The 71,553-nt window shown below is 47.7% G+C and overlaps 3 protein-coding genes and 1 long non-coding RNA gene across 5 annotated transcripts; 3 read left to right on the top strand and 1 right to left on the bottom strand.

Annotated features, from left to right (window-relative positions):
- The first annotated feature begins 33,441 nt into the window (after positions 1–33,441).
- Positions 33,442–35,924, top strand: LOC120703230 (protein MOTHER of FT and TFL1 homolog 1). Its single transcript, XM_039987251.1, has 4 exons — positions 33,442–33,781; positions 33,896–33,957; positions 34,151–34,191; positions 35,465–35,924. Exons 1-4 carry the CDS (start codon positions 33,587–33,589, stop codon positions 35,704–35,706), a joined length of 540 nt encoding a protein of 179 aa, XP_039843185.1. The 5' UTR covers positions 33,442–33,586; the 3' UTR covers positions 35,707–35,924.
- A 4,804-nt stretch (positions 35,925–40,728) lies between these two features.
- LOC120703229 lies at positions 40,729–49,692 on the bottom strand. Its single transcript, XR_005686846.1, has 5 exons — positions 49,496–49,692; positions 49,283–49,381; positions 49,133–49,183; positions 45,367–45,411; positions 40,729–41,262 (listed from the first exon to the last, which is right to left on the bottom strand). It is a non-coding gene; the product is annotated as an uncharacterized LOC120703229 (long non-coding RNA).
- Positions 49,693–61,303: 11,611 nt separating this feature from the next.
- Positions 61,304–64,847, top strand: LOC120703227 (uncharacterized GPI-anchored protein At4g28100-like). 2 transcript variants are annotated; one of them, XM_039987249.1, is made up of 2 exons: positions 61,304–62,379; positions 64,278–64,847. In XM_039987249.1, the coding sequence occupies exons 1-2, from the start codon at positions 61,545–61,547 to the stop codon at positions 64,685–64,687; spliced, it is 1,245 nt and encodes a 414-aa protein (XP_039843183.1). In that variant the 5' UTR covers positions 61,304–61,544; the 3' UTR covers positions 64,688–64,847. The 2 variants fall into 2 exon arrangements, with proteins under 2 accessions (XP_039843183.1, XP_039843184.1); XM_039987250.1 differs by having other exon boundaries at positions 61,312–62,300.
- A 3,392-nt stretch (positions 64,848–68,239) lies between these two features.
- Positions 68,240–69,385, top strand: LOC120701922. The gene has a single exon (XM_039985719.1). It carries the CDS (start codon positions 68,240–68,242, stop codon positions 69,383–69,385), a length of 1,146 nt encoding a protein of 381 aa, XP_039841653.1.
- Positions 69,386–71,553: the final 2,168 nt, after the last annotated feature.

Here is a 71,553-nt window from a genome sequence, read left to right as displayed (position 1 = left end):
TGACGAATCCTACCCCGAGACGGCGAGCTCGATCGCCGACGACGTCAACTTCTTCATGAACAACTTCACGGCCGAGAAGGCCGAGGACTACTCCGGGGTTCGCGACCCCGATGCCCTTTGTTCGTTCCAGCTGGCGATGGCTCACTGCCTCACCTACTCCGAAGGCTCCAGCGAGGGGGATTTCGAACCTTCCCGGGAGTGCTTCATGGCGGACCTTGCGGACGAGCAAAACGACAACGCCCCGAGCAACGACGGAGACGGCGGGGCGGACGCACAGGCAAACCGACCGGTGGTTCCGCCTGCAGCCCCTTCCTCGTCAAGCTCGGCGGCGCGACAGGCTCAACTGGCACAGCTCCACGAGCTTCAAGCCAAGCTCGACGAGCAGCGTCAACAAACCCAGGAGCTACGTGCCGCAATTGAGCAGCAGCGTACGGCGCGTGGTGCACACGCCCAGGCGGCGGGACGTGTTGCCCGGGAGCACATCCTGGCCAACGACAACGTCGACAAATCTCCGGAACTGCAAACGGCTGGCGAAAAACTCGTCGCTGCGGCCTATCTACTTCAAGCTATGCCCGAGCCATCGACGCCTTCAGGCCGCAACCTGCGCCGCGAGGCGCAGGAGCTCATCGAGCAAGCTTCCGTGCAGCAGGCCGAGAGTTCTGCGTCTCATATGCGCTCGAAGGCCCCGGAGCAGCATGATGGGACTGCGCACCAAGACCGCAAGGTTTCTGTGCACACACCCCCAGCAGGGAAGGGCAGGGCAGCCGTAGCGCCCGGTGCGAAGGCGCCCTCGGTGCACGAGCGCATCGGGAGAGTTCCCTTAAGGGAGCAAATCCGCGACACTCGTGGGCACGCTGGCGACGGCGACGCCCGCAACGTCATCGACGGCAGGAGGTACACCCCTCGACGGGGTGGACGCTTCGACCCCGAGCACGACAGGGGTGAGTCCCCGGAGCCTCCGGGCACCTGGGTATTCAGCCGAGAGATTCGAACTGCACCTTTTCCCCCGCGCTTTCGACAACCCAACACCCTCGTCAAGTACTCGAGCGAGACTGATCCTGCAGTCTGGCTCAACGACTACTGCCTAGCGTGTCAGCTAGGCGGCGCGACAGAGGACGCGGTCATCATCCGCAACCTTCCTCTTCATCTTGCTGATGCCACACGAACGTGGCTCGAGCACCTGCCTGCGGATCAGATCCACAACTGGGCCGACTTGGTCCACATCTTCGTGGGCAATTTCCAAGGCACGTACGTGCGCCCTGGGAACTCCTGGGATCTCAAAGGGTGTCGCCAGAAGCCCCGCGAGTCCCTGCGTGACTACGTGCGACGCTTCTCCAAGCAGTGCACCGAGCTCCCTAGCGTCACCCACGTCGAGGTCATCAACGCTTTCCTCGAGGGTACGACGTGCAGGAACCTGGTGCATGAGCTCGCGAGAAGTCGACCCGTCAGCACCAATGAGTTGTTCGACGCTGCCGCCAACTACGTCGCCGGCGAGGAGGCTGTTGGTGCCATCTTCGACGACAAATCGAGCAAGCGCAAGGACGATGCGCCCGCGGAGGGCAGCCACGTCAAGTCCAATGCCCCCGCCAAGAAACTGAAGTGGGGGAGGAAGGGAAAGAAGCCGGTCCCACCGACCCAGCGTGGGTAGGGGCAGGCAGAGGACTCCGAGGAGGCCTTCGCTGCTGCCCCAGACTGCAAAGGGCCTCAAGGCCCCCCTCGAGGTGGTGGTGGCCAATTCGACGACATGCTTAAGAAGTCGTGCCCTTACCACAAGGGCCCGGTCAGCATACCCTCGAGCAGTGCGAAATGCTCAAAAAGTATTACAACCGCGTTGCGCATCGTGACAAAGACAAGAACAGGATGCCGACGACAAAGGTGGAGATGATGAGTTCCCCCTAGTGGAGAACGCCTTCTTCATGTTTGGAGAGCAACGACGAACTTGACTTCTCGGCAGCGCAAGCGCGAGCGCCGGGAAGTTTTCTCCGTCACCAAGGCCACGCCATCCTACCTCGATTGGTCGAAGGATACCATCTCCTTTGGCCGCGAGGACCACCCCGACTACGTCCCGCATCCGGGACGGTATCCGCTCGTTGTTGATCCCATCATCGGCAACACACGCTTCTCCAAGGTGCACATGGACGGAGGCAACAGCCTCAACCTCATGTACGCCCACACCTTGGAGCTCATGGGGATCGGACTAGACAAGCTCCACCCCAGCAAGTCGCCATTCCATGGCGTTGCGCTGGGGAAGCGAGTCCAACCCCTCGGCCAGATCGATCTGCCTGTCTGCTTCGGCACGGCAGCTAACTTCCGCAAGGAGGTACTCACTTTTGAGGTGGTGGGGTTTCGAGGATCCTATCATGCCATCCTTGGTCGTCCTTGCTACGCCAAGTTCATGGCCGTCTCCAACTACACCTACCTCAAGCTCAAAATGCCGGGTCCAAAGGGCGTCATCACCATCGACTCTTCGTTCGAGCACGCCTACGAGTGCGACGTTGAGTGCGTTGAGCGCGCGGAAGCTCAAGCGGAGGATGAGGCCCTCGCAGCCACCCTCGACAAAATGGCAAGCGAGGCCTTGGACTCCACGCACCGACACGCCGGGAGCTTCGAACCCGCCGAGGGTATCAAGAAGGTGCCCCTCGATCCGAGCCACTCCGACGACAAGGCGTTGCAGATCAGCGCCACCCTCGACGACAAATAGGAAGTGGTGCTCGTCGATTTCCTCCGCGCCAACGCAGACATCTTTGCGTGGAGCCCCTCGGACATGCCTCGCATACCGAGGGAGGTCGCCGAGCACTCCCTTGATGTCCGACCCAACTCCAAGCCGGTGAAGCAGTGCCTGCGACGCTTCGACGAGCTCAAGCGCCGGGCGATCGGCGAGGAGTTGCAGAAACTTCTGGCGGCCGGATTCATCAAAGAGGTATTCCATCCCGAGTGGCTAGCTAATTCGGTATTAGTAAAGAAAAAGAGTGGAAACTGGAGGATGTGTGTAGATTACACTAGTTTAAATAAGACATGTCCGAAGGTTCCCTTTCCTTTGCCACGAATTGATCAGATTGTAGATACTACTGCGGGATGTGAACTCCTATCCTTTCTTGATGCTTATTCCGGTTACCACCAAATCAAGATGAAAGAGTCCGACCAGCTCGCGACTTCTTTTATCACACCCTTCGGCATGTACTGCTACGTTACGACGCCCTTTGGCCTCAGAAACGCCGGGGCCACATACCAGCGGTGTATGCTCCACGTTTTCGGAGACCATCTCGGGCGCAGCGTAGAGGCATACGTCGATGACATCGTTGTAAAATCCAGGAAGGCGGACAACCTGGTTGCTGATCTCAGGATCGCATTCGATTGCCTACGAGCCAAAGGGGTAAAACTTAACCCCGAGAAGTGCATGTTCGGGGTGCCTCGAGGCATGCTCTTGGGATTCATTGTCTCCCAGCGGGGCATCGAACCCAACCCTGACAAAGTCTCGGCCATCACTCGGATGGGACTGATCCGAGACCTAAAAGGGGTACAGAGGGTCATGGGATGCCTAGCGTCCCTTAGCCGTTTCATCTCGCGTCTCGGCGAGAAAGGCTTACCCCTGTATCGACTCTTGAGGAAAACCGAGCGCTTCACGTGGACCCCCGAAGCTCAAGAAGCCCTCGAAAGGCTGAAGGCATCACTCACCCGTGCCCCCATTCTCACACCACCTACGGACGGCGAGCCCCTCTATCTGTACGTAGCTGCGACGACCCAAGTGGTCAGCGCGGTGATCGTGGTCGAAAGACAAGAGGAGGGTCATGCTCTGCCCGTCCAACGACCGGTGTACTACATCAGCGAGGTGTTGTCTGAAACTAAGACACGCTATCCGCAGATTCAAAAGCTGCTCTATGCAGTGGTTTTGGCTCGGCGCAAGCTGCGCCACTACTTCGAGGCTCATCCCGTCACCGTGGTCTCGTCTTTCCCCTTGGGAGAGATAGCCCGCAACCGGGAAGCCGAGGGTAGAATTGCCAAATCTTGGCTGACTTCGTGGCTGAGTGGACGGACACTCAGCTACCTCCGCCGCAAATCCAGGGCGAATGCTGGACAGTGTACTTCGACGGATCAGTGATGAAAACTGGCGCTGGAGCCGGCCTACTCTTCATCTCACCCCTCGGAGAATACATGCGGTACGTGATACGTTTGCATTTCCCCGCCTCTAACAACATGGCGGAGTACGAGGCCCTCCTCAGTGGCCTCCGCATCGCCATCGAGCTCGGCGTCAAACGCCTCGACGCGCGCGGCGACTCTCAACTCGTCGTCGACCAAGTGATGAAGGAGTCTAGCTGTCACGACCTGAAGATGGAGGCGTACTGTAGTGCAGTGCGCCGCCTCGAAGACAAGTTCGACGGCCTAGAGCTCAATCATGTCCCGCGCAAGTACAACGAGGATGCCGACGAATTAGCCAAGATCGCGTCGGGGCAAACCACCGTCCCCCCGAACATCTTCGCTCGAGACATCACCAAGCCCTCCGTCGAATTCAAGGACCCGACGGAGTCAGGCCCCTCGTCCGCTGGGCCCTCCGGCGGGAACCCCCCGGCGGACGAGGTCGAGCCCATGGACATTGACTTCGAGACCACCTCCGCGGGCGAGGCTGAAGCAATGGAAGTCGACGAGGCCCCCACCTCGCGAGATTGGCGTGTCCAGTACCTTGACTAGATGATTCGAGGGGCCCTACCCTCGAACCGTGCTCAGGCGCGGCGCCTCGCCAGGCGGGCCAAGTCCTTCGTCCTAATCGACAACGAGCTACACAAGCGCAGTCCCTCGGGTGTCATGCAGCGATGCATCCCCATCCCCGAGGGCAAGGAGCTGATCCGCGACATCCATGCCGGCATCTGCGGCCATCACGCCGCGCCGCGCACCCTCGTGGGTAACGCGTTTCGGCAAGGTTTTTACTGGCCCACCGCGGTCGCCGACGCCACCGATGTTGTGCGGACCTGCGAGGGTTGCCAGTTTTATGCGCGAAAACACATCTCCCGGCCCATGCTCTGCAGACCATCCCCATCACGTGGCCGTTCGCCGTGTGGGGACTAGACCTCGTCGGTCCGCTGAAGAAGGCGCCCGGGGGCTTCACCCACTTGCTGGTGGCGGTCGACAAGTTTTCCAAGTGGATCGAGGCTCGACCCATCGGCAAGATCAAATCCGAGCAAGCAGTTCTGTTCTTCACCAAACTCGATCATCACCGACAACAGCACCCAGTTCACAGGCAAGAAGTTCTTGGCGTTCTGCGACAGCTTCCACATACGTGTGGACTGGTCGGCTGTGGCACACCCACAGACGAACGGGCAAGTGGAGTATGCCAATGGCATGATCCTCCAAGGGCTAAAGCCGAGAATCTTCAACAAGCTGAACAAAGTTTGGCCGAAGATAGCTCACGGAGCTACCCTCGGTCATTTGGAGCCTGAGGACGACCCAAGCAGAGCCACGGGCTTTTCCCCGTTCTTCCTCATCTATGGCGCCGAGGCCATTCTCCCCACTGACTTGGAGTACGGGTCGCCAAGGCTCAAGGGATACAAAGAGCAACAAAACCAGCGGGCTCGCGAAGACTCGCTGGATCAAGTGGAAGAGGCTCGAGACGTGGCACTCCTACACTCTGCACGCTACCAGCAATCCTTGCGAAGGTATCAAGCGCAGAGGGTCCGGCGCCGAGACCTCAACGAAGGGGACTTAGTGATGAGGCTTCGACAGGACAACAGGGGCCGCCACAAGCTCTCACCACCATGGGAAGGACCATACATAATTGCCAAGGTGCTCAAACCCGGCACGTACAAGCTGGCAAACGAAAAAGGCGAAGTAATCACCAATGCTTGGAACATACAACAGCTACGTCGCTTCTATCCCTAGCATTTCAAGCTATTTGTACATCGTTTGTACTCGCAGTTTAGTTTCCCCGAAATAATAAAGAAGTACACATTACTTGTTTATTTTTGGGAACCTTTCGGACCCTCGAGGGATCGGATGCGCACTAACACTGAGGTACGCTCGGCTTTACCCTCGGCAAAGCCAAGCCTCCCTCGGGGGCTACTACGGGGGGAACCCCCGAACGTCCCCAAAAGGTCGCCAATGTTTTTCGAAATATTTCCGTCTCGACCCTAAGCTTCTCGTATCCTTGGAAAAAACGGACGCAAGGCGTAAGCAACTACGGTATGGGGCCGGCCTAGTCGTGGGGCCGCCTACGCCTCCGGGATACGGCACCCCCATCACCACCCTACGCCTACGTTGCTTACGAACGCAGACTTCCTCGCAGATGTTTATCTAAGTCGCATACGAAGAACACGGAAATAAAGTAAAGAAACATAGGCTCGAACGCACAAGGCCTCGACGGGCCATGCAGTCAATTCAAATTACGAAATAAAATCTCCTATATTCATAGGATGCGATTACAAAGCGCGACTATGATATAAACACTAATCTATTTACATGGGCTTCGAGGCCCAGTTTTCCTAAAGGCTACCATCCCCCCTTGCGGGCCCTCAGGGGTGTCGAATTCGGCGATGGGAGGGATGTCTGCTTCGAGCTTCTCGGCGAGGACGGTGGCGAACTCCTCCACGGCTACGTCGGCTTCATCCATGATGGCCGACGCGGCGTCCGCATCAGCATCATCAGGAACGACGTACCCCGACGACACCCTCTGGAGATCCATCAGGTAATACGTCGAGGCCACGGTGAGAGCCCGCAGGACACCGAGACGGAAGGTGCTCTTGGCGTGTTCGGCAATCCGGCCGCTAGCGCGCGCAGGCGGCTGATCACCGAACTGCCCGAGACGGCACCCTCCCCCTCGAGCTCTTGACACACGCTCACGGCGGTCTGCTCCAGCTCAGCAAACTCCATCTGTGCCGCCGTGAGCATGGTGTGGACCGCTTCCTTCGCTGCGGTCTCGTCCGCCACCTTCTGCCTCAGCTCTGAGCAAAGGAAATCAACGTCAGCTACGAAAAGAAACAAATCGACGAAAAATTGAAGGTACTCACCCGTGATGTTCCTTTGCGCCTCCTCCCTCTGGGCTCGGGCGGCCTCTTCGAGTGAGGACAAGGAGGCTTCCTTCTCCTTAAGGGTAGCCCCCATGTTCTGGAGGGCCACCTCCTTCCCCTCGAGGGCCTCGCCCTGTTCCCGGAGGGTCCCGGTGAGCGCAACCACGGCCACCTCCTTGTGGAAGAGTTCGGCCTTTTGCTGCTCGAGCGTCGTGCTGAGGCGCTGCAGCTAGGCGCTCTGCGCCTCAGCCTCCCGAGCTCTCTCCTCGAGCACCGTCCGAAGGCGTTGCAGCTCGGCAGCTTGCGCCTCGGCCTCCTGGGCCTTCTGCTCCGCTGCCGCCTTCTGGGCGTCCCGCTCATCGGCAACCCGCGCCAATTCCTCCTCCAGCGCCTGCTGACGCGCCCCCAGATCCGCCATTTTTGTATTGGCGTCAATGCTCTTGAGTACCAGCTCGGCGTTGTGCTGCCCGAGCTGGCTCATCTGGGAGTACAGCCGGGTCATCTCGGCGCTCTTTTCGCGCGAGATTTCCCTCAGCTGCTGCAGAGGGGAGGACGTGGGTGAAGACGCGTAAAAGTTAAGCCGAATCCGAGCAATTTTCGGGGGGAAGTGTTTACCTGGCTGACCTGGTAATCCGTATTCTGGTGGAGCTGGAAGGCGCGGTCGAGGGCTTGTAAGATCTCGCGACCCACGCCCATCTGCTTGTTCCAGGCTTCCTCCTCCTCTTGCTCCATGCGGAGGAACTCCGAGGGGACCCCGGACGGAACGATCGACCCGAGATGGCCCCCCTCGGACGTCCCCGCCTCGAGCATGCCCGCGCTGGCCGACGCGAACTCGGCAATGTGCGCGGCGGCGCTTGCCGCAATAGCGGGGTCGATGTCCATCGAGTCCCCGTAGTCCTCGCTGCTGTCCGGCAGCTCCACCACCGCCATCGCGCCCCCCTGCGCCGTTGGCACGGGCACTACCGCGACGGTACCCTCGTCCCGGGCCTCGATGGGCTCCGAGATGGGGGCTCCTTCCACCCCTGGCGCCTCTTGCGCTGTGTCCTCCTCTGCGACGCCCTTGCCCTCGGCCCTCGAGAACTCGAAGACGAGGGTCATCTCCTCAGCATGGTCGGCAGGGCGCTCCTGCGCGCCCCCGCCAGTCTCTCCTCCTGTGGCCGGATGGGCGGCGCTAGCCGCATTGCCCTGACCGGCCTCAACTTCAGTAACTGCCATGGCGGCGCCGTCCACGCCGCCCTGGCTAGTCTCCTCGGCGTCGGCGGCCGGAGCGGCTGCTTCGGCACCGCTCTGGCCGGCGTCACCCTCCTCCTCCTGTGCCCGAGCTTGCTGCGCCGCCTGGGCACCCCGAGCCATGGCCTCCCATAGCCTTGCGGCCGCCGCCTCGAGGTCCACAGCAGGCAGGGGCTGCGGTGCCGTGTGCGGTGTGATTCGTGTCCCGGTCTTGAGAGCCTTAGCCGGGGCAAGCTGCACCGCATCCTTGGGGACGGCCCCGGGGCTGGAAATCGAAGAACACGAGTTGAGGACAACAGGATCGAGAAACCCACCAAACACGCAACAAAAATGAAAGCGAGGTTTGCTTACCCGGATCGAGCACTCATGCTCTGCTTCCTCGTGGCGCTTCTTCGGGCCCAAGTCGCCGTGCCGCCCCTCGAAGACTGCCCCGAGGGCGCCCCCTCGTGTCGGCCTGGTGACTCGAGGCTGCCAGCACGGACGACTCCTCGCCCGCCACAGCCTCATCGCCATGGACCAGCACCTGGGGTGCTGGCATCTCCTCACCGGCCGCCAGAGGCGACGACCCCCGCTCAACCCCCTCGAAGGATGGGTGCGCCGAGGACTCTGCTATGGCCCTCGTCACCTCCGGCGCCGCCGGCTCCCCCTCGTCGTCATCCCACAGGTTGAACGGCGGGGGGCTCGCGCCCACGGCTTCCCCGTCGCTCCTCAGAGCGTGGTCCTCGGCATCCGAGGCCTCCTCCTCCTCCTCCTCCTCCTCCTCCTCTGAGGACTCAGGCGTGGCGGGCCGTGTCTTCCCCTCCACACGAGCAAGCTTGCACTCCTTGTCGTGCTTCGCCTTTCTCTTCCTCTTCCTCTCATCCTTTTCCTCCATCGCATCCTTCCGCCTTTTCATCTTCTCCGTGTGGAGACGATTGATCAGGCGTTGTTCCGGGACCGGGGGCTTCGAGGTGCCACACCTCAACCCCTGCAAAGGACGCCCGAGACAGGGTCAAGAAAAGGGGACCACACAACACACAGCGAATTCGAAATCAAAACTTACCAGAGAAATGTACCCCGGCTCGGGGCGCATCTTGATCCTCCAGAGGTCCTCGAGATTTTGAGGGAACTCCGCCACCGCGTACTTCGCCCTCCAGGCGGCGGTGGTGTGGGAAAGCAGTTTTTTCGACGTCCTCGAGCCCTCCACCTGGCTGCCAGGGGTGAGCTCGAAAATCAGCAGGGCCCTTTCCACGAGAGGGATAACCCTCTGCCGGTGGAAATTCGCGATGACGGTCGCTGCCGTCAGCCCCTTCTTCGCCAGACGCACCAGCGCGTCGGTGAGGCCTCGAGCCTGGCTTGTTGCGATGGGGGCGACACCCCCCAGTCCACTTCGGCGGTCGCTCCCGAAGAACTCTGTTAGTGAACGCCGGGAGCGCGCCCCTGTAGTTCCGAAGGTAGAACCACCCTCGACTCCACCCGGCGTTGTTCGTCGTCATCTTGCTCGAGATGTAAAAATTCCTCCGGGCCCCGCGCATTCTCGACGAAGAGTTCGCCGCAGAACAGATGGATCCAGAGGTCCCAGTGGGCTTCGATGCCGAGGTACCCCTCACAGACGGCGACGAAGACCGCCGCCTGCGAGATGGAGTTGGGGCTGAAGTTGTGCAGCTCCACTCCGTAGTACTCGCATAAAGCCCTCATGAACCTGCTGACGGGGACGCCGAAGCCTCGCTCGTGAAGGCGCACGAAGCTCACGATTTAGCCTTGCGGGGGCTTCGGCTCAGTCTCATCCGGATGTGGGGAAATCCACGCCGGCGCCCCCGAGTCGGTGATCCGCGGCAGCAGCCGGTCGGCGACCAACTGCTGCTGGACCGCCACGGTGGCGGAGGACTTCCCCCATGGCAAAGGCTCCTGGATGTCCGACATGTCTTCGATTCGAGGGGGGATGCGGGAATGAAGGCTCCGAAACGGCTAAGGTCCTCTCTCTCTCTCTCTCTCTCTTTCTCTCTCTCTCTCTCTTTCTCCTTCTTCCACCTCCTTCTCGCTCTTGGCTACGGGTTCAGGAAGCAACAGAGGCGGAGAAGGCGAAGCAGGATGGAGGCAAATGGCCAGGTGAACCCAAAATATCCCCTTTCTCTTCATCTTTATTCACCATGACGGGCGCATCCGCAGCCACGGCCCAAATCTACCGCATCGAATGCGGTAGATTTTGCTATCGCTGACGGATGGGCCCGACGACCGCGGGGTCTCCCACGCGCGCACGCAGCAATAAATGCGGCACGGTAACCGGCGGGCGTGGCGCGACTGTTGCGCTATCCCATCCGTCAGCCGCTGCCCACGCCGCTTCGTCTGCCCGAGGCTGTCGCCTGAAAAGGTGCGCCCACACCGCACCGCACAAATCGGGCCATGTCGCCCCCACCAGCGAAAGACCCGCGCGCGTGGCTCGCGACTCTGCGACGTTTCCAGATCATAACGGAATATTCCTTCAAGGGGTCTCTTTACCCTCGAAGGAACCACATTTCGAGGCCTTACTAATCAGGGGTTCGAAGCCTGGCCCTTCGGGGGGTTCGACAGGCGCCCCAGATCACCAGAGTCAGGGACTGCAGGGACATGCCGTACAAGCTACCCTCGAACGCGGAGTTCGAGACATCCTACGCAGTGTTCAAGGCCAGTCGAGGGTGCCTAGAGGGGGGATCCCATCGAGGGAGAGCATCGAGCCCTCGGACCCTATCGAATGGGTCCGAGCCCCGCCTAGCGAACCTTCGCAAGCGCTTTATGTGACGTGTCTATGGACCATGAGCTGACCCTCATCGAACGGGGCACGGACGTCCGCTTCAACAACCCGCTAATAGCTCAATGAAGCAGCCATGGCTCGTGGCCCGGGCATGGGTAGCATGGTGCGCTTCACCCCTCCTCCCTGCGGAAGGGCGACGGGGGTCGTAATCAAAGTCGAGGGTTCCCCTGAATGCCTTCACACGGGCCTAGGCTCGGGGGCTCCTCGCACACCACGGTTCAAACCGCACCCTCGAATAAGCCAATGACCTTCAATCGTGAAGCTCCACGTGTTTAAACAAACCCTCCGCTATTGACGTGCGCTCTCCTGATGGTTAGGCTGAACGCCGGGCCGCTGTACCAGCACTGAGAGTGCCGAGGCCGGCTGAAAGATGACCGATGCCGGCTGAAAAAGATGCCGGGCAGCTGCCCCAGTAAAGCTACCCAGTGGGACAACATTTATAGCCCTTGAACGAGCACAAACTCTCCTTCAAGGCCTCGGGGGCTACACCCGTGGGTGCGTTGACGCGCCCCCGCGAAGGAGACTTCACACATATTTGAGGGTCGTAACTCAATGTACACCCCTACACCCTCGGTAATCCTCCCCGTAGAGGAAGGGGACTTTATTGCCCAAATACGAATAAAGATTACAAAGGGTTACCGGCGCGAAGCCGTCGAAAAATACAAACACGTTGCCACCTACGTGGCAATTTTCCTTGTCTTGGGGAGGAACAAGCGACAAAGAAAGGCACCGAGCCCCTGGCTGACGCAACGGCCAGGCTGCTAGGGATGCGAGAAGCAGCCCCCAGACCTCACGGGTCCAGCGGGATGCTCTCCTCGCAAGCCTTCTTCTAGCGTCTCCTCCACCGAAGACCACGCGGGGGGTCGAGCAGGCGGACAGCGCCCTCCGCATCGTCTCCCCGAGAGCAACCTTGTCGCCGGGGGGGACGACGCGAAAAACAGCCGCCGGACCTGGCGCCAGCGCCACGGGCAGGCGTCTCCATCCCCCTTCAGGCTTGGGGACATCACAGGAGCAGGACCCCATGGGCCCAATGCTCTTCTGCTGATCCCACTTAACTTGAGGGATGGAGCGCACGCCCACACCGGTCTTCCCCTACCGCTCGCAATTATTCTTCTAGCACCAAAAGCCTAAAAAAGCCAGGCCACCCCATCTGGGGGCCGGTCGCAAAAAGGCAAAGGAAACATTACAAGATTTAGGCGATGCTGGAAGAAAGAGTTGGGAGGTTGGAGAGGAAAGGGAACCCCACGACCCCTATTTATAGCTGCGCCGGGCACAAAGCTTCAACCTTGACGAAGAGCGGAGGCTTGTGTCACCCGTGACGACGCGGCACTCCACGAGCAAAGGAGGTCCTCGGTCACCGTGCCGAGATACGACCGAACGAAATAAAGCGGAGCTGAGCCCCTAGACACTAAGCGGTGCAGCGTCGGCTCTGGCCGCTGCCCTCGAACGGCGCGCCGCAAAGCAACCAGGAATGCCGGGGCCAAGGCCCTACGTGCGGGATAGCGCGATGAAAGCACCAGCTGCCAAGCAGCGGGCACCACCGTCGCCTTGGCCCACCTCAGCGCGTGGACACGTCTTGTCCTTCAAACAAACAAAGAGGCGCGCGCCTCGAAGTACTCCTCCCACGGGCGTACTACCCCGACCGGTGAGTTGCCACATCTGCCGGGCTGGCGCTCAGGCGCGTCTGGCGGGTGCGCAGCATTGACCGATCACGTCAAAGGGGAAATCGCCGAATCACCCTTTGGCCGAATCCCCTGACTCGACCAAATCCTCGGGGGCTACTGTCGGGTACCACGATTAGGGACACCCTAATCGGGGTACTAAGATCACTTTAAAAAAGCAAAACACCTGCTAAAGCAACTGGGCCCACAAAGGCCCACGGCCTGCTTCCCATTCGGAAGAAAGGAAAGGACTCAAAGAAGCCCAGCGTGCGGCCCATTCACATTCCCCTCGAACCCGCGGAACGATCTCCGCCTCGCTCGCGGGTACCTCTCGGGTCCGCTGGGCAATCTCCGCCTCGCTCGAGGGTAGCGGATCTACTCTCGAGCAGGTGGCTCATCTCCGCCTCACTCGAGGCCACTTCTCGGCACAAGGGACAAACAACCCCGCCGCCCAACCGCTCGCCGTACGAAGGCATTAAAAGCCAGCCACTCCGCCACGGCTCAAAGGACGGGCGACGTCAGGCTGCCACTCCCATAGTAGATATGACCGGGGTCCCATCCGCTGACTCCGGTCACCATTCCGCCGTCCCGGATGCTGTAGCAGCACCTTGGGACCTGCAACGCGGGACAAGAAAGGCTCGGCACTGCTCCCGTTACTGTTCTGCCGACACCGACCATCCGGACTCGCCTCCCACTGGGGAAGGGGTCCGGCGACGTCACGTGTCCTTCCGGGAGGGGCGCCCAGTACAAAATGAACCGAGTCCTGGACCTTCCCCTTTGGGGGTCCGGGACTTCCACGTGTCCCCCAGACCTTCTAGTGTGCACGCCCGCACTCCGACCAGGGGGTCCGGGGCCGTCGGGGGCCACCACTACCGCTGGTGTGTCCAGGACCCTAATCCGTAGGGACCACTGAACGCCACCGCACCATATAAAGAGGACCTTGCACCGGCAACGACCACGCTGACTGCAGGGACTGACTCGGCGACTGGCGCAATCTTCACAGGACGAAGGATGATATCCAGGACAACTGCGATGCACGCCGCCTTCCCACAGTGTACTTCCTACAGTGTCCGACCACTGTACCCCGTGATTCAGGGGAAAACGACGACTTCCACGCCCCTACACTCGTGTACGCCGCCCTCTCCTTGTGACTATAAAAGGAGGAGGCGGACTCCCTTTAAGCCTCTCTGGACTCCGGCTGGACCTTCTCTGGTTTCTCTTTTCCAAGAGGACGTTCAGGGACTACTAAGCATTCGTCTCAATCGACTCCACTTCTAGCAGAGACTTGGGAGCTTCCCTCCATCTCTCGCCTCACTTGTATCCCCTACTACAAGCACTCCGGGTGCAAGATAATACAGTGCCCTCGCACACCCACTTTGCTGGACGTACGGCCCCGCGGCCGGAACCAGGATAAACTGTGCGTTACTGTGATCACCTCTTGCATCATCATCTGGGACGAGGAAACACGCATCATTTACTAGTTGGGATCCGGGCCCCCGGGTTGGGACACCGACAGCGAGCAATAAAATTCCCATCCCACGAACGAGCAAAGGATTGAGTACCGATTTCGTGATGCCCATGAAGGCGAATCCACGCGTCGTCGGCCCAAATTGGAGCATGTAGCACGTACGCTTTCTTCACCGCTGTGTCGGTCACCTATGTAAACCATGAGGAAGAGAGAAAGAACCATTCATGAGCAATTGGTATTCCTTAAGCAGATCTCCATTTCTCCGCAATCCTTCTTTGCTTCTTCCTCGAATTCCCTTCTCCGATCCTATCCCCGCTACCTGCTGCAAATAAGGAGCTTCTATCCGGCAATAATTCCGGCAATTTAGAGCATGGAAGAGTGCAGGGAGAGGGGGAATGGAAAGAGGATGATGAGAAGATTCCATTTTACTCAACTGCGTCAGAGATGCGATGGCCGAAATCGGCAACGCAAGGAGTGTTGGTGGTTCTGTACAACAGACAAGTCCATGGTGGTGGGACACGGCTTGGCTTATCGCCACTGGCAGGAACTAGCACTTGGGAGGAGGTGATGCAGGGTGAAATGCGTGGCGGAGCAAGCACGCGAGAAGCGGAGGCTCCGGGCTCCGTAGCTCGGCACTAGCAGTGGTGCTGCTTCCTTGCGCTGTGACATCCGGGCCAATTTGGATGGTCCAGTAGTGGCCAATGAGTGTTGCGTGCACATGTTTAGTACCATCTTGCTAGTTGAGCAAGGGTGGAGCCAAATTATAAGCCTTTGTCCTCCAGCCATAGCACCTTCGGATTGACCCTTTTACACAAAGCGAAGACGAAATGTAAGTGAGGTGTTATGTGTAAGCGGGCTCGTCCCTCTGAAGGGCTGGGCTGTGCGGTGTTGGAGGGCGGGGTGTTACAAATGGTATCAAAGCCGATCCTCGTGGTTGCGCATACGGGTAAGTGTGCGGGCATATGGTGCATGGCGCGTGTATGCCCGGGTAGGGACACAAGGTATGGCATATGGCACCGGCACTGGACGTGTGGGCGTGACCCAAGGGGGAACGTTTCTGGACATCTGTGCGGTGGTGGGAGCGGGCTGTTACATGCGCCTGGGCGTTACATGCGCCTAGGCGATGGCGGCGCTGCGCGAGACAGATGCGGTGAGCGGGGTTAGGGCTGGAAACGAGCCGAGCCGAGCCAGGCTCGGCTCAGCTCGGCGAGGCTCGGTGCATGAGCGAGCCGAGCTTGGCTCGGCTCGGTAGTTTGGCGAGCTCGCTGAGGAGGCTCGGCTCGGCTCGAAGCCGGCTCGCGAGCCTGGCACAAAATATATACTATGCATTTAGTATACACATTATAAGACATTGACTAGTGCATATAAATATATAAAGCGCATACATGTGTTGAAATGAAAGTAATCAATAAACAATAATCATATTAAGCATAGATATAGATTAATATTGATATTGTCACACCACATGTTAGGGTTAGAGTGTTTCATAATAACCTATGAACCATTATGAGCCTCAGTGGACTGAGCTCGCGAGCCGGCTCGGCTCGGCTCGTCATTTTCACAAGCCTGAGAAGTAGGCTCGGCTCGGCTCGTTGGAGGCTCGCGAGCCGCTCCGAGCCGAGCCGAGCCGAAGCGAGCTCGAGCCAGCTCGCGAGCCTCGAGCTATTTTTCCAGCCCTAAGCGGGGTGTTACATGCGCCTGGGCGGCGGCGGCGCTGCGCGAGACAGATGCGGCGAGCGGCAAGCGGCACAGAAGGGGTGGGATACGCGCGGTTCAGGGACATGTCAACCTTAAGGCGCGCGCAGATCGAGAATGGCCGATGGTTCTATGCAGGCCGAGTCAGCCCAAGGTAGATCGGTCGGCTCTAGGTGGGCCTTGCGGCTCAGCCCAATCCGCTAAGGATTGGGTTTTCTTTTCTTTTTTCTAGAAACACATTTTTCGTTTAATAATAATTATGGGAAACTCCACATAAAAATACCTCGAAAATTTTCAAACGTACCGGGAAAAAAAACTCCTAGAACCAAGTAAAATACTTGAAGCTCACGAAAGGAAATCTAAATGCTTCTAGAAATTGAATTAGCTTTAGAAAAATGTGAGAATACATTTTAGAAAAATCTGGTAAATTCTCAGAAAAACCTAAATGATGGATAGAATGAATTTGAAAAGATATTCATATCCTAAAATTTAAAATTTTAGTGTGTGACAACGCTCTAGGTGTTAATGGATCAATAACTTTTCTAATTTAAATAAATAGAAGAATTGAAAGTGATCTAGGCCCCTAAGTGGGTTTTGGTGAATAATGACAAAACACATGTGTATTTAATCATGCAATTGAGTATGTGTGCAGGTAATGAGTTTGTACAAATGAATCAAGTGACGATGTACGACCCCTCAAAAAGAAATGAAAAGACGGTGGTCAACCATACTCAATAAATTAGATTTTATATTTGAAATTTGAGTATAGAAATGCCGTACTATCAAGAGGGACTTGGTTCAAGGGTTTAGATTTGAAACTATTGCTCAAGAGAACCTAGACAAATATTTGTGAGCTACAAAAATCACTCAAAAGAGCAAAACATCCTGCCTAACCCGGATACTCCGGGTGTAGGGCCGGATACTACGGACCCTACTATCCGAAGTCTCCTGATGAGTGATCCAGTGTGGAAAATGCTTCTGGCCCTGTCAGAGCCGGAACAGCGGGACTGCTCACAGGCGCGGAACATTCTAGAATAGGGAGTAGCAAATGGATATGCCCTACCTCTATTGCATCTACCCAAATAGGAGTAGAACTAGTCGTTGTACATGGAAACTAGCCGAACTCCTCGGACTAGGGTACAAATAGAACTCGACTAGGACTTTCCATGTAATCCTGTTCCCCCAGATCATATAAGGGCGAACAGGGACCCCTCCAAGGGGGACGAGACACATCGAACAACACTGTTGACGGCTCTTAAGTACCAAATCTAGGCTGTCAACTCCTGCATAAATATATAAAATGTAAGCATCACCATAGTGGTAGGGGTTTATTAATGACTATTTCCACGAGTGTTGGTAAATATTTGTATGCAGGTGAATTAAGGGAGAAAACACACTTCATGAGCAGGGAAACACACTCCACAGATCAAGGCAAAATGAGCAACCAATCAGAGAACACGAGTCAGGCTCAATTGGATCAAAACAAGCCCATGCACCGAAGCAAACCAGCTTAGGACAGGCCAAGACCCATGGGGTTAGGACAAGGAGGCCCAGGACAGCCTGCTGGACGAAGCTGGGGGCGGTTGGAGCCTCGGGCAGGCCGACCGACCTATAGGTCGGCCGACCTGGCCCGTGGGCCCCACCACCTCATTCAAGCCATGTGTCGCCTCCTCATAGGTCCCCTAGGTCGGTTCTTGGAGGATTAGCTGCTGAAGGACGCCGTGCTGCCCGTGGCTCCCTCCTATATATATGAGGGGAGGGGTTCCAAATGAGGACACACCACCAAGTTGGAGATCAACATCCACCAAGTGCAACTCCAAGCCTCCTCTTTGGTTTATAGTAGTCCTAGCTTAGGGATAGGGTAGAGGTACTCAGGAGGGGCGCCGGTCTTTGGCGCTCTTCTCCATTTTGTACCTCTACGAGAGTGAGAGAGTAGTTCGGGAGAAGTGCCGGGGTGTCAGCTCTCTGCTCCCAGCTTGTACCTCTATGGATGCTGCTACATTCTTCGGGTTTAGTAAGTATTCGTGGTTCCTATCTCTAGTTTTATACTTGGTATAATATATGCAAGTAGTGCATGTAGTTGAGTGAGATCAGTTCTCTTACTCGCGGGTTCGTCGCTCTGTATTTATATAGAGTGCTATAGCTTGCTACGGGATATCATACGTAGTTAGACTACAGTAGTAATCAGTAGCGTAGGTGTGGTGTCTAGGCTAAGAGTTATCCATCATTTGCCTTATATCCCACGGTTTGTAGAGGTAGGCCGTAGGTGGTGACAACCCTATTGGTCCTTCATAATCCTCCACGTTCGGATATAGTGTAGAACTGTTGGCCGGAGTCGACTGGCAGACTAGTTGTAAGCCGGTGCCCAAAGCGAGTATTGTGCCCGAGAGATCGACCTTTAACTCAGCAGTAGCGCTATCTTAGGAATCCTCTCTACCCTTTTACCTATCTTGGTGTGTCTTTGGATTGATTAGAATAGGAGAGAGTGCACACATGTTCCCTGTGGATTCGATAACCCTTGGAATACTCTGAGGTGAAAGCTACAACGGTATCCGTGTGCTTGCGGATTTATTCATAACGCTAAAATACCCAACAAGCTTTCTAGCGCCATTGCCGGGGAACAGTTATTGTATCTTTCTTCGAGCCTAGTCGTCCTCGTATCTTTTTCTTTTCTTTCCTTCTATCTTGACCCCCGCTATCCATAGAGAAGCTATCCTTCAAAAGCTTCTCTACCCCACGGGATTTATCCCGTATCATCTTTAGTTTTCTTCCTGCTATCTTTACCCCCGCTACCCATGGAGAAGCCATCCTTTCACAGCCTCTCTACCCCAAGGTGCGAGTTCAATGAGTCACTATCCTCTTCCACATCTGGCTATGAACCTTGTCCCAACCTTATCGCTATGGTTCGGGAGATTTCCTTCTCTGGGTTAAGTAGCGAGAACCTAGACCACCATCTGTGAGAGTTCGAGCAGCTTTGTTCACGCTTTGCCTCTGCAAGCATGAAACAAGATGTCCTCCGGTGGATGTTGTTTCCCTTCTCTCTTAAAGGGAAGGTGGAGCAATGGTACACATCTTATACATATACCGGAAAGGGCAGTTGGGACTCCTTGAAGACGACATTCTCTATCATCTTCTTCCAGCAGAATGAGAAGGAAACTTTAGGCGCAACCTGGGCCAGAATTTCGCTCCTAGTGAAGTCCAACCCTATCATATCGAAACTCTATCCTTTAGTCCTTTGGAAATTTAAGAGGAGTCTCGATAAGGAATCCGCCGATCATCTCAACTCAATCACCGGAGGAGTACCCCTCCATATGTTCCCGATTGAGGCTAATAAAATCCTAGATTATTGTTGGGTATTTTAATGATGCGAATTAGATCCGCAAGCGCACGGATACCATCGTAGCTTTCACCCGTGAGTATTCATGGGTATCGTATCCATAGGGAACGTGTGTGCACTAACTCCTAACTCAGTCGGTCTAAGGACACACCAAGATTAAGTGGCAAGGCAGTAGCACTAAAGATGAGTTAAAGGTCGATCTCTCGGGTAAGACTCGCTTCGGGCACCGGCTTACCCCTGAAATGGTCAGGAGACTCCGGCCAACAGCTCTACGCTATATCCGAACGTGGAGGGCTACTAAGGACAAACAGGGCTGTCACCACCTGCGGCCTACCTCACAGACCGTGGGATATAAGGCAAACGAAGGTAACCCTTAGCCTAGACACCATGTCTACACTACTGATTACTACTGTAGTCTAACTACGTCTGATATCCCGTAGCAAACTACAGCACTCCGTATAAATACGGAGCGACGAACCCGTGAGTAAGAGAACTGATCTCACCCATACAGAAGTACTATGCAATACAAGAATCAAAAATACTAACTTACTCATACAAGAGGAAGCAAGCATCCATAGAGGTACAAGTTGGAGAAGAGCGCCGGCAGGCTGGCGCCCCTCCGAACTACTCCTCACCCTCCGGCTACTCTAAGCACTAGCCTAGGCAGCACCTCGCCTTTGCAATGGACCACAAGTTCTACATGATGGTGGTGTGTTGAATGGGGTGCTCTCCTCCTCCTTTTGTATCCTCTCCAAAGGTGGATCCGCGGTTAGACTTGCGAGGTGGTACTATGCATGTTCGGAATAGATGTAGGGGAGCCGTGGGAATTTGCAGCAGAAAGATGGGCCTGATTTGGCCCACTAGGGGGTCGGGCGACCCAGGGGGTCGGCCGAGCCCAAATGGCACTCCCCTGGGCCTGCCATCCTCTGGACAGCTGATAGGTGGGCCCTGGTCTTGATCCTTGGGTGCATCTTCCTTGTCGTGCCCATTTCATCTAGTTTGTGGGCCCTTCTTGTAAGTGAAACATAGGTGCAAGATATTCTGTGCATTTCTTCTCTGTTCACTTGTGTTTTCCTCGTTTTACAGTTGTGTGTGCCTACAAATGATAATTCACCAAAACTCGTGGAATTTGATTAGTCATAAGCCCTATAACTAAGTTTGCTGATTATTGAACATGAAAAGCTGCAGGAGTTGAAGGCTGATTTTAGGACATAACAGCCGTCAACAACACCCCCACACTTAGCCTTTGCTTGTTCTCGAGTGAAGGATAAAGGACTAAGTTGGATGCCACTCCTTGGATGTAACCTTCATACAAGTTATTCCAAGCTTCCTCTAGTCCTGTGAACTTTGAAGTGGCTACCATGCTTTCTTAGGTAATTGAAGAATGGAACGATGCAGACTTCAGGTTCCTAGCTCTTCTTGCTTAGAAACTTGGGTTTTATATTTTGAAACAAAAGAATAGTCTTGCTCCTCAAATTGTTCTCTTGAATCACTCATTTTGTTTCGGATCCTCACCAAGGCAAAGTTGCTGCCTTCTTTTCTCCTATCATCTAATCAGGCTTATGTGGAGCTCAGGGTAAGAGTAGAGAGGCATGCTGGCTTTGCTTCTGTTGCTAAGTCAAAAACAAGATTCAAGCAGAAACGAGTCGTACAATCTGATCAAGATGTGCAAGTGTGTGGGAATATTTGTTTTTTTTTGTGTGTGGAGGATGGATGAACTCCTTTGCATGATCCATCTCTCTTCTTTATTTTCCATGGATGTGGACTATCTTTCTTTTTTTTTTCTTTTTGACATGCCTTGTGGGCATGTGGCATACCTTCTTTGGGTATGCATCTTTCTTTTTTTATCTTTTTTTCTAACATGCCTTTTGAGCATGTGGCATACCTTCTTTGGGTATGCATCTTTTATTTCTTTTTTGCATAGCCCACATCCTTTATGGTCACCTTAGAGAGAAAGAGTCATGGTATGTCATGAAGTTTTATTATGTGGGTGGATGACAAAGTTTGCTATCTTCTAGTGTAGAAGAGTAGCATGTGAGTGGACGTGTATTGATCTTGATCATGAGAGTATGACAAGTCTCTAACAAGGGTCAAAGAATTTGACCAAACTCAAAGCAAAGTCAAACTGCATATGAAGGTTTGAGCATGAACATCTAACTTTGGTTTTGGTAGGATTTCATTAATTTGAGGAGACAAGCTATTGATGATTTTTTTTGAAAAGAAATCCCAAGTACTTTGCAAAGAAGAGCATGGTTCCATTCATCCAATAATATCACATTAGTCAATTACTTAGATTGCATGGGGTCCCTATGAGGATATATGTTCACAAGAACTTGAAAGAATGCAAGGAATAAAGAGTATGCAAGTTTATTCATGGAAGCGCATGGAGTGCACAAGGCGATTGGCAAGGTTCATTGAGTTTAATTTTTGTGATCAGCATGCAATTTGTTTAAACTCAAGAAAGAGGGAGTTCGAGGGTAGTGTTGCACAAACCTTCGTTTGTAGAGGAAGAAGAGGGAACTGTCGTGGTCTTTAGCGTGTTGGACTGTCGATGTTGTGCAACATGTTGGGAGAGAGATCTCGAACGAGTTTGCACTTGGTTATTTTGAGAGATCTCCCCCGCACTTATTCGTGTACCTGCTTTTATTCAAAAGAAAAACAATGGTGGAAACAAACAAGGACTCTACCAGTTTTGAACACCGGGGAGTTTAAACTTTATTGAATCAAAAAATGAGGAGTGTTTTATTTTATTACTTTTTTTCTTTTTTTAAGATTATCCAGGCTATCACACGGTAGTGCTTTGTTTATGGTCGCAAGCTCGACCGTGGGGATTCATCCTGTAGTTGTTAATGTTGATGAGGTTCCTAGCTTCACCACCATTTATGGATTTATCGTTGTTCAAACTGCAAGGTTAGTGCACAAATACAACAACGAGCCCTGCATAAATATTATGATAAGAAAAACCAAATACAACCATCCCTCAGATGATCGTAAGACTCGCAGCGACTTGGCACAAAAGACCACGGATGTCAAGGATGAGCATGGGTTTTGTAAAGAAACTTCATGCTCATGGAGTGAGTGGCTTGATCTCCGGATAGAGAAACTCGAGAATGTTCATGGCCCCATAGTGATAGAGGATGTGTAACTCTGTGGGCCAAATGAACGATTCTGAGTTCGGTCATGAGGGAAATGAGTTTGTTTCAACTCATCCCCTCCTTAGGTAGGAAGCTTTGCATTTCATCAAAGATGAATGTGGTGGCAAAGCAATCCATCCTAAGCTTCCAATAGAAGTTCATGAATCATGAACATAATTTCTATTGGGCATCAATCAAAATCAAGGATTAAGAAATGAACTTTGATTCACTTGATTTGATTGGCATCGATCGATATTTGAGGATATGAATGTGAATTTATTTCACTCGATTCGATCGGTAAGGTATGAGGGTGAGTCTTGTAGCCGGATGAGGAACTAAGTCCAGAGAGGATGTCTCTAAAGACTCACCCCAAAGGGACGGAAGGTCTGTACGAGGATAACCTTCCAAGGGTAGAGGGGGTAGAGGTAGAGATAAGACAAGCAAAAAGATACGAGAGTAGAATGGGTAGCAGGGGTGAAGGTAGAGCTAAAGAAAAAGAAAACAGATTTTTTTTGAAAATATACGAGGACCAACTAGATTCGAAGTTAGAACAGCAACCGTTCCTCGGCAACGGCGCTAGAAAGCTTGTTGGGTATTTTAACGATGCAAATTAGATCCGCAAGCGCACGGATACCGTTGTAGCTTTCACCCATGAGTATTCAAGGGTATTGTATCCACAGGGAACGTGTGTGCACTAACTCCTAACTCTGTCGGTCCAAGGATACACCAAGATTAAGTGACAAGGCTGGAGAGGATTCCTGCGGTAGCACTAAAGATGAGTTAAAGGTCGATCTCTCAGGTTAGACTCGCTTCGGGCACCGGCTTACATCTGAAATGGTCAGGAGACTTCGGCCAACGGCTCTACGCTATATCCAAATGTGGAGGGCTACTAAGGACCAACAGGGCGGTCACCACCTGCGGCCTACCTCACAGACCGTGGGATATAAGGCAAACGAAGGTAGCCCTTAGCCTAGACACCATGTCTACACTACTGATTACTACTATAGTCTAACTACGTCTGATATCCCGTAGCAAACTATAGCACTCCGTATAATTACGGAGCGACGAACCCGTGAGTAAGAGAACTGATCTCACCCATACAGAAGTACTATGCAATACAAGAATCATAAGTACTAACTTACTCATACAAGAGGAAGCAAGCATCCATAGAGATACAAGTTGGAGAAGAGCGCCGGCAGGCCGGCGCCCCTCCGAACTACTCCTCACCCTCCTGCTACTCTAAGCACTAGCCTAGGCAGCACCTTGCCTTTGCAATGGACCACAAGTTCTACATGATGGTGGTGTGTTGAATGGGGTGCTCTCCTCCTCCTTATGTATCCTCTCCAAAGGTGGATCCACGGTTAGACTTGCAAGGTGGTACTATGCACATCCGGAATAGATGTAGGGGAGCCGTGGGAATTTGCAGCAGAAAGATGGGCCTGATTTGGCCCACTAGGGGGTCGGGCGACCTAGGGGTCGGCCGAGCCCAAATGGCACTCCCCTGGTCCTGCCATCCTCTGGACAGCTGATAGGTGGGCCCTGGTCTTGATCCTTGGGTGCATGTTCCTTGTCGTGCCCATTTCGTCTAGTTTGTGGGCCCTTCTTGTAAGTGAAACACAGGTGCAAGATATTCTGTGCATTTCTTCTCTGTTCACTTGTATTTTTCTCGTTTTAAAGTTGTGGGTGCTTGCAAATGATAATTCACCAAAACTCGTGGAATTTGATTAGTCATAAGCCCTATAACTAAGTTTGGTGATTATTGAACATGAAAAGCTGCAGGAGTTGACCATGGAGGTTAATGTTTTGCCATGGCACTTAGCGTACACTCTTCTGGGCAATGTTACGCTAAGACCATGCGACACGATCTTAAAGAGTTGTCCCTCGGGACACATCCTTAAATGTCGGGGGGTCGCAAGTGCTGTGCCGCTTATAATAGACAAGATCGAGATCAACTTAGATTTTCATATCTTCGATATCCTCGATTTTGATCTTCTCCTAGACTCCCGGTTTGAAAAAACTTCTCATATCTCAAGGGAGTCTAGACAAAAAGCTTAGGCAAACCGCTTCTGCCACTGTCTCTTGCTTAGAAAATTCTATGGCAAAGCATTTTCCCGAGCCAAACCTGCTCAAGTAAATGATGCATGAATCTCCATTCATACCATCCGATTCCATTCTCTCTGAGGTTGCAAAATCTGCTGCTTCCGAAGAGCGCAACTCAGAAGTTACCCTTCACTTTTGTGAAGACGAACGATCATTATCCCTCTTGAGCGAGCTTGAGCCTCTTCCCTCTGGCTCCGACAAAGTTGTTCTCGACCATGATCGAGACCCAACTACAATTTTCCACAATGAATCTCTTGAGAAGGAGAATACATGGGCCTTGGAATTTGATGAGGCACCGACTCTGGAGTCCAAAGAAAAGGATTCCTTAGTTGAGCATGGGAGTTTCACCCTTGAAATACCTCAAAAACCATGCTCTTTCAATACCTCTCCAGAGTTAGGCACGCATTGTGCCCAGAGCACACACGAGGACTATAACTGCCTTAAGGTCCTCTCTTGCAAAACCTTTAGAAGGCTAGTTGTAGATGTATATGTTTACCGTAAACATTGCAAAATTCGTGGATGCTCTGCGGTGCTAACCTTGCAGCTAAACCTTCATGACACATCAACAATTGGTGATGAAAAGGGCAACGCATCATCAACAATAGCTGCAAGAGGATGTTCCCATGGTCGAGCTTATGACAAAAAACAAAGCACTGCCGGGAGATAGCCCGGATTATCATTTATTTATTTACTTATTTGTTTCCCTTCAATAAAAGCAAGAGCATGTTCTAGGATGTATTTTTTTTCCTTCGGGTATTTTTGGTTGCTAACCTTTCTAGGGGAAGATCAAGAAGAATGACGGACAAGCAACACCTACGAACATGAGAGCTATACCAACTACAACCCCTCGATATGCCTTGATGAAGGAACAACTACAGAAGGAAAATTGAACTCCATACACTTGAAATTTTGCAAACTCCAAGTGTGGGGGAGGTGTGTGAGTGCCCCGAAGTAAGTTCTTTCTCAATCCATATCTTATTTTGGAATTGGTGTTAGTTCCTGCATCTTGCTCTATTTATAAAAAAAATAAATAAAAAAACTGAGTAGTTGCCATGATGACAATATTAAGTTCTCATCAACAAGACACCATGGTAAGTACTCTCAATGTCCTACTTTTGACATTAAACAAAGCCCTGCCGGGAGGTCACCCGAGGATCGCCAGAGTAAGTCTCATGGTGAGAGTAAAGTTTAGTTTGAATAAATTCTAGAGCTCCCTGGTTCTTAAAACCAGCAGAGCCATTATTTTGTTTCCACTATCTCATTGAATACAGCACCAGGTACAAGTACAAGTGTGGGAGAGATCTCTCAAGACCATCATTGTCATACACATTTGAGATCTCCCACAGATGCATTGCACAACATCGACTACACCAACATGACAAGAGACAAGGCAAGGACACCAAATTCAGCCAGCCACCTAGTGGTTTGGCTGAATCACCATTGCCTTGATCCCCACCTTCTTAAAGAGCGATAGTATGTGCATCCTCTACCTCTCAACTCCCTTTGATTCATGAGTTTGAATGACTTTTAAATCTGACTCACTAAAATCAAACTCAAAGTGAATCAATGTGTTGCATCTGCTCTACATATTTCCTATGGTTGGCTTGCATATGTTTTATTCCATGCTTATCATCTTGATGCTTGTGAACAAAAATTCTTAGAAAACCATGCTTATCTAAGTAGTTGACGTTTGAGATATGGTTTGAATGATATGATCTTCGCTCCTTTTAGTTTAAGTGCTTGGGAACTTTATTTCAAATTTTGGAAAACCCTTTGCGAAGCTCCTCTTTGATATGTCAAAGTCCTACCAAAGCCATATGATGATACTTCTTGAAAACTATATACACATATGCTGCTTGTTTTTGCATTGAGCTTTGTCAAATTGTTGTGACCCTTGAGAGAATTCTTTTCATGCTTTCATGATCAAGATTCACGTGCACACCACCCCCTTGCTATGCTTCTTTGAGAAGTTAGCATTGTACCATCCACTCATTCTACAAAATTGATGCTCCACTATATGTGTTGGTCTCTCTCCCCAGTTTCTGTTAAAAAAAAAAGAAGAGAGGCATGGGCTATCAAGAAAAAAAATATGGACACATGAAGGTCTAAGTATTGAGAAAAAAGGAAAAAAAATATGGGCACATGAAGGTCCATGAAAAAATAAAAAAAGATAGCCATGCTCTCAAAAGAATTTATATAGGGAGAGAGATCATACAAAAGGAGTTTTCATTCCATCCACACAATCCATGCACATGCACATCTTGATCTGATTGTATGACTTGTTTTTCTCTTTGGGTCTGGTCTTTGACTTTGCAATATATGTAATACAAGTATGCCTTATCCTTCATACCCAACCTTGAGCTCCACATATAGCCATCACTAGAAGTAGGATGAAGAAAAGGCAAGTCAAATGCCTTGGTAAGGACATATACACATTGAGTGATTTGAGAGAATCAAATGTGGAGCTAAGCAAGGTTTCTTTTGAAAACTTATTGAAAAACCCCAAGCTACTTGACATGAGGAGTAGAAGTGATTTTATTCGCGACCATTCCATTCCTCAACTACCCAAGATGGCATGATAGACACTTCAAAGTTCACAAGTGCAAGATATGGTTTGGAATATCTCTTATGATCGCTTCATACCTTTTGGAAGTCATGTTCCACCTTAGTCCTTTCTACTTTACTCGAGGACGAGCAAAGGCTAAGTATGGGGGAGTTGTTGACGGCTCTTAAGTACCAAATCTAGGCCGTCAAATCCTGCATAAATACATAAAATGTAAGCATCAACATAGTGGTAGGGGTTTATTACTGACCATTTTCATGAGTGTTGGTAAATATTTATATGCAGGTGAATTAAGGGAGAAAACACACTTCATGAGCAGGGAAACACACTCCACAGATCAAGGCAAAATGAGCAACCAATCAGAGAACACGAGTCAGGCTCAATTGGATCAAAACAAGCCCATGCACCCAAGCAAACTAGCTTAGGACAGGCCAAGATACCCATGGGGTTAGGACAAGGAGGCCCAGGACAGCCTGCTGGATGAAGCTGGGGGCGGTTGGAGCCTCGGGCAGGCCGACCGACCTACAGGTCGGCCGACCTGGCCCGTGGGCCCCACCGCCTCATCCAAGCCACGTGTCACCTCCTCATAGGTCCCCTAGGTTGGTTCTTGGAGGATTAGCTGCTGAAGGATGCCGTGCTGCCTGTGGCTCCCTCCTATATATATGAGGGGAGGGGTTCCAAATGAGGACACACCACCAAGTTGGAGATCAACATCCACCAAGTGCAACTCCAAGCCTCCTCTTTGGTTTATAGTAGTCCTAGCTTAAGGAGAGGGTAGAGGTACTCAAGAGAGGCGCCGGTCTTCGGCGCTCTTCTCCATTTTGTACCTCTATGAGAGTGAGAGAGTAGTTTGGGAGAAGTGTCGGGGTGTCGGCTCTCTGCTCCCAGCTTGTACCTCTACGGATGCTGCTACATTCTTCGAGTTTAGTAAGTATTCATGGTTCCTATCTCTAGTTTTATACATGGTATAGTATATGCTAGTAGTGCTTGTAGTTGAGTGAGATCAGTTCTCTTACTCGCGGGTTCGTCGCTCTGTATTCATATAGAGTGCTATAGTTTGCTACGGGATATCATACGTAGTTAGACTACAGTAGTAATCAGTAGCGTAGGCGTGGTGTCTAGGCTAAGGGTTATCCTTCGTTTGCCTTATATCTCACGGTTTGTAGAGGTAGGCCGTAGGTGGTGACAGTCCTATTGGTCCTTCGTAATCCTCCACGTTCGGATATAGCGTAGAGCTGTTGGCCAGAGTCGACTGGCAGACCAGTTGTAATCCGGTGCCCAAAGCAAGTATTGTGCCCGAGAGATCGACCTTTAACTCAGCAGTAGCGCTATCTTAGGAATCTCCTCTACCCTTCTACCTATCTTGGCGTGTCCTTGAATCGATTAGAATAGGAGAGAGTGCACACACATTCCTTGTGGATTCGATAACCCTTGGAATACTCTGAGATAAAAGCTACAACGGTATCCGTGCACTTGCGGATTTATTTGTGACGCTAAAATACCCAACAAACACCTAAGGGAATACAAACCACCATACAGGACGTAGGGTATTACGCTCCGGCGGCCTGAACTTGTGTAAATCCTTGTGTTCCTTGCACCATCGCGTTCTAATCTCGGCGAGTCCCTACTCAGTCCTGAAGTGCCGCGCCCCTTGGCAGAACCACTCCCCCCAGACTCGCTCGGCGCAGCAGGCGTAGAGATGGCCGGGCTCACGACGGAACTAGCCACCCGCTTCTTAGAAGGTGAGGGGGGCCTAGAGAGAAGAAGAACTGTCAAAACAAACTCAAGATAACAAAAAAGGCCAGATCGCACTTACCTGTCACTACTACTAGCGGACACTGCCCTCCGCTTCCGAGTCCTTGTTGAATCAATGGCTGGTTCGTCCGCCGCCCCATCACGGACGTCTGACGCCGTCCGACTGGCCGACGGACCTACACAAAAACCAGCAATGATCAGTCAAGCATCCAACAGTTCAATCGAACAAAAAAGCAAGGCAAAAGAAGTCAGATGCACACTTGAGTCAGTATGTGCCATAGGCACAACTTCGGGCAGCGGAAATCTACTCTGATAATTTTCGGGATCAATCTGCACGAAAGACACCAAATGAACTCGACTACTCAACAAAAGTACTCGATTTAAACTACAGCCGACTACTCAAGGAAGTACCTCCCGAGGATGCCTTCTGGCTCTGAACGTCCCAGAAATACTGGGCTTCCAGACTACATTCTTCAGGAGCCCAGACACCCGATCCTTCAATTCATCCTCAGAAATCTTGGCACGAGTATATCGGGTGGGATCCTCCTCCCTCGTATACTGAAAACCAAGATGCATCCGCCATTGCAGAGGCTGAACCCTCCGAAGAATCCAATGCACTATCTCGGAAGCACCAGTAATCAGATGATTCGCCTTCAACCTCTCAATCTCTCCGAGAAGAAAATTGACCTGATCCGCGCTGTCGCCCCTGGAGTTCCAACTTGGCTTCTTCACAGGGGGGCCAGGAGTATGAAGAGGAAGAGAAGAAGAAAGATTTCTAACATAAAACCACATCTCCCTCGGGATATGGCTTGAGTTGCTCGCATACACGTACGTGTCATGCAATGGATGTCATCATTGCTAGAAAATAAGAAAAATAGTGTTGATATTATGCTATAAATAAAGATGAGGGAAACTAAGAAATATTACATACTGCGTGACGATAGTGGTCTCAACATTTTTTTATCATTCATTTTTGCATCCTCATGTTTTTGGTATTCAATGTTTGTTCTTCCATTATCTCTTTGCATCTTGAAAATTTTGAATGGTGTCTATGATAGTGTTGTTCTTTTAATATTTCAAACTATGTGATGACTAAATATCATATGATTGGTACAAGTGAACAAATGATTCAAAGATCTTGTAATTTTCTAGACTAATCGTAGCTAGACTAATGTAATTTTCTATTCAAAAAAATTGTATTGAATAAAACCAATAGTTTTGTGGCTACAAGGCTGGATGTATGCTATATATGTGTAGTTAAAGTGCTATATATATATATATATATATATATATATATATATATATATATATATATATATATATATATGTGTGTGTAGTTAAGGTTTGATCGTGATAGTTAGTGAACACTCTAGGTGTTAATGGATTAATAACTTTTTTTATTTAAACAAAATAGAAGGATGTAAATGCTCGTCACTTTACAAACTTCACTAGTCTGTTCTCTTTTCTTCCAAAGCATAATCAATAGAACCAACCATCGCTTATGTAATATTCACTTGTACAGTTGTCATAGAAATTCATTTAGTTTCAATTTCTCTATGTGTGATCTTTATTTAAGGCTTGAAGTTGATTCTGGTTTCGTTTCATCTCCCTTAAGCAGAGACATGGACATGTCTAAACTTGAAACAACCAAAAAAATCAAAACTATTGAGCATGGAAGAATAAATGCTAGGTGCCAAGCATGAAATTAAAGCTTGCATACACGTACGTATAGTGCAATGGATGTCAGCCTTTCAAGAAAATAAGAAAATAGTGTTGATATTCTACTATAAATAAAGATGAGGAAAAGCTACAAATATTATATATTGTCTGCCAGTGGCCTCCAACATTTTTTTATCATTCATTTTTGCATCTTCATGTTTTTTTATTCAACTTTGTTCTTCAACTATCTCTATTGCTCATTGCATCTTAAAAATTTTGAATTGGGTCTCTAATAGTGTTGTTCTTTTAATGCTTCAAACTACTTGATGAGTAAAGATCATATCATTGATACAAATGAACATATCATTCAAAGATCTTTTAATAATAAATAAGAAATTGTAGACTAATGTATCTTTCTATTCCAAAAATTGTATTAAATAAACTAATAGTTTTGTAGCTACAAGGTTGGATTTATGCTATAGGATTAAAACTTTTTCTAATTTGAATAAGATAGAAGGATGGTCTCATCGCTTTACAAATTTCACCAATATGTTTTCTTTTCTTCCAAGCATAATCGATAGAAGAAAGAATCTCTTCCATTAAATTTACTTGTAAAGTTGGCAAAGTAATGCATTCGGTTTTGATTTCTCTATGTGCGCCCCCTGTTTACGGCTTGAAGTTGCTTCCGACTCCATTTCCATGTCAGTTGTTTTTGTAGAGACGTAGACGTCTCTAAACTTTAGCAATCACAAAATCTAAGTTGTTGAGTGTCAAAGAAGAAATTGTAGTGCAAAGTGTAAAAGGTCGGCAATGGTACGTGTTTTGCGGAGGATATCAATCTTGAAAGGTTTTGAGAAAAATGGTGTTGATATTTTACTATAAATGAGCTGAGGAAAACCTAGAAATACTACTTACTGCCCGCAAACCACAAATGGCATGGAAGTTTTTCTTTTTCCAATTATTTCTGCATTTTTCAAGTTCTTGGTGTTCCATGTTGTTCTTGCACTATTTATTCCTCACTGGGATCTTGAAAAATTGCAATAGTGACTGATAGTGGCTTTTGTTGAATGTTTTAAACTATGTGATGATCATATCGTTGACACAAATTACAAATCATATAACTATCTATTGATCTTGCATAATGAACCTTTATGGACTATTTACTTTGCTATTCCAAAAATTGTCTTGTTAAAAACAATGATTTGGTGACTGTAAGGCTAGATTCATAATATAAATATGTGAATGCAACTAGCTAACATTTAGAGAAACACTATAGGTATTATTAGATAACTAACTTTGCTAATTTGAATGAAGATAAAAGTATGTAATTGCTTCACAACTAACAAATTTCACCACTCAGTTTCCTTTTCTTACGGAGCATATATAGGCGACAGAAGCAACCACGGCTTCCGTTATGTTTACCTATATAGTGGACAAAAGCAATCCCGCCTTCAGTTTCTTCATTTTTTGTATTCAAATTTTTTTCTTTGATTATCTTTATTACTCATTTACTTCTTGAATTTTTTGAATTGGGTCGTAGTATTGTTCTTTTAATGTTTCAAACTACGTGATGACCAAAGATCACATCATTGATATAAATGAACAAATCATTTAAAGATCTTTAATCATACATAATAACAAATTGGAGACTAATGTATTTATTTGTATTGCATAGAACCAATAGTTTTGTAGCTACAAGGTTTGATTTATGCTATAGATATATGTAATATAGTAAAGGATTGCATCTTGTTAGTTAGTAAAACACTCTAAGTATTAACAGATTAATAACTTTTATAATTTGAATAAAATAGAAAGATGTAATTTCTCATCACTTTACAAATTTTACCAGAATGTTTCCTTTTCTTGCAAGCAGCTTTGTTGTGTTTACTTGTAAAGTTGGCAAAGCAAACCATTTGGTTTCGATTTCTCTATGCGTGCCCCCTGTTTATGGCTTGAAGTTGTTTCTAGCTCCATTTCATCTCACATGTTTTGGTAGAGTCATAGATGTCTCTAAACTTTAACAATAAAAAATCCAAGTTGTTGAGTGTCGAAGAAGAAATCGTAGTGTAAAGCTCAAAAGGTCGACAATGCGTACGTGTCTTGCGGTGGATGTCAACCTTGCAAGGTAATGAGAAAAATGGTGAGCTGAGGAAAACCTAGAAATACTACTTACTGCCCACAAACCTCAAATGGCTTGGAACTTTTCTTTTGTCATTTGTTCTGCATTTTTCATGCTTTCTGTGTTCCATGTTTGTTCTTCCACTATCTATACTTTACTGGGATCTTCAAAATTTGTAATAGTAACCGAGAGTGGTTTAAATTTGTTGAACGTTTTAAACTTCATGATGATGACCAATGATCATATCATTGACACAAATTAACAAATCGAAATATCTTTTGATCTTGCACAATGAGCCTTTGTAGACTAATTTACTTTGCTATTCCAAAAGTTACCTTGTTAAAAAAATTATTTGGTGACTGTATGGCTAGATTCATACTATAAAGATGTGGTTGCAACTAGCTAATATAGTTAGCAAAACACTCTAGTAATATTGGATAACTAACTTTGTTAATTTCAATGAAGATAAAAGTATATAATTGCTTCTCGACTAACAAATTTCACCACTATGTTTCCTTTTCTTATGGAGCATATATAGGCGACAAAAGCAACCACGGCTTCCGTTATGTTTACCTATATAGTGGACAAAAGCAAGCCCGCCTTCGGTTTCGATTTCTCTGTGCGCGCCCCCTGTTTACGGTTGAAGTTCCTTTTGGTTCCATTTTAACTCACTTTTTTAGCGGAAACACATATACTTCTAAATTTGAACAACCAAAAAGACCAAGCAGTTTAGCGTAGAAGAAGAAATCCGGGGTGCCGAACACCAAAAACCGCCCACAAGAACGCGCCGTGCCATGGATCTCCATGGCGCCTTGCAAGACAACCAGCCGGATTCCCTTACACAAGGTCCACTAGCTACCACCCCTGGCGTGCTTGGTACAAGTGACAGACAATCAACAGCACCATCATCATCATCATCATGCATGCTTATCTTTCTCATTGCCATCAACCAAACATGTCCATGTCATCCTTCCACCACCACCCCTCCACCCCCAGCCTATAAATACTCCTTGACCCCTGGCTCACCTTCTCCATTCTCATATCCCCCCAGTAGCTCTCGATCGGATTGAGTTAGCTAGTGAGTTGTGCTCCCTCCAACCATGGCTGCCCATGTGGACCCGCTGGTGGTAGGGAGGGTGATCGGTGACGTGGTGGACCTGTTCGTGCCGACGGTGGCCATGTCGGTGCGCTTCGGCACCAAGGACCTCACCAACGGCTGCGAGATCAAGCCGTCCATCGCCGCCGACGCGCCTGCCGTCCAGATCGCCGGCAGGGGCGACGACCTCTTCACCCTGGTCAGTAAAGTGCCGATTTCATTACGCGTGCTCTTGTTATTAGATGGGTTACTGAAGAATTATTACGCAATGGTATTATTAACCGCCGCGCGCGCTGTGTTTATCCGTGATCAGGTCATGACTGACCCAGATGCTCCGAGCCCCAGCGAGCCGAGCATGAGGGAGTGGCTCCACTGGTAAATAATTGCCGACTACTACTTTTTACTTGCCAGATGGTGATTCCTCTCTGCAGTCTGCATCCTTGTTAGCATGTGCCGGATTTGCTGTCATTGTCTACTGTGCATGCTCTTTATTTACCTGATAGTTTTACTTTGCCTTTTATGCTAATTTTCCTGTTTCTTTTTTGGTGATGACCCTCTTTGGACAAAGGCTGGTGGTCAACATACCAGGCGGAACAGACCCTTCTCAAGGTAATTAAACAACACACTATCTACACATGCTAGACGATTATTGTTAATTAGTTACTGTTTGCATGCTTCCCTAGTTGTGTAATCAGTTGCTTGATTAATTATCTTTAAGTAGTAGAAACAGTAGAAGTCGGTTGGATAGGGGTGCAGAGGAGCTGGAGGTGGCCGGGGACGGAGCGAGGGGTAGTGTACAGCTAGGAGCATCCATTTTTGCGTCTATCCATCGCACATAGCTGCAGGTCGGCAGTAGGCGCCAGCCGGCGGCCGAAACCTGTCGAGGCCCGGAGGCGCTGGGCGCGGCGGCAGCGGGGCCCTCCGGCGGCACACGTTCTCCGCTGCGCGCGATGGTGCCCACACGACGCGTGTCGACCGCAGCGGGCGCATCCCGTCGCCCCCAGCGGCCTCGCCGTCGTACCAGCTCGCACAACGGGCCACCAGTTGGTGTAAGCACGCATGCACACTAGTCCACCGTGTCCACCTCACCTTAATTTTGGCCGGTAGCTGCTGATCGTCTTGGTTAGACTGCCAAATCAGCTGGCATCGCCCAGCTCACCTGGTTCTATGTGTGCTTCATGCATCTTATCAGAATGCATAGTTTTTGTTTTCACATGTCCCGCATGTGTACTAGGTTGCCTCAAATTTGCGTTGGTCTTAGTTAGGGGTTTGTAAAAGTCTTAAAATTTGACATAGATAATTTAAGGACTGGGTCTTAAAAAGAGTGTACTCTAATCTTTTATAATTCTGAACTAAAAAATTTATAAAAACCAAGTTGAGCTATGAAGAAACTACTAGGGTCATATTCCATTATCATCTCTACTCTTAATCTTATACAATTTTGAGTTAAATAAATTAAGAACCAAATTGAGCTGCAAAGAGGCCACTGAGGCTATGGCCCATCACCACCCCTACCCCTATTTCATTTTAGTGTTGGTCGTGGACTTAGATTCAAAATTTAGTGTTGGTCGTGGACTAGTCAGAAGCTTAATAATTTAGTGTTGCTTACAGTCAAAACTTTATTTTTTTTAATATATGTGTTCCGTGGACGTGGTATCCTCATTCTGAATTCTTTTCGAAAGATCGAGTCCGTGTTGTTGTCCTGTGCTGACTGATTGCTACTGTTCGTAAAGATCCATGTTTACATCATGTTTGGTCGCTCCACCGGCGCACACGTGTCGCCGGCCAGAGCTTTCCCCTTTCGTGTGTTCGGTCTTGCACTCTTGCTGATGCTGACGCGCGTTGTGGTCGTGGATCCATCGATCGATCGATCCATGTGCAGGTGAGGCGGTGGTGCCGTACATGGGCCCGCGGCCGCCGGTGGGCATCCACCGCTACGTGATGGTGGTGTTCCAGCAGAAGGCCCGCATGACGGCGCCGCCGGCGCTGGCGCCGGGGGCGGAGGCGGCGCGCGTGGGCTTCACCACCCGCGCCTTCGCCGACCGCCACGACCTGGGGCTCCCGGTCGCCGCCATGTACTTCAACGCTCAGAAGGAGCCCGCCAACCGCCGCCGCAACTACTGAGACGGCGGCGCGCTCGCCGGCGGCGTTGACCCAAGAAGAATGAGCTGCTACCCAGCCGCCGCCGTCACCGTCCATGAAGATGACAGTTGAAGCTTCATTCCTACCTGTCGTCTTATATATGTTCCTTCAATAATTGAACTGAACTGCATCTGTGCTTGTGATTGAGACATGTACCGTTAATACATAAACCCTATATATCAACCTCTCGTGCTTGATTATTTCCCTTCAACTTGCTTGCTATCTTGCACACAATTTTTTTGGTTTCAACAATAATCCTTTCCTAGTTAGTAATATTTTAATAAAAATAACTTCTGAACTGACAAATTTTATTATAATACTTTTGAGCATAGCCCATCCAAACGGCTAAGTCAGGGCTATATAGAAATGGATGTGAAACCCTTTTTCAACTATTTCAGTGAATATTTGATCGTTTTGGATGAGTTACTTACCAATCTTCAAAGGGTAATCGATTTGGAATTGCTATCATTTTTGTCTAGAAAGCACAATGGAGTAATTGTGTTTACCATCATAGAAGGGATATATGGGATCATCCATACTAATTGCCGGAGGCGCCAAGCTGAGTGGGGCCGCCCGAGAATGGGTGAGTGAAAGATTCCTTGGCACAGCTCATGGCGCAAGGGGAAAGCAAAACCTCACCCGAGTGATTTGGAGGCTCTTCTCACTCACCCGAGTGACTTGGAGGCTCTCCTCACTCACCCAAGCGATTTGGAGGCTCTCCTCACTCGAATTTTCTTCTTCTCCATCTGCACCTCTTTCTCCAACTCCGACGAGCAGCTCTAGCGAGATTATGGTTCAAGTTAGGATTCAGGGTTGTTGGGGCCGCTGCTCACCGCCGCCCTTAGAAGGAGGACTTGCGTAGGCGGGGGCGACGACGGCGGGAAGTGGTGGCAGGAGGGGCCGGCGTAGGCGGGCTTGGGTTGTGTTGGAGCTCCGGCTTGCGGCAGGTGGTAGCCGGCACAAGGAAGAAGAAGGTGGGGGAGGGGAGGAAGAAGAATGTAAAAGAGATAAGGGGGGAGAGAGGTTGTGAATATGAAACATCTATTTTAGATCCAATGGCCGAGAAATTTGAGTGACGAGAGGCTTTGTTTCACCCAGGTGAGCAATATCTGCAAACTATTTAATTTTGTGATTGCTTCTAGAGAATTTTGTTAAACCCTTCATGATTTTTTTAACAAAATTTGCATCGATTGTTGCGCAAAGGTTTTGCGTTAACAAATTCCTTGATAGGTTTTCACAATTATTTTGTAAACTTCAATCTTTTGGGAGGAGCTAGCTGCTATTAGGCTTCAAAGCGGAATGTATTTGAAGTTGCTACTATTTTATTTTTACTATAAATAAATAAGAAATAGTATAATATTTTCCCTTACACAGGGTGACTAGGCATCATTTGGGTAAAATTAATTTCTATCTCAATCAGATCTTGAACTAATAAAAATCTTTTTCTCCACCGGAGAGGGGGATGACGGCCCCGCCTTAGTTCATTAAGAGGAAACGACCTTCGGCTTCTTGGCCGAGAAAGCCCACCGAGTTCTAGCTTCTCTGGCCAACGAGGGGGATTTTTTTTAACTTTAACCTAAGATTCACTCCCACCGAAAGTCAAACTCAGAACATGAGGACTGCTACCGGAGCCATCTAACCAAGTCAGTTATAGGCTTGAACAAATAAAATCTTGCCATGTGCCAGCATTATGGAGATAGAAGTTGACTGACAATAGCAAAAAGAATCAAACGACGCCAGACAAAACAGCCGGCATACAAAAATTGTCACACAACAAGCATAAATTTGTTTGAAACAAAAACTCAAGCAATAAAAAAATTGCACTCGAAGTCAGAGCATGCACGGTGAGCATGCTTAAAGGCAGCATGGATGCTGGAGCGGCAAGAGGCGTTGGCGGCTGGCTTTGGCGGGAGTATCCCGCTGGCAAAGAGGTCCTCCTTATCTAAGTGGCGTGGCTGCTGGGAAGAGCTGCCGCGGCCGCAGCAAAATGGAGGAGGCGGAGCCACACTTGTGGCCCGAGTCGTATTCCAGAAATGAAAACAGCAACAGGAATAGAAATAAATATACGGCACAACAAAAATCAAACAGCTGCTGAAGAAGAAATATTTAGAGAAAGCAAAATAAAGAAGGAAAAAGTCTAAATCGTTTGGTTCATTTTACTACCGAAACTATGCTCTTTGGTTCAAATTACCAACTAATAAAATTTGTCTTTTTTATTTCTCCATGCATAAGTGGAATTTTAAGTTGAAATTTTACAAGATATAGTAGCACACACCATAACGCATGTTAAAAAAGTACATCATAATTTTTTGTTATTATTTTGATAGGTTAGAATATTTAATAATAAATTAATTATTGGAGTTTAAAATTATATGAAACTAATAGGGAAAATATAGCATTTTTTTCTAAATATTCATTGTGATACAAATTTTGAAATTAAAATTCAACTTGTTATGGAGTAACAAAAAAGACAAATTATATTATGGGGTAAAATGAACTAAATGGTATAGTTTAGGGGGTAAATTGAATCAAGTTATAATTTAGGGGGTTATCCAGACTTTGGCTATAGTTGATGGGAGTAAATTGAACTTTTTCCAATAAAGAACAACCAAACATGGGCCGGGCCCAGGCTGCATTCAACTGAAGATAGAAACAACTAGATATTATGAAAAAAAATTATATTCAGTCAAAATGAATAAAAACTTTGTCAAGAAATATTTGTGTAATAAAATATTGTTAGATAGAATATTTTATGAAAATTTGTACAAGAGTCTTTAGGACAGTTACTAGAGTTATGTCTTGTAGACTGTACAAATACCCCAAAATGACATGGAGAATATCAATAGCCCCAAAATATCATGGACTACTAGCACAACAATATAATTATTCCAAAATTATTTGGCAGAGATCTAGAGTATATGAAACATTGATTGCCATGCTTGTGTGGAATGGAATCATGTGAAACCATCTTGAGTCAGCATCATAATCTAGTTCTATCTTCAGAAACTAACACTACTGGCTTTAGCTCTACGGAAGATAAATGATTTGATTCTAATGGTTCGCTCAAGTATAAATTGAAACCAACGCATTTTGATACTGCGGTAGGTTGATCTTCTTCTGTTATGGTGTTGGTGTTAACGTTGGATGCCCCACGCTCGTAGTACAATAATGTAGGTATATATATAGCAACGATACGCCGTCATTTTCAGAACCTATATATAGCAGTACCACTGAGTTCTGCTGGAGTGACTTCATTCAGAGACCATCCAAGACCTAATGTCACTCTCATGCTGCGCAAAACCTGATTCGTTTCATAATGCATATTAGCATCGCCTGCATCGGCATACATATTATTAATAGCTGAGGTAAAGCCAGATGACTGATCAAGGTAAGGAAAGCGCATTTGTCTGAAAGAAGGGAAGGTATTGGATGCCCAGTTGCTCACAGCTGATTGGGTTCTTTCTTTCCTGATCATGAGTTACCCGTAACTCTCATAACATCGATCGGCACATAATCTGTCCTTCCCTAATACAAGCAACAGAGAAAGCAAAACATCTGGTGCAGTTCGGTAAGAATTTTTTTTTCAAAAGGAGAACAACATGTACGTGAACCTGTTGCACAAGTATGGTTGCAGCGCCAATTATTGGCCCAACTCAACTCTGCTAGACAGGACTGAAACTGGTTAGCTGCTGGAACCTGTTTCCTTATCCCTGACACACCCGATCCTGAACGTCCAACTATTTACCACCTTTGGTATTACTGATAAGTGACAAGACTCCTGGTTTCAGTACTCTTACGGACAAGACACCATGACCTTGATTTTTTTTTGTGGAGGCTGATAGGCTGTATATATAATAGGGAAGCCAATCTTGAATCGCAGCCGGTCGTCAAAAGATACAACAACATAGTTTTTTTCCCAAACAAGCTGGGATAGACTAGAGATGAAACCCGAAAGAAATAAGTTCAAGGTTCAGGCACATTAATAGCTAGTCTCCAAGCGCTCCTATCCAAAGCTATCTCTTTAGAGATATTCCAATCCTTAAGGTCTCTCTTAACCGACTCATCCCACGTCAGTTTAGGTCTACCTCTACCCCTCTTTACATTATCGACCCGCTCAAGAACCCCATTACGCACCGGCGCCTCAGGAGGCCTTCGTTGGACATGTCCAAACCATCTCAGCCGATGCTGGGTAAGTTTCTCCTCAATTGGTGCCACTCCGACCCTATCCCGAATAACTTCGTTCCGGACTCTATCCCTCCTTGTGTGCCCGCAAAACCACCGCAACATCCGCATCTCTGCTACACTCAGTTGCTGGACATGTTGCCTTTTTGTAGGCCAACATTCAGCACCGTATAGCATCGCCGGACGAATTGTTATCCTATAGAATTTGCCTTTTAACTTTTGTGGTACCCTCTTGTCACAAAGGATGCCAGAAGCTTGCCGCCATTTCAACCAGCCAGCTGAAATTCTATGCCTAACATCTTCATCAATGTCGCCATCCTTTTGTAGCACCGATCCTAAATACCGAAAAGTATCCTTCTGGACCACCACTTGTCCATCTAGACTAACGTCTCCCCCCTCATGCCTAGTCGTGCTGAAATCGCACATCATGTAATCGGTCTTGGTCCTACTAAGTCTGAACCCTTTCGACTCTAACGTGTGTCTCCACAGCTCTAACTTCCTATTAACCCCTGCTCTACTCTCGTCAACTAGCACCACATCATTAGCAAAGATCATACACCAAGGATCGTCAAAAGATAAAACTTAAAAAACACACACACACACACGGACACATCCTTGCAGGTGAGGGTCAAATTTCGGCAGACCATTAACGTAAGTGTTGTGCGTCTAAGCTCGGCAAGGCGAGGCGTCTGAGCCCACGTGTGGCATTTTTCTTCTCTGCCCCATCACATATATATTGGAGGACTGAGAACAAACTCCATCTTTCTGTTGATCATCGCATCCCTCCACTATCAATATGAGACTAAAGATTTGCACCAATTGCATCTCTTCCTCATAAACATGAGCTCTTGTGATTTATTAGGAATTAAGGTCAAGTCCAAAACTCCAGCAACTTCTTTTATTTTACTGTCCACATGCACGCGTGCAGTTCTTTTACATGCAAAGTCCGTCAGCTGCAGTATAGGTGCGCACCACCACGCGGGCAACCGGAGGTGCCGGGCGACATCAGTCTCCACCCAGGAAGCACATTCTCCTCTGCTGCGCACTTTCCGGCACCGGCAAATCAGGAGCTGCCACAGGTCCATACCCCTTCCCATGGAACCAAAATATTTTGCTCCAGCGAAGAGGGATTCCCAGACACGTCCCAGGATGACAGGGATCAATGGTTCGAAAAGTGAGATCATCATCCATCAAATCATCATCTCCCCGCACCGAATTGCCAGCCACAATGTTAACTATCCTCCGAGCTGAGAATCCTGAGATGAGTTCAGCATATCATGTTGCAGATAAGCACGCAACTATTGGTCCAGAGGTGAGAGGTGCATGCTTGCCTGTACTTCTGGATTAATGGAGTCCCTGCAGTTAAAAAGAGATTACCAATTATTAGTGTGCCCAATAGTAGTAATAAATAGTTTTCTACCAGCAAACAAACGCAAGAGGGGCCAGAGATATATAGAAGGTAATTTTGTGAATATCCACTGATACAAGGAACTCCCAACAGATTGCAATATCAAGTGCTCCCAAGATGCTAATACACCTCAAAGCATTATACAGCAGATTCACTGAATGAAAACCAGTCCAACATAGCAGAAGGGATACAACTGAATCACCGAAGCAGAATAAACAGTTCATTACAGCAAACTAGACCGAGTCAAAGAATATCTCTCCATTATAGATGTTTTGCCGGGCTTGGTGAAGAAATGCACTGGATTAAAGGAACAATCGGATGTCATAGCATTGTGATTATAAGGTATCGTCCTTTCCAGCAAAAGGAAACAGAGGCCACTATCTAGACCAAAATCGTCCAGTAATTGAGAAGATCGCAACTAGTCACCACACTTCTGCAGTCTCCATGGGAATCTAGCACAACATTGATGACTCCGGAAACAATTTAATGCTTGACCAACTCTGAGGTTCTTGTTGCTTCAGAAAGCTGATGCACTGTTTCTTTGACTACTTATTGTGTCTTTCCTAAAAATTCTGCCTCATTTCTTCAACACCACCACGTTGTAATGTACTTTTTTCAAGTAAAATATATATGTTACTATCAACATATTACCATGGCAGCCTACTCAACTTCCTCTTGGTGTACCACCTCCAAGCTTGAATGTCCACCACTTTATTTTTACTTTGAATAATAGTAGATCATGTTTTTTTAGGTTTTTTGGTGTTCTTACCCCTACTTTGAAGTGCAATTGTGGTTAACTACAATTTTACTTTGAATAATAGTAGAACACAAATGCCCCCTTTTTTTTACAGTTAACTACAACAAAGGGATAGGAACAATTATAGCCTCGTTTTATGAGGTTATATTACATTGTTCTATTTTATTTGGCGCTTCTTTCTTAACTGCATTCACCAAAACATCATTAATACCTGGCACCATGATATTTTCGTAGTACCATTGTTAATTCTGGCGCCTATCCTTTACTGTCCACAAGCAATATTCTAAATTAGAGACAACATACACATCTAGCCAGAATAACATTTTCAAGGACAACAAAACTCTATTAAACTTTCCCAAAGCAAAGGCTTATTTATTTTCAAGTTGAACATGTGCATTCTAAACAATTAGTTTCGCTACATGTATCATTAAAGGTTGCGAGAATATTATCTAGATCTAGTTTCTTTTCAGCCTTCCATGAAAGCAGTTGGCACTAATAATTTGATATGCAATGTTCACAGAAACAAGTATTGCCTAGGGAAAACTTAAATACTTTGTTTCTAAAAGTTGCAGGAATTCTAGGTGACAAGATTAAAATTGTTTCTTTTATAGAATCACAGGATGCATTAGTTGTCTGCTTCAAGTTGATGTGGACTGGTTATCGATACTAGAACAGCAGGATAGATCGGCTAACTCGCCCTCCCTCTGGAGGCTCTGAGCTGCTTCTTATGCATTAGTACTCGTGGGCCTAGGCCTGTGGCTGGCCCACTTGCCATAACACTTCTCCACCCCTCGAAGACAGCTCGTCCTCGAGCCAGGAAACCATGGAATTCTGAAGGCGACGGATGGAGCATTGCTGCTTGAAGCAATGTGCAGCCCAGCTTGAAGGTGCCCACAATGTTATGGCAGTGGAGAAGACGTCCACCCGATAAGCAAGCTCCGGTTGGATAGGACTGGCGTCGGCAAGAAGACTGGCGTCTGGAGACCGACGACGAGTGGCTCTGGGCACAAGTGGATGACGACGAGGCGGAGGATGAAGCACCCCAGTGTGCCTTGGGCGCCCTCCCATGTCGACGCGCTTGCTCGCGTCCGTGCAACCATGACGTCCACACGGCCAGGGGTGGTGACAGAGTCGGATGCGGAGAGGCCAGGCTAGGCTGTAAGGCAGCCGCGCCGGGCGAGGCGCCTGGCGCGAAGGGTGAGGTCCCAGCCGCGCTTGGAGTAGGCGCAATCATGGCTGTCGGGCGGCCCACGGAAGACGGGGCACCTGATGGACGCGGCCACAGGCACTGGCGCGGACGGGGTCGCCGAGGCCGCGGCAGGCGCCAAAGACGCCGGGACCGTGGCAGGTGTCGAAGACACCTAAGCCGAGGCCGCACGTGGCGCTGGAGAGCTGCCGACGGGCGGCAGGGCGGCAGCAGGTGGACGAACGGCCGCGGACGCGTGAGCGGCCGCTTATGGGCGGAAGCACACGCGGACAGCGTGCGTGTGGCAAGAGACGGAGGAGCGCAGACGGCACGCGGGCGGCGGCAGACGGGACGGGCAGCCGCAGATGGGGCGCGGCGGGCGGTGATGGATCCACCGCGATGGAGGACGGAAGCCGCGACAGACGGCCCGAGGAGCGCGGACGGCACCTTGACGGGCGGGGCAACCATATCCGCGACGGGCGGAGACCCCACCGATGAGGATCCGCGCCGATGAGGGAGGCTTCGACAGGCGGCGATGGAGTGGCGGTGACAGATCCATGACGGGCAGGGGCTGCTGCTCCCCGAGCGGATCGACGACGGCGGCCGACGCAGCTGGTGTTGCCGGTGGTTGCGGCGTCGGAGGCGCCGGTGGAGCTCCTGGTTCCACCGGTGGAGCAGCAGGGGACAGTGGTAACGGCGTCCGTGGTGCAGGGGTCGCTGGCGGAGATGGCGTGGGCGTTGACGGCACGAGGATCGCTGGCGGCGATGGCGTTGGTGTCGATGGCGCAGGCAACGGTGGAGGCATCACCGTCAGGCCCCCCGGTGGAGATGGGGCTGGCGTTGACAGCGTGGGCACCACCAGTGCAGGCGGAGAAGGGGCGAGCGTCGGTGGTCCAAGAGGCGATGCCGGCGACGTAGCTGGTGTCACTAGTGGCTACGGTGTAGGAGATGCCGGCCGAGCCGCTGGCGTCGCATGCGGGGGTGGATTTGTTGGCATGGATGCCGGGGTAGATGTCGCGGCCGTCGAGGGAGGTGATGCAGCGGTAGCCAACCCTGTCGTTGTGGCCGCAGTGTGTGCCAGTGAAGATGCGTAGGAGTCGATCTTGGCGAGGATCTCAGCAACAGAGGGAGATGAAACCGCCGGCAGCGACACTGCAGTGGATTCAGCCGGCGAGGGTGCGGATGTCGGAGCTGACGCAAATCGCTGATGGACCGCGCCAGCAAACTCCAGCCACGTAGGTACGCCGATGGTCTTCTCGATCTCGTCGAACCACCGTAGTGCTAGACCTGTCATCTTGAAGGAAACGGTCCATACCTTCAGGAACTTCGGTGTCTCCCATGCGTCCAAACATTGGTTGCACCGCTGCAACCAGAGTAGTGGATCAATACTGCCATCGAAGGTCGGAATGCGGATCTTGGGGGCTGCGGTGGTTGTTTCCATGGCTTGTCGATGAGTAGAAGCAATCTGGAGAGAGGGGCGTGGGTGGAAGTTGATGAACCGATCTAATCTAGCAAGGAGCTGGATCAGAATAGGGGTGGGAACTTGGTGGGATTTATGGTGGCGGCGGCGGAAAAAAATGGATGGTGTCACAAGATCGGAGGCTCTGAATACCAAGTTGATGTGGACTGGTTATCGATACTAGAACAGCAGGATAGATCGGCTAACTCGCCCTCCCTCTGGAGGCTCTGAGCTGCTTTGATCTATTTTCTGTTTTTCTAACCCTATGACTCATGGCAATCTTTTATAGACAAGGCGCCTAACAAACTTGACCCTTAAGTAATCTAATCTTAGACTGATCCTAAACCCTAACCTATGGCAGCACTACAGTACCGCGGGTACTGTTCACACGCTTCAGTACTCGTGGGCCTAGGCCTGTGGCTGGCCCACTTGCCATAACACTAATATACCTAGGTAGAGGTGTGACTAAGGTTAATAAAGCGTATGACAATGATTGCTCTTGGCTCCAAAGATATTCAAGACAAAACGATGAACATCCTTACCAAGAGGAGATGTGCAACATAGGATAGACAATTAAGTATAAAAAATATAGTTGTCAGGGATGGATCATTTTCTACCAAAATAAAGTGACCAAGGAAAATAGTATGAACCTCATCAGTATAGCATAGTCTTGTTGGACTCCAATCTTTCTCCATCTACAACCAATACAATATCAAAAATTGAAGTTAAACATCTACTTTATCCAATGATAATTAAATATATTTTTTCAATACCTATGTCAATTCTTGCAATTCAAATAAAGACAACAAATTTTATTAAATTTTTCCAAGGCAAGACTTGTTGCTTTTGTAGTCAAACATTGTACATCAAATAAATAGGCGCACTATTTGCTTCATTAAAGGCTAGAAGAATATTTTCTAGATTCATTTTGTTCCATCCTTTCATGAAAGTAGTTAGCACCATTATTTTGATATACGCACTGTTCAAAGTACACAATCAACAAGCATTGCCAAGGGAAAATTTAAAAAGTTTGTTGCTAAAAGTTTTATCAATTAGGTGACAACCTTAAATTTGTATTGTACAGAATCACATAATCAAGAAGTTGTTTACTTCAAATACGAAACGTTACCTAGAGGTGTGACCCTAGCTAATGCAGCATATGCCAGTGATGTTGTAGAATGATCTCAAGTCCGAAGACAACCAAGATACAATGATGAACGTTGTTATGGAAAAGTGAGGAGTAGCAGAGGACAGACAACTCAACATGAAAAACGTAGTGGCACAGGGATGTTTAATTTTTGAATCAAAATAAAGTGTCCAAGGAATGTATCATGGTTCTCATGAGCAAGCTATACTATCTACGACAAATATTACATACTTTAGTTAAACATCTGCTCCATACAATGGCAATATATTTTCAAGGCCAATACCAATTCTTGCAACTCAAAGACAACAAAATTTATCAAACTTTTCCTTGACAAGACTTGTTGCTTTTGTAGTTGAACATTGTATATCAAATAAATAGGTGCACTATCTTCTTCAATGAAAGCTGGAAGAATATTCTTTAGTTTTACCTTCTTCCATCCTTTCTTGTAAGTAGTTGGCACCATGAATTTGATATATGGATTGTACAAAGTACGCAATCAACAAGCATTGCCAAGGGAAAATTTTAAAACTCTGTTGCTATAAGCTGTATGATGTAGGTGATAGCACTAAAACTTTACTGTATGGAATCACATGATCGAGCAGTTGTTTGCTTCTAAAGAAAAGATTAATAATTGTAATTATTGATAGATTATGGAAGACAAGGCCACCTAAATAAATTTGTCATACTGATGTTAGATAATTGAAAACACTAATTATTGTTTGGTCAAAGTTTCTAGATACAATATGAAGCAAGACCATGGTTCGTTGCCTAGTCCCCCCGCGCTCACCAAAGGCAAGGCGAGGTGACTGTGTACATGCATAGGGAAGAAAGGAATTGAAAGACAGTGTACATGCATGCAGCAAGATGCATCAATGCCTTCAATCATGAGTAGCATCCAATAGTATAATTTACGAATTCACTAAAGATAAAAATATGCATCTTAAATAGTTTTAGGAAAAAAAATCATATCAATGAAACATATGCTTCTTGTGTTCTTTGATGTGATCCCCAACCATATCAAGAATCTTTAGTCCAGGTGTAGGGATACCTTAAATATTTTATGCCTACACATTTGAAAAAGCAGAATGTTTAGATTGAAAAATGAGAATAGCATCTGCCTATTGTAGTTCAGAATACAGATTTCATATTTATGTAACTATGCTGTGAACACTTTGCAAGATAAGTGGTAGTACATTTCAATTTTGGTTTGTAATTCTAACTGACTATCAAATGTTAATGCGGCTGAGTGAAGCAATTTCAATCGTGCTAGGGAAAGTATTAATTATACAAGCATCACAAGATTCAACTGTTATATCAAACCTTAATGAGTTCAGTTGCCCCAAGAAGAGGAGAAAATCAAAGGAAGTAATCCACTTTAATCAATATAGTACAGAAATTACAACTATGATGAATTCCTTTTTAGAACTTATCTTAATCACCCGATTCATTGTAACTAGTTGTCCACAAAAGAAAAGGAAGATTCATTCAGTTACAATTGGCTAGAAGTTGAAAAAAAATCCTAAGAACACATACCATATTTATGTGAAATAAAGAACATCACTGTTAAATCCTGTCAAGATTAATTAATAGGATAATAATAAATTTCAGGATTGTGCTAGCTTTTCAATTGATGAATAGCATAAATGATTTAGTTGTTGTTCACTCTGGTAATAGTCTAAGTTGCTACAGAAAGGCGCAGCTTATAACTAATTAATGGTACAAAGATTTTGGATAGACATCAAGATTTTGAATGTTGCCGTGAGATAATAATTAAGGTAAAACTCCTGATTATTCCATCTGTCACCATTTGCCAGTTCCAATAAATACTATTTCTGGAAATGTTTGATTTCTATAAAACAAAGCTTCAAGAAATTATTCCTAAAATAGCCTAAATTAGGTTATCTAGTAGCAACTCAAAATATGCGTAAGACAACTAGGAAAACAACTGTCAATGCAAAGTCTAATTTAATATATATGGTCATCAGAACTTGGAAGTTTTCTGTATACACAGTGTTGCTAACTAGCATAATATATGTAACATCGTTGTTCCAACAAAAGTTCATTGATGAGGTACCAAAAAAATCAATACCTAAATAGTTCACTGAGCATTCAAAGGAACAAGTCTAGGCCTAAAATACACCAGGATTACAAACACTAACAGTCATAGAAGCAACAGCCAGCACATATCATGCAACAAGCATATGTTTAACATTAATAGTATTACCAGTGCCTAAGTAAATAAAGTGGAACTTTGCACTTACATGCTAAACATTAACAGGACAACCAGTGCCAAACAAAAGTGGTTAAATGGAGCATAGCACCTGTCTAACATATGCTTCCTTACCTTTCAAAAAAAAATGCTCCCATTCCTTCGAGAAGAGAACATAATAAATCACAAATACTAACTGCATGCAAAAACTATCACAAGGTTCTAGATTCTTACAGCTGAAAATAATAATGTGCATTGCTTTGGAGTTTGGACATGCTGCCGCTTGGTTCAATTAACAATAGCAGCCAATCTTGTTAGTTCTATAATTCCATGACACTATGACAGAATAGGTCAATCCAAACATCCTTTCACAACCGGGTCGAAACGAACCAACGGTGTTGGTATCACCGTCGGGTGGTAATACGACCCGCCGATATGATGGGCACCATCACCCAACTCCCCCCCCCCACCCCTCTCTTATCCACTCCTGTCATTCTCTACCTCTCTTCCTTGATCCATTTCTCTCCCTGCTGCCCCTTTCTCCTCTCCCTCAATTCCACTCTCTCTTTGCTGCCCCTGGTGGGCGACCCGCGCACGGGACGATAGGAGCAGTGCGGCAGCAGTGACGGAAGCAGCGGGGCGGAGGCGACCCGGCACCGTCGCTTGGCGAGGAGGATGACGGGAGCAATGGCGGCGACCTGTATGCGGTGCTCTTGAGGCCCTGGCCAGGGGCTGAGCATCTGCAGCAGCAGGGGAGGAGCAAGGCAGCGACCCGTGCATGGTGCGCGGGATCCGCGGGGGAGCGGCGACAGCCGGCGTGGGTGAGCAGCTAGCGTGGAGCCGTGCCAATTTTTTTCAACAGGGAACACCGCCGGTTCTAGATCTGGCGGTGATGCGGCACCCCCATCACCACCGACCCTAATCAAATGAGTGGCTCAACTCACCGATTTCAACCCGGCGGTTTGGGGTAAACACAGCACATATATATACGACCCAGAAACACAGCATATATATAGGACCCCACCCACACACAAAACCTCCCCTAGCAAAATTTGCTCACCGATGCAAGAGATGAGGAACAAAGGACTTCACTGCGACCATACAAAGGCACCTAGTACGATCATAACAAAAAATCAGAAGTGTTGAGAGAAAGAGTTAACATTATGCTATTATTGCCGATTCGATCATGGGAAAGGGATCAACGTATTACCAGATTGGATCTGCAAAGATCTGCCCATAACTCATCAGCGTGGAGCCAGACGGCGCCATAAACCACGACGCACATCAGGGGAAGGGCTTCGGTGATTACCTGCATGGGGCCATCAGAATTGGCCGGAAAACTGACCGGATTCGACCATCTTGGTCGGGTCCCGGAAACCCTAATCTGTGACCAACCAAAACGAGAAGAGAGGCCGCGAACTACCGCTGGCTGGTACCGTCTAATGCGCCGAGAACTCCGGCGATAGGGAGCAGTCGTCGACTCCTCGAAGGTTGCGGATTCAGGTTAGGGTTTGAGGAGGGGGGCCTGGGCACTGGGATGGATGCAGGGGCAATCTCGAGGAGCACGATGGAAAACATGGGCCTGGGGCCAGCCACCCAGGGTCAGGGGATGCGCTCCAATTTAACTTGTGTGATATGCTGGCTGCGTGCCCCACTGCGGTCCAATTTAGAGTGAGTCTCGTGGTTGGTTTCAATTTGTCTTGTTATTCTTGGTACGACTCCACTGCAAATTCGGCTCAGTGTAATCGTTGGCTAGCCAAGGCAGTACAAAGTTAGTTCGGAGAATGATCCAACCAAGCGAGGATCATCAGCATGCTGCTTCAGAAGAGCGTCTGCTACCGTAAATTAAACTCAAGAGTCAAGAGGGTATAGTAGTGAGTTACCAGCTGGGTTTCGTTGTACTTGACCTGTATCAAACACCTTTATCCTCTGTCAAATTATCAGTTGGGGCGCTAGATCAAAACCTGAACTTTCACCCATATATATGTGATTCATCGGTCTAACTTTTTTTTTTTTGTCATACCAAATTGCTAGCTTGTTCGACTGCAATCTGATCAACTTGGCAGCATATCTGAGAATGCACACTTGCGTATCATAGCGCCACTCAGTCACTCGCGTCCAAACTCCGAAGTAAACCTTAAACCTGCTGCGTTAAGCTCTCCCATGTTCGTCAGCAAAACACCATCATCTATCGAGCCCTGTTTGCAGTAAGCTAACTGTAACACAACAAATAAGTGGTGCTTTAGAAAGAATTGCCATGATCAATATCTCCTCCGTTCCAAATTTGACCACTCATTTTATTCAAAAAATTCAAACAAACATAGTCAAATTTAATTCATTCTTGAAGAACTATACTGATAAAGCAAACCACAACAAAAAAAATAATATTTTGTACAAATTTTTGAATAAGACTAGTGGTCAAACTTGGGGTTAAAAAGTCAAATGAACTATAATTTGGAACGGAGGGAATAACTAACCGTTGAGGAGCAAAATAGATTAACATAAGGTATGATTTCACTACTCCAACGCTCCAATCATCGCCGGTTCAAAATGGTAATCACCACCAGTTTTTGGAGGCGTTGGATTTAAATCGATAGTGATAGAGGGTCCATCACCACCGATTCTAGAACAGGCGGTGCTAGGAGGGTAACCAGCGGTGTGATGAATGTGTTAACCTTTGGTGATGAGTGCTCATCACGGATGGTTTGGCCCAGTACGTGTGCTACTGCTGGGAGCACTATCAGTAGCAAGGGGCATTGTGACACTCTAGGTGTCTGCACAGTAGAATTATATTTATTTTATGCATCATGTGCTTAATTTGCTTGAAAAAGGATCTTATTGTAAAAATAAAAGGTTATTTATATAAATATGATTTAATGCAAGGTCCTTTCTGTAACTTAATTTGAATAGGGAGAGCAAATATTGCTTTTGTGGAGGGTTTATTTGTAAAATTCAGTGTAATCATTACATGGCAGACAAAAGTCCATTAAATTCAAAATTCTTTCTATGTTTTCAAAATAACTCTTTAACCTTTGGTCAAATCAATTTTTGCACAACATCCAAGTTGTAGATCTTGCAAAGTTGAACAACTTTCATGTTGGGCACTTTTTCAATTGAGCCCTAGTTTAAAAGTTATTGTTGATTTACAGTAGGGTCCCTGGAATTTTCTGAATTTGCAAATAGATCCACCCTTCTTCTTCCTCCTCCCTCCCTCTCTGCTTCTCTGCCGCCGGCGCAGTTCAGCGCCGCCCGCCTCCGAGGAGGGCCGCAAGCGAGCTCCTGCTTCCCCACCGCCCCACGCGGCACCCCAGCGACCTCTTGGACCCACTCCCCCTCACGCTGGACCTCTTCTCCCCTTGCCATGCCACCCGACCGAGCTCCGCGGCCGCCACCTCGCCGTCGCCGTGGCCAGCTAGCTGTAGTGCCCCGGACCCCCATCTCTCGCGCGCCTCGGCACCACTGGAAGCCCCGCAACCCAATCCCTTCACTCTCTCGCCAGTTCCCTGCCCAAAAACCCCAGAATACCGCCGCCGCCCGCCCGAACGCCGGCGAGCTCGAAGCTCACCGTCGCCCCGCACCTCCGCAACCGCTCCACCCGCGCTGACCCAGCCTTTAGTGCTGCCCGAGCCTCGCGCAGCTCCCAGACTCCTCCGCACCCCCAATCCACCGCCGCAGCACGGTCACCGTTGAGCTCCGCCGTTCTTCTCCGCCACCGTCGCCCTGCTCGCAGTGGACCACCTCGCTCCGACCATCCCAGACCCGTCCAAGCACACCATTAGGTGCGCCTTTACTTCCTCTTGCTCCCCAATCTCTTACCCCTCGCTGCCGGCGACGAGCCTCGCCGGGATTCGGCCGGTCAAACCCTCCCCCTCGCTCTGACTCCGGCCAAGGGCATGTTTGCTAGGATTTGAAAACTACTAAGGACCTCTCTGCAAGTTCTCAGATCTTTTCCTTTTGTTTTTAGGCTGAACTTTGAAAATACCTAGAAATTCGTAGAAAAATCAGAAAATTCAATTCCAAATATTTTGGAATCCTTGTTACAAGAACTATAAGTTTTGTTATATGCACATCTTCAGTTTTGGTTTGTATTTTATTCCAAGAAAATGAATTGAATAATTAGGCTTTAATTGTTCTAGGAGTTCTACTCAGTAATTTCATGTGAGCTTTGGTCAGATTGTGTATTGCAGTGTTGCTAGTACCTGGTAAAAATTTGAAACCTTTTTGACATCATTAACTAGGTCAAAGTTTCAAGATTCCTAAATCTACTAGTTTTGCTAATTTATTTGTGCTGGTAGAAATATTTAAGTTCTGAGTGCGAAACTTTTTTCATGCTTAAATGTCACTAAAACCTTGCTTTTACCCAAGGTTGGGAAATTTTAGAGCTGTCTAACTATATCTTTTATTTAATGCTTGTTAAGTAGGCTTTAATTGTGATAAATAGTTTACTTGCTTAGAAAGTTCTGAGAATTTTTGTGTAACTCTAATTTGGTCGTGTATTCATGTATATAAAATTTAGGATCCAGAAACACTATAGAATTTCCTGTACTAATTAGCTTTATCATATGTGGTTTAATTTTGTCAAAATTATTACTTCAGTTTTCTATCTAGATAAATTCTGAAAACTTTATGGAACATTCATAATCATATGAAGCATGTTCTGAAAAATTTTGAGCTTCATAAGTGTTATTGTTTGTTCTATATAATTTAATCTTTTTCTAGGTGCTGTCTAAATAAATGATTTATTCTGATTATTTGGCTGCATAAAATGGTATGAAACTTATAGGGTAGATTTCTCTTTGTACTTCCTGTTTGAGGTAATTTTTCTGAATTTAAATGCTGTTTGTGGGTTGAGTTACTCATTTCTTAGCAAATCATGATTTACATGCTTTATAAACTAACTAACACTTACTTTGTAAGTATAATCAAATTGTTTTATGAGGTTGATCATGTTGTTTTGTGTAGTAATAGTTATTAGATAACTTCTCTACAATGCTTGCCCAGATGATAAAAATGTTTGCTTAGTGTTAGACTACAACTTTATCGTGAAATATGTATGTGGTAATGTCATCTCTTGCATCACATATAGATACGACTGTTCTAGCGGACGGGACGTACGAGCTGATCTCGGAGTCCGAATGAGTTGATCAAGAAGCCAAAGTGAACGCCGCCATACTGACTGAAGACCCGGACCAAAGTTCGGAAGAGCCCAAGGCTGTTTTAGCTAGCGACTACCGTGAAGGCAAGCCCCGGACATAACCCAATATTTCAAATTATTACAAATTATCGTTATTACTTACTTGTGCATTTACTGTTCTTAGGATTTGAATTGAAACCCTAGATGCATGATCCTAGGAACCTATGTACTGAACACTAGACCTAAGTTCGAATAATTGCTAAGCTTATAGGACCGGTAAAAGTCGAGTGATTGCCTGTCACTCGCGAGCTCTATAAGAATTGCTTGTTTACTTTCTGCTATCAATATAAGGACGACGGACGGGGTCGTGTTTGATATCATGACCTTGAGTGAGACCCCGTCTGAGTTGATGAAATCTGCTAAGGTCGCGGTGTGTGGTAGCGGTGGTTAAGTTTTTGAACGTACTAGCCACCTGCCGTAAATATGGTACGCGGTAAGCCTAATAGCCGATCGGACCGGGGAGTGGATATACCTTTCACTCTCTCTTAGAGATATGTTTTATTTATGTTTATGTTGCGCAACACCACGGGTGCAGGGAGGAAGTTGGTGCCCTGTAGTCAGAGAGAGTGACCCTATCAACAAGCCGGAATGAAAGGTCAACGGTTGTTTGGGAACGACCCGACGGTGTTCTAAACGTGTGTGTTAGGTCTGCCTGGCCAGGTCAACAAATTCAATTTGAATCGTCCGCTTCTCACAGTTTGGGACTGCTTGATCCCTTTGCCACACAGAGTAATAAGAGTAACATCATTTGATCAATCTTAATGTTTAACTAAAGTTCTACCATGGTTGTGTAGAGGTAGTTGCTTACATAGAATGGATAATCAACTAGAATATTGAAAGCTAAAATGTGAAATTAAGGACCTACTCTTTATTGTTTTTCAGCAAAAGAAAAACCAGAGCCTACAAAACCCTGCATAGTCTAGCTAGGTGGACTAAGTATATCTGTTGACGGTTAAGTCTTGCTGAGTATTAGAATACTCAGCCTTGCTGTTGAAACCTTTTTTAGGTATGGGTTTTGAGGACCAGATCGCTAGTCTGACTTGGCCCTGCTCTTTGCCTCCTGGCTGGTCCGTAGAATGGGATCCGTCTTCAGCCGGCAATGACCCCGATGAGTGATACCTTGCTTGGGCTAGCTTGGTGTCCTTTTGCGATGTGTTGTAGCCGTCGTGTTTTCTTTCGGCTGCTTTTAAACTCTGAACTTAAACTTATGTCTTGTATAATGATTTACTAAGTTTGGATCTGTAATAATGTTTTAAACTTATTGTAATAACTGTTATGCCTGTGTTGTAAAATTATGGTTGTAATATCTCTGGACTCGCCATCGTGCGGAGTATGCTTGTTCGATCCGAGAACCGGTGGTTGTATCGGGACGTTACCCGACAAACCAAGAATTGTTCCGTTTGAAGTGCTTTTGAGCCGGTGTTGCCTTTAGGGTGATGGCCAGCGCACTTGAGCCGGAATAATTCATGTGGTTCTGCCACAAGCATTTAGTCACATATTGCCTAGGCAAGTTGAACTAGACCAAGTTAAATACAGAGCAACTTAAATATGTGGTATGGGAGAAGCTAGTTAACTCTAATAGCAACTTTTGCATGAAACAAGGAGAAAAACGCAAGAGGGTTAATTAAATAGTGGGTATAGTTCATTTCAGGTGACATATGCAAGAGCTGACCTTACCCACCAACTTGAGCATGTTGATGATGCCATGCGAGGTGGGTATGTCTGGCCCGAGATGCATGCAAAACCAGCTGACTGGGGACGTCATCTCCCGCGCCGCGTTCGGCATCAGCTGCCACGAGGGCAGGAGGATCTTCCAGCAATCAGCTCCAGGAGGAACAGATCGAGCTTACCATTCTCTGGCCATGGACAAGCTGCACACCCCTGGTTACTTGTGAGTTCCCTCAGCTCCTGCTGCCATGTCTTTTAATTTCTTGTTTGTGCTTGTGCAGCAAATCTTTTTCTTGGTCTGTCGTACTGTAGTGCCAGTGTGTACTAATGCATCCTATGCTTGTGCAGGTTCCTGGAAGAGAACCAACCGAAGGATGGAGGAGATTGCTGCTGAGATTATATTGAGGTGGCCTTACAGCACTCTGATTAACCGCGACCTTTAAAAAAACCCTCGAAGGCGGTCATGATAGAAAAACCATCTCGATTAATACCTGCCATTAATCGAGGTGGTCATTTCTTTTTAACCGAGAAGGTTAGAAAAGCCACCTTATAAAATATATTAACCGAGATGATCAACATTAAAATAACTGTCTTGTTTAATAGTCGTATTTTCCGAGACGGACCACTTATAAAGGTTCGTCTCGGTTAATAGACCAAGCCCAGAAGATCCATTTAAGCCCATATGCTGAGAAGAAATATATATATATATATATATATATATATATAAAATAAACCCTAACTTTCCTCCTTCCTCTCTCATATCCACTCGCACCTCTCTCTCTCTACCTCCGCCGTCGTCCGTCTGGCCCCCTCCCTCCGCAAGGCGCACGGCCCCGCACGGGCGAGCGATAGCACTCGTGTGCGTCGGCCCGAAGGGCGAGTGGTGGAGCAGGTCGGTGAGCCCCGCGAGGAGGCGGCCCTGGTGGCCAACACCGTCGCGGACCCACCCCGGGCTAGTGCAGTGCGCTGGGAGCGGGGCTCACAGCTGGGCATGCAGCGGCCGGCGCGGGTCTCGCAGCGGGGCCTACAGCGGCCGGCGGCGGCGCAGGACGGCTTGGTGGGCGCGCGGCCCTCCGGCGGCGGTGGGGGACAGTATGGAGGGGTGTGGCCATATCCGGCAGATCCGGGGCCGGGGAGGCTAGATCCGCCGGTGAGGTGGCCGGATCCGGGGCTGGGGAGGCCGGATCCGACGGTAGGATCCAACTCTAATGCGGCGGATCTGGCGAGTGCGGACGGCAGCGGCGGCGTGGCGGATAGGCTCGCCGGGCCTATGGATGGGCTCGCGCGGGCCTGTCCATTGTTTTTTTAGTTTTTTATTTAATTAACTGAGATGGGCATGTAAAATGCCTTGGTTAATGCTAGATTAGCCGAGGCCATTGCTCCGAGGCGGTTGCAAAAACCGCCTTGGTTAATGCCTTTTGCCTGCCTCGGTTAAGTTTGTGTAGTAGTGTACGACGCATCGTGGCGAAAAGAGAGCGAGAACCCATTGAGGAACGGCGAGACGACGAGTGACAACCTCGTCCTCAGCCTGCTGCTGCCCGCTGGAGTTGAACATGGAGCACTGCAAGGGCAGCGGCGGCATCGCCACCGACGACGTGATCGGGGAGTGCAAGCTCTTCTACTTCGCCGGTGTTGAGACCACGTCGGTGCTGCTCAGTGGACGATGTGGTGGTACGGTGCTCGCCACGCACCTGGAGTGGTAGGACCACCAGGTGAGGGAGGAGGTGCTCCGCATCTTCGGCGGCGCCGGGAGCACGACGGCCTGAGCCGCCTTAGAATTGTACTTAAGCGAAATGTCCGAATTTCACCAAAATTAACCCATTTCGGTTGGGACTGAAACGATAAAAAAAATTGACTAACATAGATTTTTTTCTACTATCATTAAGATCTATACCATCCCATATAACCTTCTAGCTTTAAAGATATGAATGAACTTTAGTTATATAATTCTTTTAGCCTCTTCAACTTTGTAACAGCCGATGAACGTATAAACATCATGTTTTCGCCATGGTTCTCCTAAGCTCCTCACAATATCTCCCTGGTTCTATCCATCTATCTTCTTAGAAGTACTCAATTCCTAAATCTCCATATAAATATAACTAAATTTCATATAAAAATGAATTTGTTGACCGATCAAACAATCGAATCCCGGTCTGAAATTTCCGAAATTCACCCATCTCGGTGAGGACCGAAATTTTTCGCATTTCGAATTCCAAAATCAATGTGAAGAAGGCATCTAGCTGCAAGTGAGATGACCCCTCTATCCCATGAGCAGGTTGCCAGATGCCGGACGCCGCTACCGCCGGAAGCCGCGCACGCCGGACGCGGCTCCCACAGGCCACTGGAGGCCCGTGGCGTGCCGGCCGCTGCGCCCACCGCCCTTCCACGCCTCCGCACTGCGGGAGGCCGCCGCGCCGTGCCCCAGAAAAGAGACAGAGGACAGAGATGAGAAAGGATAAGCAGAGATACAGGAGAGATGAGGAGATAGAGGCGCTCATGCCCCGATATTTAATAGGCGCCTCGTGCCGCCACCCACATCAATTTTTCTCTTACTGCCACTCGCTCAGTTCGAACTTTATAGAGGCGGGTGATGGGGGCGAGAGGCCCCAAGAAATGCCCATGGCCCGCCCCTACAAATAATTTATTTTTAAGAGCGGGTGATGGGGTGATCCGCCTCTAAAAATATATTTTAAGGGATGAGTCAGTTGCTATAGTGACCCAGCTTCATTTGTAGCAACGGGTCAAATTTTGATCCGCACCTAGAAATAAATCGGGGCATTCCTACAAATCACTTTTGTAGTAGTGACGACGGCATCAGAAAATTAAGAATATTCTTTAATTTTGTCCATAAAGGATGTTAAGGGTGTATTTTTAGTATTTTTACTGTAACATTTTTACTCCTTAACCCTAATTATAACCCAGTGGATGTTACGACGGTAAGGCTAGCCGAGCTGCATCAGATGCTTTATTTGGTCCATCAAACAGAGATGATCAAACAATCTTATTTGAACCAATGCAAACGACCAAAAGCAAATCTTAATTGTAACAATTACCCTGCCCACACGTACACAAACCAGCTTGCCAATATTACAACATGCACATGGATTTCTTTCCAAACATCACATCTGTTACAAAGTATCGGTTATTGTGTAATAATGTTCAAAGTCACATGCCAATCCTTATACTATTAGGTTCTTCACCACCTTCTCTTGTATGAATATAATGAGGAATTGAAAAAAGAGTAATAGAACACAACGTTTAATTTGTGAATGATATACTGATAATAAAAATGTCATCAAGGACGAGTCCCATAGCTGTCCGACATGCCGCCATGGTACCCACCATAGCCGCCACCGTACCCACCACCATAGCCGCCGCCATACCCACCATAGCCGCCACGGCCATAGCCACCACGGTAATTGCTAGCTGCAAACCCAAAAGGAAAATTATATATAATGAATAGGTGTCCTCATTTTCTAGAAGATTATTAATGTGAGGTTATCAGAAAATGAAATACACAATCAATTAGATGGAGACTTTTGAAGGTTTAATATTTATTAGCCAGCATGTCATCATCTAAAAACTGCTCATTTGATGGTGGTTATGTGCTTGTGCATCTAGCTAGCATGGAAGGTTATGATAAACCTCAGAATGTACGAGTCTGTTCTTTCATAAAAGCGGGAACATATCAGGTGCAAACCAACCTCTCCGTACAAACTATGGAAACTTCAATCTGGATCATCAGATCAACATCCAAGGGGACAGGTGCAGAGAGGTGGGAGGAGGGATTTGCAAAAGTGTGATTGCCCAATAATCCAAGAACGGATTCAGATTGTAAAATTACCCAATTCCTCATACCCCTTGGATGTTTATCCAATGATTCAGATTGGAGTTTGCATAGTTTGCATAGTGTGGGTTTTCACCCACACTATGCATGTTATTCAAATGCTTCATGAACGAAAGTTCTCCTAACTGGGACTTATAGAATGCTTTATTATACCAATTTCTATGTCAAAATCAATATGCACGCTGAAGGGAGTTTATTACGAGACTAATTACCATGCATAGTGTGGGTGAGATCTCTTGCAGCAGACACGCCCTGTAAGATGGTGGCGAGAGAGACCAATACCATACAGAGGAAGACAAGCTGGGAGGACATTGTTGTGGTTGACATTGTAGTGTTGAATACGATGTTGTGCTGTGACGCTGATGAAGGCGAACTTATATATAGACTCGGATAGGATGTAGGCCAGCAGAAGTAAGGTATAGTTTGAGACTGCTGCTCAAAAAGTCAAGATTGAAAGGAAAATGATGCTAGCATGTTCAACGGCAAGCTAAGCCGCCATTTTGTATCTTGGTCAATGCGTGATGGCTTCCGCACATGGAATATATTATTTATTCATGCCCAACTAATTATGCTCCATGCAATCATCTATACCGGCACTAGTCGCTTTTAATTTTTTATACTTGCATCATTAGATTAATTAAATATTAAGTTAAATGGAAAAGTCCGATTTACATGCCTGAACTATCGCAAAAGTCCGATTTTTATCCATCAACTACAAAACCGGATAACAGATATCATCCTACTGTCAAAATCGGAAAAATTTTGCCTTTCGGTGGTTTTTTGTATTCTTTTGAAAAATAAAAATTCTAATTAGATCTCAAAAATCAAAACTAATTCATTTTAAATCCAAAAATATGAAACTAGTACCATCTTTTTTAAAAAGTATAAACTATCTATTTTTATATTTGAATCTTACTTATTCAAAAATAATAGGCATATCTACAAGTAACCAAATATTATGAAAATAAAAAGTTGAATCTGAATAATTGACAAGTATCGTGTCAATAGAAAGGTTACTCTCTCCATTCTAAATTGTAGCTCGTGTTGGCAAATTTGGATATATACTTTTTTTTTCAAAAGATGGATATATACTTTTTGCCATGTATGTAGACATATAGTGTTTGTCTTTTGTGCATCTCAAACATTACATATCTAGATCTACCAAAATGGCCTACAATTTAGAACAGGACGAGTACATTTTTAGAAAACTTTAGATACCAATTTTATATTTTTTATTTAAATTCAATTACATATGAATTTTTTTAGTTTACATTTAAATATTTTTAATTGTCACAAAATGGGAAACTACATTCGAAACCACCTAAGGAGTCAAATTTGCCCGGTTTCGACAGTGGGATGACCTCTGTTATCCGATTTCATAGTTAAATGATGGAAAATGGAATTTTGTGATAGTTTGAGGGTGTAAACCGAATTTTTCTCTAATTAAAATCTTAATCAACAGCACTCCGTGCAAAAGAAGGTTAGATATGATACTTTCATTACGGATGAAGGGTGCGAAACCCGCTCCTCATCCCTGTGCTCTCCCATAGTGACTCGGGTGCGATACACGCGCTTACACCCTCTTGTCTCACAGTAGCCTAGTGGCCGTTGGTAATGCTGAAGTCAGCCCCTGTGTATCCACCCTCCCCTCTTTCTCCATTTCTTACTGCTCCGACACTTGTTCCTACCTCACCACGACCCTTGGTCGCCTGCTCCACCGCTAGTCACCGGCTACTGGATATGCCACCCCTCACTCGGATCTGCACTTTTACGAGCCTAGGGCGGTCGCTCTCCCTCCTGACTTGTGGGCGCCAATTCTCCTGGTGGCGGCTCACACCACCTCCTCTCTAGTTGCTGCTTGCTATAGGCCGTGGGAGAGTGTGGCAGCCCAATCTGGCCACAAGCTGCCAATTTAGCTATCCATATCTCATCTTAGACCTCTCTGTTATTGTTATTATTAGTTCGTAGTATTATTAGGCCATTCTCAGTGGGAGTTTTATAAGAGTTTCATGCACATTAATTAGCATGACATGTATGATTATATGATGACATGACATAGAATTTAAGAAGAAAGAGAAAAAACCAGTTTCATCTAGATGAAACTCTCTACACAAATATCAACACTCTATGAGTCTTAAAATTAAATATAATATAGACCCTAGGAAACCACAATATGAAATTATGCATTGAGAGATGTAGTTTCAACTATTGTTTCATGATCTTCTTGCTTATATGGCTATCTTGAAAACATCAACATGAAACCTTCCACTGGGATTGGCTTTATGGACCTCTCTTCTTAGTTCTGTCCCGGCCCACCAAGAACTCAAAGGACCGGGCCTGGCTACCAAACTGGGCCAATGCACTCGAATTATAAGAATTTTTTAGAGCATTTATTAATGCAATCAGGATGATTGTTGATGTTCATGTTTCAGCCATGCATGATTAGCACCATCACTTTGGCAAGGCCATTTCAGGTATTTCAGAATTGTGAGCAGTGTGAGCTAGCTTCGGAATATAGCAAAGACTGACTGTCAGGCATGTTGTTTGGCTTCCGAACAGGTAGTGCTCGTCAGGCCTGGCCACGCGGAACTCCAACACACAAAAAGCTTCGATCAAACGTCTCATCTCGACCCCTCGAGTGCTAGATTCGGTCTCCACGCTCACTCCACTCACACTCACCCACTGCACCTAGCTGGTCACACTCACTAGTCACTTGAGCGGCTGAGCTGAGCAGAGCTTGCTCTCCTGGGATAGGAACTAACAATGCCGACGCTCCGCCGTTACCCCGCCGCGCTGCTGCTTCTCGCCATCAGCGCCCGCCTCCTCCTGCTGCCCGCGGCGGCGTCGGCATTGCCCGACCCGGCGTCGCTCGAGCCGACACTGCTCTTCCCGTCCACGGGCGCCGCCGCCGCCGCCTCGCAGACGCAGCCACAGACACCCGCCGCGGGGGGCTCCACAATCCCGGCCTTCCCGGAGCAGTCAGAGGCCGCCGCCTCCACCTCCGTCTGCCAGCTCGCCCCGTCCCCTCCGCTCCTCCCCGCCGTCCTCGCGTCCTGCAACGCCGACGCCGGCGGGAGCGGGAGCGGGGGCGCGCTCCCGCCGCGGCTGCGCTGCTGCCCGGCCCTCGCCGCGTGGCTGTACGCCGCCTACGCGCCCACCGCGCTGTCGGGCCCCGGCGCCGGGGGGGAACCGGCGGCCGCAGTGGCCGCGTCGGCGGAGGCTGCCGCCGTTGTGGACATGCCGGTGCTCCCCGACGACGCGGAGGAGTGCGCGGGCGCGGCGGACCGCGCGCTGCGGGCGGCCGGGGCGGCACTCCCGCGGCCGCAGCCACGGGGCGGGAGCGCCGGCGGCGCTGGCAACGGCACGGCGGCGTGCGACGTGGCGTTCTGCTACTGCGGGGTGAGGCTGCGGCGGCCGCTGTGCCCGGCGCCGGAGGGCCGGATGGCGAGGAGGCTCGAGAGGGACTGCGCGCTGCCGGGCATCTCCGGCTGCTCCAGGTGCCTCCGGGCGCTCAACAAGGTGACTGACACTCGAGAGCTTTCTTCACCTATTCCCTTGGATTGGATGCTTCTTGTCTGCTGCATTGGACTTGGACAAGGTGTGCACTCGCCAAATTGCCATCATTTTTCTGATCGGAAACGCAAGATTATTTGCATTCATAATGCTGAATTGCTGATTAGTTTCCAGAATAATTGAAATAGTATAATGCGTCAAACATAGTAAAAGATTTTGGTAGGGTCTAACAGAAAGCTTATCTACTATCCTAACCTGAACTAACAGAGATGTCATTTTTTTCCCCATTGCCTTACAGCATTGCATACTCTTGATTTTTGCCGTAGTATACTATATACTGTGTTTGAACATTTAGCCACTTTCCCAGGAAACAGGAAAAAAATGTGACCATTAATCCTAACTAGGTAGATCCGTATACTTGAGATGAAATTTTGTTTGTTATGCATCATCACTAGCCTCTGAAGCCTAGTTGAGAAACAAGACAGACATGGACCTATCAACTTTAACAAAAAAAAAACAATCAGGAATGTGTATCCATGGGAATAGACAAATAGGCGGTCCCAGTAGTTATTGGTAGCAAACAAAATTTAGGAAAATGCCATGGAGAGTTCACAAGTCTCTCCAGTACGCAAGTAGCAGAATGCTAATGAATAAAACACGAGAGCACCCCACGTAAGCAAGTACTAATGGCTGCCCAAGTGACCTATGTACTGCAAGTGTCTGCTGGAAGAATTTTCTCAGTGCAGGTCAGGAAGAGTTAGTTTCGTATTTCTGACCAAAGTACAGGCGTGAAAATCATTTCTCTGAGCAGCTGCTCGCCTGCTCCTGCAGTAGTGATGTGTGAAACATGCTAATAAGTTCTAACGAAGTTAATTACCTTCCATTATCTTTTTTACTATTCGTCTTGCAGAAGTAGAAACGCTAGAGTACTCATCCTGAGCCCTGACTTATTTTGGGATCTGCCAATCAACAAGGAAAAATAAAGATTCTCGCGAGGAGTTGAATAGCTTTCAACGGATTGGGGACAGATGCTTGTTCGTGAGTAGATTATACTAATGAAACTGCACAGATCAAGAATAACTGCATGATACTAGTACTTCAGTAACTTTGTTCACACACAGCACAGTACAGCACAGTACAGCAGCAGCATTACTCGGATGAGGCGGTGCACGTGAACCGCTTGACTGAAATGCCCTCGAATCATGAGATTTGTAGCGAGAAATCCGGGGCTCATGGATGTGCTGGGCCTGGAGCATCATCTGCTCCAGAACACCATGCCGGGACCTTTAACCCCCTTTCACTTTGTTGGCCGCTCTTACATGCCACGATGCCCTTCTTTTTATTCACCTCAAAAGTCTCACGGTCACAAGCCGGACCGAATCATCCGCTTTAATTTGCTACTAATTTATCTGATGGCGTGAGGAAAAGGTCACGGTCACATGAGGGGTTTTCAGGGTTCCCAAGAAAGAAAGAAAAAACCCTACTATGTGATGCCAGTGACATCATGCCGCGTGCGACAACTGCTCCGAGAGCGAGGGCACGAGGACGGTCATGACCCTCTCTCGATCTCCGGTGCTTTTTTTTTTTTGCCATTTGCAAAACTGCTCTTGTTTTTAGATTCAATTGCACATTTGTCTCTGATTTTTAGTTTTGCATGTTTGCTTATATTTTTAATCTTCCAGTTACAAGATTGTTTCTATTTTATTGTAAAACTACCCCTATTTTGCACATTACTGGGGCAGTCTTGCAATTAAACAAAAGTAGTCTTGCGACTGCAAGACTAAAAACAGAAGCAAACACGCAAAATTAAAAAATCAGAGACAAATGTGTAGTTGGACTTAAAAACAAGGGCAGTCTTACAATTTTCTCTTTTTTTTAACCTCTGCAGGACGCTCTGCCCTCTCGTGGTGGGGTGAATTTTCTTTTTTTTTTATTACTGACTCGGTGCTGCTACTTGCATTGCATTGGCCTCGGGCGGTGCAGCTGAGCGGGAAGGGCAACGCCACGGCGCCGGCGAAGGCGAGGGAGGAGCGGCGCGAGGACTGCCGGGTCATGGGCCTCACGTGGCTGCTGCAGCGGAACGCCACGCGGCACCGGGAGGCGGCCACGGCGGTGATCCAGGCGCTCATGGCGGCCGACGCCGACGGCCGCCCGGCCCCGGCCACCTGCGCGCTCCCCGCCGGCGACGAGCTGCCAGTGGCCGTGGGCTCCTCGCAGATCAACGGCGCCGCGGCCGCGTCGTCGTCCCCCGTCGCCGTCGGCCGTCTGCTCCTCGCCGTGCTTGGAGCTTCCCTCGCCTCGGTGTCGCGGTGCTTCTGAGTTCTGAATGGCTTGACATTGATCCGTGTCGTTTGTCGCATCGCATGTCCCTCTTTAATTTGTTATGTGCTTAGCGCTTTGCAGTGTAGCTCAGGGAAGATTAAGTTATATAAGCTGTCAGTTGGTTGGACACCGTTGAGCGTTGATGTAATTAGTTATATGTGTTTGTCATCACCTGATCGATTGCGTGGCATGATGAATGCATCCCAGTTTCAAGAAAGACTTTGTAATTGAGTGTACGAGGGTCGAGATGCAGGGTGAATTGTACGCTTCTAAAAAGAACATTGTAAGGCGCTACCACATACAAAAGTACAAATGACATTTAAAAAAATCTTAATTACTCTCCTCAAGTATAACTGAAGTTGCTAGGTAATTGGCTGCTGGACACTGAAAAAAGATAGCTTTTGCCACAAGCCAAAAAAAAAATCTTAGCCATAACACACTACAATTCAGTGGTAATTTATTGCTGGACATTATAACACATATAATAATATACCATTTTTAAAGATGTATCAACACACTTATAAAAGATAAATATACCCTTACCTTAACCCTTCAGATAAAAAATAAAACACCTGCATCCCAAAATCTGACTCGCCTAGATCATGGATTGCGGCAACGGTTGGCATCGTTCCGCAATGTCGCTTTCTACCCAAATCGAATTGGTTGAAATCGGAAGTAGTGAAAAAGAGAGGTGGATAGATCGATAGAATTCACAGGTCAAATAAGAAATTTCTTTCCTCTTATCTACGGAGACGAATGGAGCAGAGGAGGGAAAAAGGGAAATGAACCAAACAAGATCCACAGCTCAAATGAGAAAATTCTTTGCTCCGAGAGGAAAACAAAGAATTGGAAGGGGAAAAAATCACATCTTGCTGGTCCCTCACAGCAATTGACATCACGCTACTCTTCATCACAAGAAAAATAAACAAAAGAATATCGCTCTGATCCATGAATGACCTGAGCAGGGGCGGAAGGCCGCCGGGGGCTGCCGGAGCATACTTTGGAAGGTACCTATTATCATTTTATTTCCGGAAGATATGTAAGATTCCCTCGACAATGTATATACGGCACATAGAGACCAGCACAAGCCCACTGGCCCTAGGCCACAGCCCATGTACCAGCATGGGCTTACAGAGCCCAATGGACCGACCAACAGTAGAAATAAACAACATTCGCGGGCCTAAACAACTTGTGGCCTTAAAACAAACTTTACCTGCTCTCTCTCTCTCTCAAAAAAAAAGAAACAATACTTTACATGATCAACTTGATAAAAGACCAATGTAAGAAATAGCGGGCTAAGATATTTAGCGGAAGCTCTTCCAAAAAGCTAAAAAAGCTATATCGAAAGCTATAGCGGAAGCTAAATCATTTAGCGGAATAATAAAATAATCAATAATTACATACAAATTTAGAAGAATCATTGGTCTAACACTTTAAAAACGGACTTAACACATTTATTGAATGTCCAACTGTGCCTCTGCTGCTTTGTCTATGATCCACCCTAGTTATATTATTTTTTATTTTTTTGAATAAATTTTTAGCAGACATAGCGGACATTTATCACTGCTAAATCCTGTAAAACCATCTTTAGCGAACATAACGGACAAATATTGTATAACATAGCAGTAGATCTCCTAAAAAGCTAATAGCGGGCAATAGCGGACTATTAGCGGACTATTTTGTACATTGTAAAAGACTCTGGCACAACAAATACGAGTTTATTCCCAAATAAATTTCAAAAATAAAAAGAGTTTAGTCCCATATATCACTTTACTCTTTTTCAGAGTGGATCGGTCCGTTAATCTTGGGGACTTGTGTGGGCTACAAAACTAACGCCAGGGCATACATAGGTCCACACATACCTTGGATGGGGTATATGAGCGATCAAGAAAGCTCATAAGTCATAACCAAGGTAATGACCTGCAGTGTTTTTGGTTCTGCATAGTAATGCAGAAGAGTTAAGAGTTCAGCCGAATCTTTGGTTTAATGTCTCTTGCGAGCACTATTCGTTGTCAGGAGTAACGATTTGTTCCACAGGAACATTTCGAAGTTCATTTTTGCTTTAACCGTTTGGCTACACTACCAGAAAATGGTTCATTCGTCCGTGGGCGTTAGTACCAGGCTCGGTTTTGTATGGTACTAACGCTCAATTTTAGTACCGGACGCAAGAAACAGTAACCATGGGAGCTGTTTAGTACGGTACTAAACTGTTCCACCGACACCGCGCGCAACGGCTAAGTGACCATTTAGCACCGGCTCGAGCCACCAGGCGGTACTAAATGGCTCCAAGGACATTTGGTATCGGCTGGTGGCTCCAGCCGGTACTAAAAGTGAAGCTTTAGTACCGGCTGGTGGCTCCAGTCGGTACTAATTCTCTTCTATATATTCTGGTCCCTTCTTCCTCCCTGAGCCCGAGCCAGCACTTGACCGAAGGCTCGGGTTCTTCTTCTCCTTGGCGACCTAGAGTGGAGATTCTGCCCATTTTCTCATGTTTTGTGAGGATTTCACTCATCCAAGTGCACCAAAGGTTTACAACTTTATCCTCTCTTGTTTGATGGTCTTCATTCTTTGTTTGATACTCTATAGTTAGAGAAATTTTTTATTATTATAAATAGTAAGAATGAGCATGATTTCTTTGATTTATGCATGAATTTGAGATGTATAGAAACCATTACTTGAATTTGGAGAAGGTCTATTGGACAATTTCAATGTGAATAATTTATAGTGATTTTTTAGTTTTTTTCTAGTGCCATGGTTAATTAGTTTGGTATTTGTTATAAATTTAGTTATATTATTTTGACACTCTAATGATAATAATTCGGTCTCATATGGAAACCATCGAGAAGATTAAAAAATCTTTGTTTCGGGTCATGAATATGTCGTTAACCTTGATCCTGCGATGAAAACACTGCTATTCGGGGATAGCATCGATATCCACGATGCGGTGCGGTATATATGAGGACGCGATGAAGGAGTACGGTCTTGGTCCCAATAATAAAATCCTCACGTTTGAGCGAGTTGAGAATGAAATTATCTGGACCAAGACCGTACTCCTTCATCGGGTTCTATTGTACCGCACTGTGTCGTGGATATCAATGCTAGCCCCGAATGTCAGAGTCATCACCGCTGGGTCAAGGTTAATGACATAGACATGTTTCGAAACAAATATTTTTTTTCTTCTCGATGGTTTTAGAGAAAGTGAGCCTGAAACAAAACCGCGAACATTGATTGCACATCCCTTATGGCGTGGAACGACGTGTTCGCGTTGAACTGAAGAGTGTCAAAATAATTATGATTTACAATTTATGTTTTCATTTTAATTCTAATAATTTGTTTAGGTTTTTATATTTATTTGATTAGTGTACTAAAATTAGTTTTGTTTCTTAATGAGACATATAATTGGCATGTAAGATATTTATTTGATGGCTCGAAATAATGCAAAACGTGAAGAGTCGGGGCTGGCGGAATATGACTGTTCCGTGTCAAGACTTCGCGAGGCAGTTCACGAGGCATTGGCCCAAAGATCTCATGATGAGTAGTTTGTATTAGGTAGCTAGCATGTAGTGTAATGTATCTCCCGGTGGTCACATCTTTTGCCCCCGTGGTATCTATCTCGAACTGCCATGGCAGATCTAGGCAATAGCACACCACGGTCGGGATCACAAAATTCTGCGGAGGAAGAGGCCCATGTCGCTAGCCTCCTGCAGAAGATGAACCTAACGCATGATGAGGGTGATTTTGCTGCCTTCAACGATGATGAGGAGGAAGCAGATGACGTACGTGAATGGGCCTTGATCAGTAAGGCCCTGTCGCCATCGACGCTCCACATCACAACAATCACGAACGCGATGAGACCGGCCTGGGGCAATCCCTTCGGGCTCACTCTGCGATCAATTGGTGAGAAGGGTGAGAATCTCTTTATCGCCGAGTTTGGATGTCAGGAGGACAAGTTCAAGGCCCTGAATGGTTCTCCATGGATGGTGGGGAAACATGCTGTCATCCTGAGGGAGTACGATGAAACTCTAAAACCCTCTGACATATGCTTCTCGCGTATGGAGATGTGGGTACATATCCTGAATCTCCCACTTGGCTGGATGAATGAGAAACGTGGCACTCGTGCTGCAGAATTAATTGGTGAAGTGGTAAAGATTGATACAGGTGAAGATGGTAAGATCAGTGGCGAGTTTGTGCGAGCACGGGTTGCCATAGACATTGAGAAACCTCTACGCCGAGGGGTGCTCCTGAAGACTGATCGTACCAAGCCACCTGACTGGTATGAAATCCAATATGAGAAGCTTCCTTTCTTCTATTTCTCGTGTGGCCTTTTGGGACACATGCATCTTGAATGCCCCACCCCAGCACCAAGAAATGTGCTGGGTAAACTCCCATATGAACTTAAGCTGCGTGCACCTGATGATTGGAGGAAAAAGCCCCAGAGCTTTGGAGCTGCTGCAGCGGATTCTTTTGGCAACTCTTCAGGCAGTGGACGTACCTCTACTACAAGGCAAAGCTCTAATGCACACCCGCAGACACCTGAAGAAGGAAAAGGAAAGGGGAAGGCTGATGATGAGGAGGCCACTTTGCCGCTGAAGCAGAAAGGGAGGGCCTATAGCAGGAAAGGAGCCAACCCAAAAAATGTTTTCGCAGAGAAAAAACAAGCGGATGTTCTGGGACAGCGCAAGAGGAAGCCAGGGGAGAATGCAGTGTCAGAACAAAAAACTCCAGCAGCCTCCCCAATTGTGGTGCCCTCAGGTTTGGTGAGTGACTGAATTGCTCAGCTTGCCAATGCATCTGGTCAGGCAGAGATTGATTCAGAGATGCAAAAGAAACAGAAAGTCTCAAACAACACAAATGCAGGATCGGCGGCGGCTGCGCTTGACAGCCCCCGCCACGCACAATGAATACCCTATGTTTGAACTACCGGGGCTGTGGGAGGTCCGAGGCAGTTCGTGATATCCGCAATATTGTGGATATGCATAATCCCGTGGTGCTCTTCTTGTCGGAGACAAAGATGAGCGCCAATCGATCGCAAGATTTAAGATGGAGATTGGGTTTTTCCTAATGCTTTTGGTGTCAACTGTGATGCTGGATTAGGTGGTGGCCTCGTAGTGATGTGGAAAAACGAGGTCAACATGGAGTTAAAAAACCTATTCCAAATATCATATCGACATGAGGGTAACGGAGAACGCTGGTGATTCAAGGAGTTGGAGATTCACGGGTTTCTATGGGGACTCTAAGAGATCCCAACGAAAAGAATCATGGAGAATGCTTCATTTTCTTCGGAACGAATCCGACCTGCCTTGGCTGTGTGCGGGTGATTTCAACGAGATCCTTCACGACCAGGAGCAGTTTGGAGGCAATGACCGTGAAGAATGGAAAATGGAAGGTTTCAGGGAAGCAGTACAGTACTGTGGATTCACAGACTTGGGCTACTCTGGAACTCCTTTCACTTGGGACAATAGAAGAGAATGGGATCAGAATATCAAGGTCCGTTTAGACAGGGCCTTGGCTGATGAGAGGATGCTTGATCTGTTTGGCGACTCGTCCGTAACCCATGTGCAGACAACTGAAAGTGACCATTGTGCCATTCTGATTACACTCAAGAAATCAGGTGTTTTCCAGGGCCATCGGCGTGAACGGCCTTTTCGATATGAAAATATGTGGCGGCGACACCCCTCTTATGAAGACACAGTCACTGCAGCTTGGGGTGGAGGCTGCTTGTCCTTGTCAGATGTGCATGCAAATCTTGGAGGGCCACAAAATGCCCTACGCAGTTGGGATAAAAATCAGTTTGGGTCAGTGCGCAATGAGCTGAAATGCCTGCGTAGGCGTTTGGAAACCTTGCGGAAAGATTCGCTCAGAACTGGCCCAACTAGAGAGGAACGTGGTACAGCCCAGCGTATTGCAGAACTACTTGCTCGTGAGGAACTGATGGAAAAGCAACGCTCATGTGTGGATTGGCTCCGTGAAGGAGATCGTAACACGGGCTTCTTTCAGGCTAAAGCAAGACAGCATACTCGGCGGAATAAAATCACCTGTCTGAAGCATGCTGATGGGACCCTATGCTCAAACCAGGAAGAGATGGAGAACATGGCCTCTGCGTTCTACCACCAACTCTTCACTGCGCAAGAGAATACAAGACCAGAAGATGTGGTGCAATTTGTACCAAGAAAGGTCACAGACGAAATGAATAATTCTCTTTGTGCTCCTTTCACAGCAAAGGAAGTAGAAAAGGCATTGTTCTTAATGAAGCCCAATAAATCGCCTGGACCGGACGGTTTCACTGCTGGTTTCTATCAGAAGCATTGGACCTTATTAAAGGAGGATATCTGCAATGCGGTGCTTACTTTCCTCAATGGGGGGGAGATGCCGGAGATTGTCAACAACACTGTCCTGGTCCTTATACCAAAACTTAAAAATCCCCAAGAGCTCACTCAGTTTAGGCCGATTGCCCTCTGTAATGTCCTTTACAAGATCTGCTCAAAGGTGATTTCTAATCGACTCCGAGGAGTGCTGGACGAAATTATCTCAGAAGAACAATCTGCCTTTGTGCCAGGTAGGCTTATTACTGATAATGTCTTGGTTGCTTATGAATCAATTCACTATCTGAAAAACAAAAAAGGAAAAACAGGCGCTTGTGCAGTCAAACTTGATATGGCCAAGGCTTATGACCATGTTGAATGGCAGTATCTAAGATGTATCATGCTCAAGCTGGGTTTCAGGGAGGAGTGGGTTTCTCTGATTATGAAATGTGTTGAGACGGTTAAATTCTCTGTGAGGGTGAATGGCCATTTCTCGGAGGTTTTCACACCGACCCGAGGCATCAGGCAAGGTGACCCAATATCCCCTTACTTATTCCTCCTATGTGCTGAAGGTTTGTCGTGCCTTTTCAAATTCACAGGGCCACAATTTCTGTCCAAAGGAGTTAGAGTTGGGA

The sequence above is a fragment of the Panicum virgatum genome, chromosome 4K, assembly GCF_016808335.1.
Source record: "Panicum virgatum strain AP13 chromosome 4K, P.virgatum_v5, whole genome shotgun sequence".
Taxonomy (NCBI): domain Eukaryota; kingdom Viridiplantae; phylum Streptophyta; class Magnoliopsida; order Poales; family Poaceae; genus Panicum; species Panicum virgatum.
The sequence above is the reverse complement of the archived record's forward strand: the minus strand, read 5'-3'. Positions and strand labels throughout refer to the sequence as shown.

Excerpts from the sequence above, each read along its gene's own strand:
- LOC120703230 (XM_039987251.1), top strand. The coding sequence starts at position 33,587 with ATGGCTGCCCATGTGGACCCGCTGGTGGTAGGGAGGGTGATCGGTGAC. Across the intron at positions 33,782-33,895 it reads GCGACGACCTCTTCACCCTG|GTCATGACTGACCCAGATGC; the intron begins GTCAGTAAAGTG and ends ATCCGTGATCAG. Across the intron at positions 33,958-34,150 it reads ATGAGGGAGTGGCTCCACTG|GCTGGTGGTCAACATACCAG; the intron begins GTAAATAATTGC and ends CTTTGGACAAAG.
- LOC120701922 (XM_039985719.1), top strand. The coding sequence starts at position 68,240 with ATGGCAGATCTAGGCAATAGCACACCACGGTCGGGATCACAAAATTCT.
- LOC120703227 (XM_039987249.1), top strand. The coding sequence starts at position 61,545 with ATGCCGACGCTCCGCCGTTACCCCGCCGCGCTGCTGCTTCTCGCCATC. Across the intron at positions 62,380-64,277 it reads CTGCATTGGACTTGGACAAG|CTGAGCGGGAAGGGCAACGC; the intron begins GTGTGCACTCGC and ends CGGGCGGTGCAG.